Below are 72,089 nucleotides of genomic sequence, written 5' to 3'. Positions count from 1 at the left end.
GAGATTGTTGTTAAATTAGTATATCATAAGCTAAGTCCAAATTCATTAAATATTTATTGGACTTCATTAGAAACAAGTACAGATGGTTCACACGTGATGTGAACGGTAACTCTGGTTTTATTTTAAAATGGGAACATCTCTCAGGAGTAGAAACAAAAATATTGTCTGCCTGAACCAAAAAGTTTGAATTAAATGGTAACTGTATTCCATGACATCATCGCATTTCATTTAGTCAGTTATATATTTAATTCCAATGTTAGCATGCTAACATAAGATTGTAAAAATGCTTAATCCAGGCCATAATATCATTACTCAGTTAGCTATGTAACTACATACAATACATACGTAGCGACTCAATGGCCGTTGGCTGGCGAATGCTAGGTTAACTGTCACATGACTGTCTTATAGAAGTTGCAGCATTTCCTGGAAAGTCAACTTGCTTTTCATACCATAGCATGGATTTCAGATTCTTTTTTAAATCCCATATTCTTTTCTTTTTTTTTTCCTTTTTTAATTTGGAATGCAAATGCCCCAAAGATTAATGCATTAGTATTCCAGTCCCCTTCAAACACAACTTTCTGAGCAAACCCAACTAAATCAGCCCATTACTTACTAAAATAGAAACATTCCAGTAGGACTTGATTCATTATTTTGTGCTGGAGGACATCAATAATGAACATCACAAAAGCAAATTTGCTCCAAGCCCTTTGTGATTCATTTCTATGCCTTAAAAAAATATTTCTCTTAAAAGCAACATTAAAATGCTTAAATTTAGACAAAGACAGGATTGATGCATCCCTCTAAGACATTTCATTAAGTAACTCTTGACTGACTCCGGCACGCTGCCTTTCTTTCCTTTCTTCGTGGCTCCCCTGCTGTTTGATTGTCTCTGGCATACAGCTGACTGTATACTTCCGAGATTAAAGTTGTAAGAGAAAGGAGTGAATGACACACTGGATTTTTTAAAAAAAAGCTTAGCACTATCCATTCCTATATGTCCGAGAACATTATTCTTAATGAAGTTATGTTAGCGCGAGTGAAATGGAATACAGGAGAGGAAAGGAGGACGACCACAGCTGTTCTGAGGTAGGCCATGATTTCAGGCTCCTTTAAGAGTCGATTTATTTAGTAGACCATATTTCAGTTTACTGTAAATCTATTACTGTAATTATGTATAAAACCACTGATAGGTTAGTTGTAAACTTATGCTTCATATCATATCTTGTTGGCCTTTTTCTTTTGTCTTATTAAATAGAAGGTGAACTTATTTGCAACTCTTTGTATGCAGATGCATCCTGAGTGTAGAAACACTCTAAATTAAAAGCCCATCCTAAAGATTATACTTAAACTTTCATATGGCTTTTGCAGCAAAATGTACTCTAAATGTAAAAAATCAGTTACTCATTGCTCAGAATAATGAATGTTAGATGTTCTTGGAAATAAAATGTTCCAAACACCCTCATTTTATATTTAGTTTTATTTGAAAAATATGTCAATAGAAGAGACGACTGTGTCTTTATATAAAAGTGAGACACATTCTACCAAAGCATGTCACTGCGGCATCATAATTATCTGAATTTTAATTTCAAAATGTAGTTTTTGGTAGACAGTCACGTGATACCATATGTGTATTCTACTGGCTGACGGCATCCGGAAGTGCGCTCTGTTCCGTGAGTTTCGGACTTATATGAGACACAAAAGTGCTTTAAACAGTCGATAAGAGTGTGGGAAAAGGTAATACAGATAGAAGATGGATTAATATCAGTATGGGGAGGGTTCATAAACGTTTCATTTACCGTATATAATAAGATAGTTTATCGCTCTATCGCGGAATTCTTTAATCGCGTGTGGTCCCTGGAACACATTAACCGCGAGGAACGAGGACGCCCTATATACAAGTAATCATGAAATAAACTGGACAATCAAGCAGCAATGAAAGTTAGCTGCCTATCAAAAGAAACATTTTTCTTCATTCCAAAAAAAATCAATATTTATTTATTTGTATGACAGAGATCTTAGTGATGGACCTATTATCTCTGACAAAATCTGAGATCTAACAACTGATATTTCTAGCTTTCTTCATGAGTTCCTTTTTTATGTTTCTGCTGCTTTGGGGGGGAAAAACAACTCCTGATTCCATTTTTAATCAAAAATGCACATTCTGAAGGAATTTACAATTTAAGTGTAAACTGTGATAAACAGGCATGTTTTCCATTTATTCTTCATTCTTGCTTCATTTAAATCCCCCCAAAAGTTACCTCTCAATCACAAGCACTGATCACTACACAGCTGATAGTGGGCCTAAGGGCATCATGTGATTGATGAAGAAGGAAAATGAAGAAAGGGAAATGGGAACTGATGGTGAAAGTGGGCCTTTAGAACTGTGGATATGAAAGAGAGCTGGGGAACAGTTGGTAGTTGAGAGTCATGTTGAGGTAGTTGCTCAAAAGAGTCTCTTATAGTACTGTTGGTTTTAATTATACTGTTCTAATTTGTTTTAATTGTATTTTCTTATTTATATTCATTTGTTTTTTTGTTTTTTACAACACAAGGATTCTGGAAGATCCTTTTTGTATCACATTTCAGTTTCTCTCAGCCCTGACCTGCATGAACCTGAAAGCTAATGGACCATTTGCAGAAGCTTTTGCTGATATATATTCCACTTGTTATGACTTTATCAGAGTCAAACAGGAAATTTCAACAGCCATTCTCCAAGGTGCCTGCTTTGTGGAACACATAATCACAGGCATTACTCTGGCAGCCGCTAATTAGCCTAAAGTAAGAGTAATTAAAGGAAACCCACCAGGTTGAAGTCAGTTCAAAGGCACAGCATGATCAGGAAAAAGCTTGTGCATAAAATTACACATTGGCATTTAGCTAAATTATAGGCTGATGAGTATCAGAGCTGTTTTTGTGACGTAGCCCACATTTCCATTTTCAGGTGCACAAAAGGGCAGCAGCAACGCAGAACTAAAGGAATGACACATTCTTTGCACATTTTTTCCAGATGAGCAACCGTGCATACAGTAAATACACCTCTGTGTTTCCATCACATGTGGGCACATCCGTGGTGATGTCAGAGTGCATCTGTCACAGAGTGTACCGTCGTGCATTCTTGTGTGCTGTGCAGCAGAAACAGAGGCGACCCCTTGACACCTGTTGTCAGACAACCTGCATTTAGCCTGTCAGGACATCCTCAGTGACTCTCACCTGAAGTCCGGTTCTGTGTTGTACTGAACATGTCACCATACACACACACACACATACACACACATACACACACACACACACACACACACACACACACACACACACACACACACACACACACACACACACACACACACACACACACACACACACACACACACACACACACTGCCTGTGCCTCTCTGTGGCATTACACAATAAAAATGTTGTTTGTTCAAATCCAGGCGTGAACCCTTCTCCCCCAATGTGTTCGTTTGGGTTCCCCCAGGTATGCCAACATTAAATAATATGCTACTAATATAAAACAACATTTGATTGATGTAAATACATCTAGATGTAGATGTAATTTCAGTCCATGCTTCGCCTAAACCTTAACTCAATGTAGACACGTGTCCATAACTTCCTTTGTTTCTCCTCTACGTATTTTTTCCTTCCGTTCCTTTTTTCCCCTGTTGCTTCGTAGGAAAATCGGAATAGTTTCTTTTTGGATGAGAACAGGTTTAAAGCACCTTTTGTTTTGCTAGAGGCAAATCCCTGAAGACTGAAAGGCCCAATAACAAATGTCAGCGAGGAAGGAAGGAAGATGAGATTTTAACATAACTAAAGACTACATCCTCAGAGAGGAACATTTACCTTTACCTAAATTTAATAAGATTTATTTGTGTGTGTGTGTGTGTGTGTGTGTGTGTGTGTGTGTGTGTGTGTGTGTGTGTGTGTGTGTGTGTGTGTGTGTGTGTGTGTGTGTGTGTGTGTGTGTGTGTGTGTATGTGTGTGTGTGTGTGTGTGTGTGTGTGTGTGTGTGTGTGTGTGTATTTGTGTGTGTGTTTGTGTGTGTAAGCCTAAATTTACCATTTAATCCATGTTTACTTGTACACCAAACATCATAACACTTGACAGTACATTGTTATGTGAACATAAACTGTAAATTGCAAATATTTGATGAATTGAGCTAATGATTTATTTTCCAAATGAATGCTAGAAATTCAACAAATTCTTACCTCTGCATCCTCATGCAGGCATACGCCTCACATCTTTTTGTGACCAACGCTGCCATCGACAGCTGACTCCTTGCCCAATTTAAGTGAACAACTGCTTTTTGGAATCTTGTAAGTACCAAAGACAATGTGCAGAAAGTGAAGCTCATGTTGCTGTTTACTTCTGTTGTCAATTTCACTTTGAAAAAAAACATTTTCTGGATTTACTTTTTTTTTTCATTTGTTCCACCTTTCCACTATGGCTGCAGAGGTGTGATGCTACACAGCATTGAATCAATACTACCACATGTCAATTTAACCAAATGAACAAATGTTAAAAGAAAACCTTATAGCTGCAAGGTTAAGTTTCATGAATTATAGAGGCAGTCAGCGTGAGCTAGGGAAGGTGAAAATGTTCCTTTCATTCATCACTCCTGGTTGATTATTGATTCTTTTGAAAAGTGACGGTACAATGCCACCATGTTCAATGTGTTATGCTCGCATTCAGTTTTCAGGAAAAGCTGGCTGAGACACACTCATACCCCAGCTTCTGAGAAGAGATGTACTTCTGCTGGCAGTGCAACACTTCCTCAAAATGGGTGTTATGATAGAAATGACTATATTTGATGCATGTACGGTAAATCATTCTACACAGCCACTCATGATCATTTGCTGATATTAAGGCTGATTAGCACAGCGCATGTATGGCATTACCAAGTATATCTCTCAACTCCACCAACTGCTGCTTAGTATTTCCATCATGATCAAAATACTGATTTGTTTTCTACTTACAGTCACATTTCCAGGACACAGCACACTCCACATAATCAGTAGTAGTCAGTTCCGTTGAAGATCTCTGGTCTTTCGTCTGTCTCCCAGCTCTGGGTATATTACATACACATGACTACCTGCTATCTGCTGTTCCTTTCCCAGTATGATCTAAGTTTCTCTGGACCCCCTCGCTCACCAAGGTTTCTCACAAGGACCCTGTCTCCAGCATGCAAAACTACTCCCTTAAGCCTTCTGTCATAATAGGACTTTCCTCGGGCATGTGGTTTAACAATGGCAAAACTAAGATGTTGGTAGAGATATATAACATGATGTGCAGGATGAAACACTACACCGTCTGATGGGTTTGGTATCCGTAGCTATCGGGCTGTTTTTAAAAAATATCTATGAAGTTAAAATAAATGTGGTTAATTATTTAAAACATTATTTAAAGTTGGAATAAAACATCAGTGCATTGGTCCACAGAATGTCTTGTACAGCATAAACAAAAGTCTGCATTTAAAATTTTTAAAAAAAACCTACTTCAGCTGGTGTCCTTTTTTTTTCTGCAGCTGCAATGCCAAGGGCAACGGGAGTTATGGTTCAATTTACAGTATATTGGAGATAGAACATACAACCACCGTCACACATCTTAACGAATCTTTATTGAAACTATAATCATGTACAAATATAATTTACAAAAATCAATGTAGCATTATATAAAAAAAATTTGTGTTATATAATGAATGTGTCGATATTTCTTGGACCCCTGGCATGTATCTATAATCATGGCTTCATATCATATCAGTAAACTGATCAGCTCCATTATTAAATACACTGTACAAAATCCCCACACTGTGATTTGTTTCCATCCACACAAGTGTGTTTATGTGTGTGGACAGCGTTGCTTGACTAATCTTTCTTCATTATCAGAATGGGTCCTGAGCGAATGTTGTCGTTTTGCCCTTTAGCTCACTGCTGCTGTTTCAGAAGCCGAATAAACACTCCTGATACCACGTTACAGACAAACCCAATCAAATTAGAAAACGGAGTCAAAGTCAAATGTGCACTGATGGCTCTTGTGTGCAATAAACACACCCTGACAAATCAGTCCAAATACGGCAGCTGGAAGGAGGAGGTGGTGGCGTTGGCGGTGAAAGTTGGAGAAAAGGGGACAGAAATGCCAGGAGAAACTATAGGAACTTCATAAAGTGGCACATCTGGCAGCGAAAGAGTCTTTTAATAAATGAACCCAAGTCCCGAGTGTGCCTTTAAAGGAGCGATTCACCACGCCTATTGTTACTGCTGTAATGTTGTGTATTGATTAGCTGCACAGTTACATCAAGGAGAAGTCTTGGAGTGATTTCAAGCGAAGTTAAAGTCTGTTTGCCCTCCTTCTCTCCTTCTCTTTTCTGACTCCGGGGGCTTTATCTGACATGATGATCCAGAGGATGCTGACTCTGCGGCCTGTTTCGGTTAAATTTAAGGAAAGCTGGAAAATTGTCTGATTTCACGTCAGGAGAAACTGCACGATTAACGACGGATGATTTGAGGATTGTAAAAGCAGGGATGAGGGAGAGAAAAAGACCATATGCACAAAAATGTCAAAGAGGTGTTGAGAACCAGGGAAATTCTAACATAATTATAGGAGGGAAGAGGAGAAACTAACAATGGGACGAGGCGCTAGCATGTAACCTCGCTACATGTGGCCCTGAGCCAGGTAGAGAATAGTTTCCTCTCTTCCAGTAAAGTGCTGATCCAGCAGGCTGTGCCCTACACAGACAGAAATGATGGTAGCTGGCAAATTCAGAAAGGTTCAGTGCTACGTCTCTAGGCCGACAACAAAAGTGGATTGGTGCTTGATGGCAGATGTGGCAGAGCTCTGAATAGATGCAGCTAAACGGATAGATATTCAAATGAATGAAACAAATTATGCTGCACGTCTTCCTCTGACTCGTTCTGCTACAGAGAGGAGATGCTTTGACTTTGCCGCAAAGCTCTGACAACACTTGAGCAGATCTCTGCTTTCTCTCTCTCTCTCTCTCTGATTCTACCAGGGCTGTAATTGAGTTCCCTATATTCTGTCACACTGTGTACAAACTGTAATCATGCAGGTCAAACACACCAGTTACATGGTACAGACACAGCATCGTGTGTTGTTGTGCATTTATAGATGTGACTCATATTTCATTTAATTTCACTGGAAGATGTATTAGGAGGCTTCGTCACTTCTATATGTGGCCTTTATTTTTGAGTCACACAGATTATGAGTCATGTGAATTTGCACCAATATCAAGGTAAGATCTGGGGTCCTCCATAGAGCACAGACGTGATAAAAAAAAATTATCTGAGATGACATGGTAAGAAGTAGTTACAGCTACACTGTAACTTAAATTTGCATTAAATTTGCATGTCATCGATGTTTTCACAGGAATGGAATCATTCCGATTCCAAACAAACAACTAAAATATAGAATATGCAATTATCCATGTGGACCAGGCTTCAATATAAATCCAATGGTAAACATTGCATCAGTATAAGACGATTGGTGCCAGTGTACAAGAAAAAGGCTTAGAAGAAAGGGGACCGTAAATGAATGAAAGCATAGACATGTCACATATTAAACCAACAATGTAATTTTTTTAAAAAAGCTAAATTAATATTTTTGAAGTACATCTGAAAAAAGATTTTTGAAAGGACTGTTTTGTGCTTTCACCACAAGGATGCGGCAAAATATCTGTACTTGATGAGTTTGGATGAATTTAAGAGCTTTTTCCTTGCTTTTCGTGCTTTCAGTCATTTCAACCTTAATAAAAAAATTAATAAGAAGAAACAGGTACAAAATTCGACACACAAAGAGACACAAGAAATTTGTGACTCAGGTCCATTAAATCATATTTTTTAACGATGCTGTAACTATTTTGTTTGTAACTAACTGACTTCTTCATGTGTTTCTTTCATTCTCTTGTGAAATGGTGGATACTTTAAGCTACTGATCTTTTTTCTTCTCCAGAAGAGAAAAAAAAAGTGAAAAAGAAAAACATCCTTCTTCTCAGTTCGTAGGTCACTGCTCCACGTTTCTGCCTGCAGAAGTGGTGGGAACTATTTGGCATCAATTCCGTACAGGCAGTTAGAGCCAAACAGGACAAGAGCTGCAGCTTCAGACGGTAGAGTATTGATCGGTGATTCATCTTCAACATACAGCAGAAGAGATCTTGTGTGGGCTCCTGCGCAACATGTGCTTGTGGCCCTGCTCACTGTAAAAGTATCTGTATTCTTTCCATCTGTAATAAAAGGTTTTGATTTTCTGCATCCTCTCTGGGCTCTTGAGGATTCTGTTGAACAGCATAAAGGCAGCAATGTTGGAGATGTGGAAGACAAGAAAGACGTGGGAGAAAAGAAAATTAAAGACTGCCATCTAGTGGTGAGACTAAAAACTACCTGTGAGAGAAACTAATAGGAATTCATGAAATGGTGAAGTAATAGGAGATAAAAATGAGTTAATCTCATGTCACAGTGACAGAATGTCTGAATATTTTCCATGCATTTTAATGCGTTAAAACATCTAAAATCACAATTCCAATCAGCTGGATGACCCTGGGACGAAATCCAACCAAATAGCAATCTGTTGCGTAATTCTTGAAAGTTAAGAGGATCAAGCCAGTGAACAATAACTAGAGAAATCAAGATATTGGCAAGACTTAATTTTGAATGTCCAGATTCAAGGGTAGTGTTAGAAAAAAGATATGTCAAGTAAGAAGCAAAGAAAAAAGTCAGTGAAAGGCCAGTGAGGAAAAACAAATCACATGAACCACGTCGGTCTCTACACTAAATACATAAAAATGAAATGATCCCTCATGTTGCTGGTTAGTATGTAGTCACAGCGTTCTCATGGTTTGATTGGAGATGGGGGCTGTTGTTGATAGTCTCCGTCATCTGGAGCAGAAGGGAGGTTAATCTACAGTAGCACCAGTTTCCCTGCAGTCAAATCTGTGACAAGGTTCCACGGAAAAAACACAGAATAATTGAAACCTCATTTGTCTTGGTGATGTGTATTGACACGCTGCAGGGGATGGATGGTGAAACAAACCGGAGTCGAGACAAGTCAGGGGACGTAATGGATATGTTATGGCATAGGTGGTCACATGGTGGGTCGCAGCAAAGCGAGAACCAGAAAACTGAGATTATAGCTCTCTGGATTTATTCCATGGTTGATGGTGTTGTGGTATATCTTTATACTCTAATACAGGGCACACTTAAAGGAGTCCCATCTGTATTGAGGCCTGCGAACAGGTCATGAGCAGAGTGCAATTTCAATTACAAGAGATGGTATAATTTTGTTTCAAGACACCAGAATATTCACCCACCTTTCTACTCTCTACCAACTCCTAAGGGAAATACCTAGCTGCTAAATGCTTAACTATGTGGGGAGGGGGTTCCATGTTAAGGTGGGGTATAGCGTGAAAAAAAATCATTGTGAATCTCGTTTTCTGTAGGTTTTTAAGCACCAGTATATCACGATTCTACATCAATTTAGGCTGAAAAGGTTAATGCACTTAAAGACGCAATTTACAAGCTGGAGACCATTTGGAATATAATGGAATGTGACTCTTAAGAGCAGATCAACTTAAATGTTACCCTTACTGATTCATGTATAAGCATGTCCTACTTATGGGTCTCATGTTTAGAAGGAATTACCCCAATTAAAAATCTACATACGTTACACCTTTTACTTACTTTATGACCCTCTTGGCTGGAATAACTTGTATGTGTTTTAGAAAGCTACACACGTAAAATGTGATACAAAATGCCGGTTAAGACAGCAAAGAATGAACAGCAAAAGAATGGGGAGTAATGCAGTAAAATTAATGATGGCATCATTATGGGTTTAGGACAGTATGATTCTGCATCAGCACAGTGAAATAGAGGTTTCATCTCAATGGTTTAATGCACCACCTGGCAGGCATACTAAATGACCTAAATAAAAGCAGGTGCATGATGGGTCTGTCTAGCATTTTAAAGGATAAACGCTCCCAGTGGATCCTCCACCAGTGACTCTCTTTATTCATTCATTTCTAAATATCCTGTCTGCCCCTCCATAGTTAGCAGCTGTATTACCTATTGATGATTCACATAATTACTATACATAAGTTGAACATCTACCGAGGATAACATGTACGTCCGGCTGCAACACAGTATCAGTATATGGTGAGTGGAGTAAAGAGACTTTGTCTAAACCAGTGATTAAAACAGTAACACCATTATGAAACCTTCAACCACCCATCACGGAAAGAAATCAAATTTATTATTAACTTGTCAGGTTTTTTTGTCATTTTTTTTGTCAGATCGCTGGTGGTCCAGTTAATTACAGCTTGATGAGGGAAAAAAATCACATACTGAACAGAATTGCTTCGAAAAGAAGAACATTCTCATCGTTGCACAGCGGAAAAAAAAGAAAAAAACACTGTCAGCACTTTGTAAGCAATGCAGTTTCAATGACTGCATTTTCAATTTCATCGTCACTGGACCCCTACAAAATCATTATTCAAGATAAGCTGCAGTGGCTTGATTTGCTCTCGTGTCTTACAACACACTATATAATCTGCATATCAATTTCCATGCAGTGAATACAGCACTCCATCCTCTCTTTGCATGTGGAGATAGAAACACTATTATTCCCAGTAATAATCTTTTCCTGGGGAACAATAACCAGGGGCAGGGGGAGGAAATGGTTTCAATATAAACTGTTTATAAATGTGAGGCTACGCATCCCGGGAGAAAGACTTATTGTCTCAGCGCGCAAACTGTGATGATTGACTCACCTGCTTTATTTTTATTAGGAATATTTATTTGTACAGCGGGTGTGTTTAGTGTGTTTTAGCCCCAAAACAGAGACATGTACACACAGAAAGACAAACGCACACATTATTACATGCCTCCCCCTCAATGATTAATCTGATCTTTCACTCATTTTGTTTTCTTCTTATTCCCAAAAGGTAATGGCTTTTTTTTCTTCCTCCTGCATATTTATGGTAGGTTGGTAGTCCAGATTTGTGGCTTTCCTTCTGTTTAGGTTTTAGTTGTTTTCTGTTCCAACAGTTCTACAGTCTGAGGACAGTGTTTAAGAGTTGTTTTAGTTTAGTTTAGTTATTTATTATGCCTTAGCTAGATTTTCTTAGCCTCTTTAAGTTTTAAGTTGGTCCCTGTTGTTGACTCAATAAATATGTTTTGAGGGGTTTTCTGCTGTTTGTTTGGGTTTTGGTTTTTTTTGTAGTTTGTGGCCTGTCTTGATCATGTTCAATCTCTCTTGTATGAGCTGAGTTAAGGGATCGCAAAACACACGCACACACACACACACACACACACACACACACACACACACACACACACACACACACACACACACACACACACACACACACACACACGTACAATGTATTTGTGCTACAATTTTGCTGTAAAGTAGAGAAACTTGACCCAAACCCGGCCAAAAAGTGGCTGGTCTGGACGACGGAGGTGAGTTAAATAAAGTGCAGCCAAACATTCCTCCTTCAAATTTCTTGGTAAATTACATCTTTGACATTTACATTAAGGACTGGACTCTGCTGCAGCGCAGGCTCGTGATCCACACTATTTGGGAGTGAAATATTAAATGCATGTTCTTTCTTTCAGAGGTCTGCTTCTCTACACTCAGTAAAATTTCTCCTGCATTTACTCTCTGCTTATTGACATTTAAAGCAGTGACCTTATGGATAATTAAAAGTTTGTGCTCCGAGTCTCATTAAGAGAAAGATATCAAGTCAGGAGTCACGGATGATTTCCGTTAAGGTTACAGTCTGGCTTTCTCATCACTCCAGTAGTTAGGATTAGTGGCGTTCCATAATAGCGTAACTAACCCACCTCAGTTAAGGATAGTTAAAGATACAGTACATTGCGTGTATGGCAGTGTGCCCTGTAGTCTCATGCATGTTCATTTTAGTGATGAATAGATATTGTGATCCTCACTTCCAAAATAATACTTTCAATTACTAAACAAATAAATTAAGTTAAGCAAAGTAAATAAGTAACTAAGATGAAGCAGTGGCGCAATGGGTGATACTGTTGCCTTACAACAAGAAGGTTATGGGTATGAGGTGGGTTTACTATCAGTTGGCCAGCTTCACCCCACCTCTAAAAACATGTAATTGACCATAGGCAATGTGTGTGTGAGTGGTTGTTTGTCTTTCATGTGGTCACACATTTCATTGGCAAGGTGTACCCCGACTTTTTCCCATGGAACAAAACCTCTGAATGAATATAGAAAACTTAAATTCAATTTAGTTCATTTTTATATCGTAGCACCAGAAGATTAGACCTGCTTTTATAGAACCCAACTGGTCCCACACGATTTGCACATTGAACTGTCAGCCATTTTTTTCTGTCTGCTACTATCTGCTATTCTCTAGCCACTATTATCAATTCATTATAAAGCAGAAGATCAGCGCCACTCCAAAATTGATTGGATTATTATCTTGGGCCATGTTTCACCTTTTCACAGATTTCATTAAAGTAGTAGATTTTGTATGAGTATTTAAACTATTTGACGTGTTCATGAAAAGAATTTACCCAATCTTCGGCTAATATCTAAGACTTCTTTATTTTATTTGCGAAACAACAAGCTATTAATATTTGCACGAGTGAAAAAATGGAAACGGAATATATTTAATAATTGATCTTTATCTTCATGTCATAAATTGATCTTCACTGTCTCTGGTATCAGCATTTCTTCTTGTTTTATCTGCTGTGTGAGTTGTCATGATGGTTCCTACATACAGTATACAACTCTTTCCTCCAATGTTGTAGTACTGAAGGGGTTTTCATATACATCATGTCATTTGACTCTACTCCTATTTCCAGAGGGCTTCCTTCTGAGTTTCTCGTAGTAGTTTCAGAGAGATCTCCCGTGGCCATGGCCCTAGGTCCCACTTTTTCATCTCCCTACACAAATGTATTAGGATGCCTCCTTGGGAAGGTGTTATGGGCATGTCCCATTGGGAAGAGACCCCAAAATAGAGCCAGGGCACACCAGAGAGGTCGTATCTTGGCTGATTTGGGAACACTTTGGTGTATCCCCTGAAGAGCAAGAGGAAGTGGCGTGGGAGAGACATTTTTGAGATTCTCTGCCGATAATAGAGAGACTACACAGCATTGTATGAAAAATACAACGATGAGGAAGAAAATGATGGAGGTGAGTGCATTTAAACTTTTGTCGACAGGTTTTTATTTAAACTTAGCGGCTGGTGTACCTGATACTACTGATGCTAACAGTTGGCCATTACCAGCAGCAAGATATTCAAGATAGAAGTGATAATTCTGTTTAAGTTCTCTGACCTGAGGGCTGTGCATTTTATTGATTAAATCATTATCTCAGCATTGATTGGTCCAGATCAAAGAGAGAACCAGCCCAGCCCTGAGGGAGGCTCTTGTGTAACTATTACTGGGATCACATGTTATTAAAGGATGACATCAGCTGCTTTAAACTGACCTGACCTTCAGGAATATTAAGCTAATCATTTAAAGTTACTGATACTAAAAGATTGTTATGGGTGTCTTTTATTCAAGTACACTGGTGGCATTAAAGGAAACAAATGTTCAGTTTAGTTCAGCTATAGTTCAAGATGATGAGACAAAGATAAATGGTCAAATACATTTGTTTTAGTCTAAAACTATGAATATAATGGATTATGTTTAGATGTGATTTCTGTGATTTCAAGTGGATTTCTGACCAGAGGCTAAAACCCATCACAATCATCTGAGACACGGATTAGTAGGTACTTTGTTATTTTGCTTCACAAGAAATATTTTCAGACAGGTGGAGGTGTGACTCCCAGTCTGCTGAGCATCAAGAGTGATGTTGAACAAAGACGACAGCATATAAAGAAATAATGATCCCCTTGGGTAAATTATTTTTCCACTCTTTAGTCTACCTGGGTCTTTAACTGATGACATATGAAGACATATTCAAATGACTGCAAATAGGAGGATGGGGGGGACTTTGTTGGAGGTGACCAGGTGTCCTAGGTTGAGGTGGCAACAACTTTGTTACAACTCTGTTTCCTCAAGGCTGGAGAGCAGTGGAGGAATCTGCTGTGAGATGTGACAAAGTTCTGAGTGAGGAATCAGTTCGGTCTCATCCTGGGACCTGTGGTTCAAGACAGAGAAGGATGTTCCACTACCTGATATAATAATGAAAGTTGCTCCATCTGCTGGACAAACCTGTTCAATGCATTTGGCGAGAAATGGGCAAAAACTTACATCCAACCATTTTCTTGTAGACGAGATGACGGTCATGGGTCATGGATGTGCTGGAGCCTATCCTGGCTGACAAGGGACAAGAGGCAGGGTACGCTCCGGACGCGTCACCGGTGCATCGCTGAACCACACGAAAGACAAACAACCATTTATGCACACACTCAACCTATGGGCAAGTTGCAATGCATTCATTCATTCATTCATTCATGCATGCATGCATGCATGCATTCATTCATTCATTCATTCATCTTCTTCACTGCTTATTCTGGTTTGCAGATTAACGCCGGTGCACCGAGTGTCACACCAAAGACAAACCATTTATGCACACGCTCAAGCTAAGGACAATTTAGAGGTCAATTCCCCTAAAATGCATGTCGTTTGGAGGTGGGAGTAACCGGAGAACCCATGCAGTCACAGAAAATACAAACTCCAGAGTATAGAGCTGTGATTGAACTTTTTAATTGTTGTTTGTTTCTTAAGCACCATGCTGTGCGGCAACAACGCTACCTCCTGCGCCAACGTGCCGCCTGACTACTGGATATGGAGAAATGGTAATGAAGCACAGCAAAAACAAAGACTCGTACTAATTCAATGTCAAGAAATTAAGTTTGACCAGAGTCTAAAATGTCAGTACTTTCTGTATAAAATCTAATAAAATATGGATATGTGAAGTGGCTGTAAAAAAAAAAAAAAGCCTCACAGCCCATATTTTGAGTCTCAGTGTCGTTGAATTCAATAAAAAACTGACTGTCTAACTGACCAGTGTAATAAAAAAGGAAATGAATACAAGTTCTAGTCAAAACAACACAAAGGGTACTTTCAGATGCATCAAGAAATGATTCTTCTTTGTGTGCGTGTGTGACTTAATAACATTTATAGAGCTAAAACAAACCGCGTTCACAGACGTGTCACAAGGGGGCGCAAGACTCTCATTAAATGGAATCTGCTGGCTGGGCTCAGTCTATCCTCAGAGGTATGTTCAATACAGTTAAACGGATCAATTGATCGATCCTACCTGTTCATATTACAGCTGAAAATGGATTTATTCATCCATCTGGTTGGTGACGACAGACGAATAAAATGTGTACCTTATCACAATTCTGATAAGCTCCAAATTATTTAGCAGCTACATTTTCCAACGAGGAAATCCCAATGGACACACACAGGCACACACATACACAAACACACACACACACATGCACGCACACACGCACACACAAACACACACACATGCGCACGAGCAAACTGGGCGCACCTCTCCATAGAATCCACCTGTTCACGCGCATCCCCGCGCCGTGCCGCGGTCTCTGATTGGTCCATCGGGGGGGGGGGGGGGGGGGGGGGGGGAGAGAGAGAGAGAGAGAGAGAGAGAGAGAGAGAGAGAGAGGGAGAGAGAGGGAGAGAGAGAGAGAGAGAGAGAGGGAGGGAGAGAGAGGGAGGGAGAGAGAGGGAGGGAGAGAGGGAGAGAGAGAGAGAGAGAGAGAGAGAGAGAGAGAGAGAGAGGGAGGGAGAGAGAGAGAGGGAGGGAGAGAGAGGGAGGGAGAGAGAGAGAGAGAGAGAGAGAGAGAGAGAGAGAGAGAGAGAGAGAGAGAGAGAGAGAGAGGAGGGAGAGAGAGGGAGAGAGAGAGAGAGAGAGAGAGGGAGGGAGAGAGAGGGAGGGAGAGAGAGGGAGGGAGAGAGAGAGAGAGAGAGAGAGAGAGAGAGGGAGAGAGAGAGAGAGAGAGCAGCAATTATGAACGCGGTGGAGGTGAAGTGACGACGAGCTCTTCTCCTGACGGCGCAGACGCTGCGGAGCTGAACGGATTACTGATGCACCTCCAACGGATGGTTTGGCGCAGAACCCACTCCCGTCACTCTCGGCTGAGTGTCAGTGACTGCGTGGACATTGACCGCCGATCATGCCCGGCGCACTGATTTGAGACCAGCCTTGACTTCAGAGTCGCGTCACTGCTGCCGGGCGACGCACGGCTGAGCCCCCCGGAGACGTTTTCCTGCAACAGTTTGTTTTTTACAAACGTTGTGAGGGGCGAAGTCATGGTGCCGGAACCGCATCGGCTGCTGATGGCACCGTGAGAACTTTCTTTGCTGACTCCCCTCCCCTACCTTCACTTTGTTTTAGATGTTTGTCAGCGGGATCGGGCTTCTTTGGGAAATCATCAACCGTTTCCCTTTACAATTATGTTCACTTTTGCTGCCTTCTGCTACATGCTGTCTATGGTCCTCTGTGTATCGCTGATCTTCTTTGCGATATGGCACGTAAGTACCCCAAAAAGACTGTCATTTATGATCCATTGTGTTATCTGATTGGTGGGATGTGCGCATATGGATGGACAGTTGTGATCCTTGTGCGTAATGGTGCCAGACAGCCCGCAGCTACGCGCAGTCCTTCCTTTCAAATGTATATTTACGTTGCTTAAACAATACAGGATCATTGTTTTCCCCCCCCTCTACACTGCAGGTGCGCGACTGTATCTGCTGCTCTCCCGTCATTCATACAAGAATCCATCCCTTTCACCATTTTATCACTATTTTTTACTAGTGTTGCCACATATTTGGCGCTTTCACACGTGCAGGTTGACCCAATTTGGTTTGCAGAAATGCTGGCAACAATCCGCAACACCCTAGATCAATTAAAAAGCCTTCCTTCCAGATCAATTAGGACGTCTTGTAGAGGGTAATCTCCACCTTCATCTCCTTCTCATCCTCTCTGCTCCTGTGCCTTTAATGAATCCTGGGCTCAGCTATACACCAGTGCCAATATGACTGACTGCATCATGATATTTGAATAATCTAATTATTTGCTCCCTGAGCAACAACTCCATCATGCACCGCCTTATGTAAAGACATATTTGGGTCAGGTTTTCAGCCTATTGCCCCCCCCCCCCTCTCTCTCTGTGTTTTGCATGGAAACAGCAACAGACCTGATGCACTTGGGATGACTGATCCTCTGGCAATTAATAGTGGGTCTGCCTGTCTGTCAGACAGCGGCCCATGTGTCTGCTCACAGAGCAGAAATAAAGAGACCAGGACACCCAGAGTGCAGACACCCATGATAGTTGAGTTAACACTGAGCAGTTATGCAAAAAGCAAATTTGTGACGCCTCTACTGATGAGGAAAGAAACCTCTGTGTTCACAATGGAGGGACAGAAAACACAACTCCTCCTTCACTTCTGTCTGTGATGTCAGCACGGGCGGAAGGATCACAATGGAACACATTCTGTGGCTTCAGCAATAATCCACATCGCACCAGGCTTTATTTTTGCATTCTGCTTAAGGCGGCAGAAACAGTGGAGATGCCTCCTCCACTGATTCCCCCATTCACGGTGACATACAGACGTGCAGCATATTAAGCTGGACTCCATACTGCGGGAGGAAACATAATTAGAAGGAGGCTATGAGGTGGGAATATGCAGAGCTGTGGAAGCATTTAGCGGATCCAAGGCTGCACATTAACACCAGCCACCTGCCAAATGCTGAGAGATTTTGGCTGGATCTCTCTCATCAGCCTCTTTGGCAGGTAGCCATCGCTCCATCAGACCTGTTTTTCCTCCTTTTAATTTCAAAAACTCGTCTCAGCGAGCTGCTGAAAGCACTGAATCCTGCTGTCACGGTGGCCACTTGACCAAAAGGTTAGTTTGTAACGCCCCAAGCAGCTAAAAAGAGCAAGTGTGCTGAGTCAAATCACCCAGGGTAAAATCAGGCTATAAATAAAACAAGCTGGTGAAAATGAACAAAGAGCAGGACAAAGCCAAAAATGGGCCACATAGAAAAGACTATCGAAATTTGACGTGTTCTGAACCGCTTTGACTCAAATATGTGGGCACATCTGCCAAAGACAAATGACTGCACAGAGATAGACTCCTGTCAGCAGTCAATCAAACCCTATGCCGTTAATGAGCTCACATGTATGTGCATTATCTTTTCCTCGCCTCATTTTCAGCTGATAAATTTTTCATTAAGTAGTTTTCAATTAATCTGGTGGATCTGACTCCCCTCAACCCCCCCCCCCCCCACTTCACACACAGTGTTTCACCCTCTGTAGGAAATTAAAGAGGACATGTTGGGCTTCCCTGGAATATCAGGATTAATCACATTCCTCGCTTACATTCCCAGGACTCGCTGTAGGCTATTTGTTCAGTAAGTGGTTAATGAGGAGCGAACAAAACCAGCACTCTTAAAGTCAATTAAAGGCATGATATAAGCTACTTATAACCACGTGTATAACTGCTCTAACTACTTTGCATAGATGTCATGTTGATGAGTTCACCGGATTACTAATAACAAATGACTATAACTTAATAATAAGAGGATAATCCTGGCAGTGCTGTACTTTATTATAATTTGTTGCATTTACAACAATTTAGTTACATCATTATGATTATTTTACAAGTAAAACATGCCAATCATGTAAAATACATAGTTTGACTAATTGGAGCGTTACTTTTGACTTGTGTTTGAATGCATCAGTGCTTGGGATTCATTGATTGATTTTTTTTTTCTATTATAATAACTTATATTTCCCTAGTTATAATTATGAGCAGAGATTCACTGTTAGGACTGCCATATGTTCAGACACAATCAAAGCATTACTTTCAACCTGTCTTGTTGGTATGACAGCAAAAACCATGTGTATGTGTGCATGTTCGGATACAAGTTTTTAAACTCGGGAGGGATTCCAGTTCTTCCAGGCTCTTTGAAGTCTATTTAAAATGGATTCATGGATAATTGTTAAAGCCATAGAAAAATGAACGCCAGATGTTGGTCAATACCCTAAAGTTTTCCAATGTTATCTGGGAAAAGATAAGAGTCAAACCAGACCAAATTTGACTCTAGCGAAATTTGGTTTTGTATTAGTTTGTGTAATAATTAGGTCTCTCCCAGTATGCTCGTCACACACTTAAAGTTAAACGGCAGTTCGTGATTTGGATTCACTTCCTGTTCCAGTTGTGTTGCTTGAGTAATTTATGGGACTTTAGTTTTTGCTGTTATTATCTCTTTATCATTGTTGAAAAAAATGCATATAAGCATTACAAGTTAATGAGAAAGAAACTGAATTATTTTCATATTACATGAACTCCACGAGCATATGAACAAATAAACAGCTTAGTTTTAACATAGATAATATTATTTACAAAGAAGCTACTTGGCTAGTGTATCGCTGACACACAGAAACCCTTTAAGACACATTTGTCCATCAGGAGTAATATATAAAATACTGTTACTAAGCATGTCACAGTATTCCCATTGCGGGATATAATGACATTCTGAGTGGCCCACTTCATACCAGATGCTGCAATTGGCTGAGTCAATCTGTTCAACTCATAAAATGCACACCGCAGCCGCCCATGGGAGCACTCTCGTACGTGATTACGAAGACATTTTAATTAACATACGAGGTGAACTGCAGTTTCCCATGATTGCCGTAGCTCAGAATCTCAACGGTCACACTCTTGAGTGATTCTTCGCCCATGTGATCACGGCCCCTAATGTGCTCTAAGAGCCATTAAAGCGGGAGCGAGCCACTCAGTCCTCTGGTGAACCTCTGCTAGATGGGAAAGCCCCGGGGTACAGATGTGTAGCAGCAGTTGTCCCAGCAGTGTGGCCGAGGGCACGATGTCAAGCTGATGTCATTTATTCTACTAGTTGGAGTTTCCATTTCATTCCAGTTCCACAGACCCACAGATGTCCCTTGGTGTCATCTGTCGTCATCATTTCAATTACAATATTTTTTAATAAGTAACTTGGCTTGAAATAAAGTTCAAATACAGTTTTTTTATGAATCAAAAAAGTTCATTACTCAGTTGGGATGTAAAATGTTCCAAATTTTCCACAACTTTATGATATTATTTACAGCATTTCAACAATATTTTAAAAACTCCTTCTTAGCCTTTTTATAAACTCAAACTAACGGAATGTTTTGGTACAGAAGCTGGGAACAGTTTTAAATAGGCAATAAAAATGGTAAGTACTTTAAAACTTTCATACTGTTATTAAAGGAATAGCTGGACAAATTGGGGAAATATGACTATTTGCTCAGAATCAAAGTGTTAGCTGCACGTCAATGTCATTCCCCAGTCTGAGCGCTAACTAAATGTACTAGATAAATTCCATTAACTCAGCTAATGCTGAAGTAAATAACCTGTGAAAGAATACTTAATGTTTTAAGATAACAATGTAAAATCTGAGAAAACCTTTTTCACTAAATCAAACTACACTGCTTGTAGTTTAGTAGTTTTCTTAAAACATTTGGATTGGCAATCTTCTCATAAAGATCTCTTGAAAAAAAGCTTATAACTTAAAGCATTGGACAACAACTGGAATAAAGTTTACGCTAACCCTAACCTTACCTACAAACACCTCATATATCGATGTTTACTACAATAACAGAACTTTATATTATTGTCCCATCATTAAATAGATTATCCCAGCCTATTACTCTGAAGCCAGTGTACTCACATTTTAGTTAGGATAGCTGTAGCACTGAGGGAGGAATGGTTTTATTCTCTTCACCCAGTCTCTTCCATTTATTCGCTTTACCTGCCTCACACAAAGCTTGAGCTGCTTTAAACAACCTAGAGGTGACACAAAAAAATCAGAATTTCACACACATTTCAGGATCAATCTGGAGGGGGAGCCGCTTAGCTACCACTGAATTGATTCTTGCTTTCGTTGCTGAGCGTCACTTGTCACAAGTTAAGCAGAGGAATGACATTACGACTAAATAACCGAAAGGTTTTCTCACCTGTTTCTCTCTTTGTGGTATTCCCAAGACGGAGTGAGGTCTTCATTTTAAAAAAAAAATATGACTGATTACACTTTCCAACAGCAGATGGCTGATTTAGCTTCTTTAGGTCTTCGATGGAAAGCTGACGTTTTCTCGTAGAGTCATGGTGTCATCTTTTCCAGCAGACAAGCACATTACAGCATGAGACACAAAGAGATAGAGAGACCAGGAACTAAATGAGTAATTAGAAGGGACAATTTCTTTTGTTTTGGGGAGCTTTCAAAGTTCATTGTGGCTTCGTTTGGATTATTCATTTTTTAATAACAGCAATTAAATATAGATGAAGCACTGAACAATCAGCTTTCCTCTTAATGGTCTCGTCGTACATTTCTGGTCGTGTCAGATAATTTCCTCATCCAGTATTTATTCCACCTTACACGGGGAAAATAGACAACTGTATGGGGTGGTACATTTTTGTAACTCACCATCAGCAAACACTTCTTCATAGCAGGATGAATTGCTTCTATTTTATATGCAGCAGTACTTTTCAGCAGACATTTGAACGTCACTGTAAATCTAAGAAATTAATGGTTTCGTGTGTTTGTTTGTTTTTTTTTGTTGGTTTTTTGGCATTCATTTATCTCCTAATTTATTTGTGCATTCATTTCCTGTGTGAACATCTTTAGCTTTGAGGGGTATCTGTGGTCTATCCTAGCTGAGACGTGCGGTCAGAGCACCACACATAGAAGGACAAAACCATTCACACTCCTATTCACACCTACACTCAATATTCAGTTTATTTTTCTTTCTGGATATGTTAAAATAAAATAAAATGTTATTACAGCAGACTTCACCTTCATCTCTTTTGCAACATCAACAACATCCGAAAAGAAAAAAAAAAAGATTGATGGTAGAGGCCATTTGGCTTGTAAAAATCCCTCACCAGTATCAACAACATCTCATTACAACACATTATCAACCAAATTCATACATTAAATGTCACATTTCACAGTGATATTTCTTTACAGGCATAGCACATGTAGTTTAATAAGCCATAACAATCTGAGATATTAACCATCATTTACGTCAGAAGTTTTTAAAAGCTTTTTTTAAAGGCCGATAGAGTTCCTAGACTCCTAACTTCGTTGTCTAGTTTGTTCCAAAGTATAACACCAGTAAAAGATAATGAAACTTTTGTAATGTAGTTCTTGCTTTCTTCTGTAAAAATGCTGTGTTTCCTCTCATTTAATGGCTGAATTCATTATTTTGAATTTGCGCTAATAGACTGAGATTGTGGTGAGATCCTCATTGATGTAGATGTCTTTTCCTCTCATTTTAGGGCCTTGTTTCTGAAGAGCAACTGTGTTTGTGATTGTAGGATTTTATCAGCACTGCAGTTGGTCTCTTACCTCCAGATGGTAGTGGCTGACATGTTTCAGTCTGGTTCGGATCGATATTAATCTCCACATCTCTCAGTTGAGAAATCACTTGTTGTTCCACTGTCTCAGTCAGCGCTGTGCATAATTCCTCGGCTTGATTTTGATGCTGGTGATGATCACATTATTTATACGAATGCTTTGTTCCAATTCCTCCATTCTTTGTTGTCCTTGCTCTAGGACAACCATTCTTCATTCTTTTTCATCTGCGTCTTTCTGCATTTTCTTCATGTCATCCTTCATTTGTTCCATGCAGTCTAGTATCAGTTTCAACTTTTCTTCCAACTTCTTATCCAAGTTGCTCCTGAACTTACTAAATCTGCTCCTTAATTCATCCACCACCCACTCTAGGGCTTCTTTCATGTTTTTATTGCCATACTCCTCCGATTCCCCTCTTCCTCTTGTCATTTTGCAGAGAATCAGTGAGAGTCAGTGAGAGTTAGTCTGAGTATGAATTCGAGAGGGATAGCGAGAGATAGCAACAATAAGAGACAGAAGAAAAAGACGTCTGCTCTCGTTGAAAGCCGGAAGCCACCTTCTTAATGCTTTGTGCTTTTTGGGATGACTGCAAGATGACTGGCTTTAATCATGTGGTTCATCTTTTTTCTGCTGCTTGTGAATTTAGTTAAAAAGATTGTGAGTTGCTCAACACTCCTTTGTTATTCTGAGCGCTCATGTTTTCCGGTCATGTCTGACTGCGTTTTAGTACTTAACCGTGTTCAGTTTTCACTGAGTACATTACGTGTAGTAATGTAAAGCAGGTTTTTAATGTCGTACATGTCTCTAACCAACAGTGCAGAAAAAGTGAATCAGGTCCTTGAGGTTTCACCTAACATTTATGATACAGGTTTTCCATCAAGCTCTTTTAAACTGTGTAATCCAGGAGGCAGCTCATGCCCAAGGTGCCCTAGTAAGACATCAGGAGGAATAACTTCACGGATGATTGGGCGGATTGTAATCTCAATGAAGCAAAAAGTCAACAGGATTTTCTGGCACCGAGCACCAGTGGCTATAATGGAGGAGGCGATCAGTGTATAGCCGGGTTGCTTTGGCATTGATCTGTGTTCATTAACCCCCGCTGGCTCCTCATCCATCATTCTGACTCCACTCTTTCTATTATTTCACTGCACAGAGAAGATCATGTGGGTGATTCCTCACACCCTCCCTCCTCTTCCTCTCCACTCCATTTCTTTATTCTTATTTACAATACTAGTGACAAGGAACAGCGTAGGTCTAATCACATTTTGACTGTCTTAAAACCAGACTGGGTTAGAGGTGAACGGGTTTCCAAAACTCTGACTGTTCTCATTTGCCAGATTTAGAGACGCATTGATTGCAAAGATCAAGTCACTGTTCCAGCTTTTTTTTTTTTTTTAAACATTCTCTGGGTTAGGTAATCACAGCTGACAAGGTAAACCCTGCGAGGATTCATGGATTAGAATCAACTGGATTTGCATTGATTTTTTTCTTCACGTAAAGAAAGATAGAGATTCCACCATCATCTTAGGTACGGAGTAGTGAATAACAGTCAGGAGATGAACACATGTCTATGTTTAATGAGGTTAATAACTCTTTTTATTTATATATGTGAAGGAAGCTGTATCCATCCTCCTGGTTTGATTAAGTCCAGGATCAACAGCATCCTAATATACTTTCAGAGCATTAGAGGTCATCTAGTAGCTTAGCAGCGTAGTCCGCTCTTAAATTACCTTTAGCTTAATATCTGACCAGTTGGACGAGCTAGTCTTGCTGTTGTGATGCCTTCAAATTGAATTTCTTTCCTAGTCATCATTTCTAATTTTTTGCACGAGTTATTGTTCACCTGGATTTTGCAGGAATTAGATTGGCTATTAATTCAGCTAGATATTAGCTGCATATACCACGGTGTGCAAAATAGAAATTGATGGTCAAAGACATAAGTAAATACATATCCCAAATTGTACCTCATGGAACCACATTGTGTTTGCCAAAAATCTTAGGTAATATAAATTCTAAGTGATACTCAGAAGTATTTCTAAACCCTCTGTTATGTCTAATAATTTTTTGTAGTACATATGATGTTGAATTAAAATATTAATAGAGGGAAGCCCACAGTTAATAATGCAGTACTCAATTGATGACACCAAAATCCATTTGTAAGCTACTGAGGAAGAACCACGTTGGGAGCCAATCAGATTTTTGCCTGGGGCAAGCGGCTTTACACCTCCTCTGTTGACCCCCAGGTTAGAGATATAAACAAACTTCACAGTTTTGTCTCACCAACAGCCTCCAGGGGTGAGGAAGCGTGTGCTGCTGGGATCAATAGTTTCATGGTATTTTAATTCCTGCCATTGATTTTAGCACAAATGCACATATTGTGTTGCAAAAACATCACCAGAGCATCATTCTGCGGCATTCCAGAACCGTAAGATGTGGCACCAGCCTGGCTTCCATGCTGCATGTGTTCAATATGCTCAGGTAGAGTTCTGTTTAATAACCATCCAGTAGCTGATAAGTGCTTATCATGTGGCTTTAGGGCATTACAGTCCCGACAGCTGAATCATGAATTCACACAGAATGCTGACATTTCCTGGATGGAAAAGATTTACTTCATGTGATCTCATCACAGTGCAGGGAAGGGTTAATTGGGCCAGAAGTGAATAATATAGCACCATGCATCAGAAAAGCTGCCTCCCTTAGCCCACCTCTTCACTCCACCCCCGCCAAGGTGCTCTGCACAGATACAGGTCAATACTGAAGGGAGCATGTTGGAGATCAAAACACAAGCCAACTCCCCAGAGGACACCAAGTGAACCTGTGGGGCGTCTGCAGGAGAGGAGATAGTTAGAGCCATACATCCGGTGTTAATTTAGACATTCAGAACAAAAGTACAGCAAAATGCACTTGGGAAAATGATTGGGGTTCCCCCTTTTTAGTCCCCAGAGCTTATTTTGAGTGGGAATCCTTACACAGAGATTTGCCTGAATCATTAAATTACCAGTCTGCTTAATTCCCTTTTCCCTTCTCTAACATTTGATTATTAAACCTGCTGTTAAAAGAAATAAATCTCAAGTAATAAGCACCAACACAGGTTTATACACACCAGAGCTTTGCCATTCTTGGTTCACTAGGTGTTTAAATATTAGTTGCTGCCTGAGATCAGGTTTTATGTTCCTCACGGGGAACTTTGGTAACTTTACATCATGCCTATTATTTTGTAGAAATTGTCAGACCATTTTAAGTCCACAGTTAAGAGGTCGGTAGGCCTATGCATGTGAATGTAGGTGTAAAGTGGATCGTAGGTGAGGAATGGCTATGCAGGAAATTAACCCACACTGAGTAGATTTAAAATCACAATGAATAATGAAGGGAAGACTTTGAATAATTAAAGTGTAACTTGTAGTGTTTCACGTTAGACTGGAGGTTCCCCTGATTTCTGTTGTTGTTTCTAGGCTTATCTCCACATGAATGCCTTGAAGGCTCCGTGGTGGGAAAAGCATGTTTTCGGTTTGTCGTATTTTCAAGGAACTGAAAAATAAATGAAAACTAGCACAAATTTACACCGACAACAACTTAGTCAACATTCATCTCTCTTTGCCCCCTTTTCCACACAGTAAGGTATCAATCCATTTTGCACGAAGCATACCGTTTAGGCTGCATGCCTTTGCCAAAAGAGCAGCAGAGGGAGTCAGAGTTTGTTTGCTGCTCCAGCCAACCTTGACTTCAAAGCTGTGAAAGTGAACCTCCACATCAAAATGGAACTCCTTTTGCAAGAACAGCCTCTCGGCCACTTCCGGCAGATCTCCAGCAGGACTCCTCTGAGCATGTCACTGGTTTGGGTTTGGGTACTCTAGTTGGCAGCTCGGGGGCAAATGTTGCTTCTGATCATGGTAGACCCAACAGCCTGAGATCAAGGGAATATATTTCCATTTTAGAATAGATTTCCTCTCAATTTAAGCCATCATCCCTTGTGATAGTAAAAACATTGTATTTGCCTATGCCTTTATTTTAGCATGCAATGTCTGCACTACAAAATGGAGAAAGAAAGAACACAGGATAGACTATTAGATTACAGAAATACTTCTGTGCTGGAAAAAAAAAATCATGAATTTCCTCTTCATAATCATTTGATTCAACATGACACCGCTGTGTAGTTTGTTTGCAATCAGCAGCCTAATGGCTCATTTATACTTCATTTACATATGAAAATAGATCTGTCTGTTTCCATTGGTGTAGATGTCCGTGCCCACATACTTTGTGTGTCTTTCAAATTGGAATCAATGCATCCACAAGAGGGCAGTGAAGAGTTTCAACACCAACAGAAATGGTAAAGATAGTGGAGGGTGGTATAATGTGCATGGTAAATCAAAGTGTTTACACTTTCAAGTTTCAAGTTTCAAGTTTATTTATTTTTATATAGCCCAGATTCACAAGCAATGTCTCAAAGGGCTTTACAATCTGCACATGGACGATATCCCTCTGACCTTTGTGCACTGCAAGCAGTGCGACCCTCGCATCGGATAAGGAACAACTCCCCCCAGAAACCCTTTTAACAGGGGAAAAAATGGATGGGAGAAACCTCAGGAAGACTGCAGAGGAGGGACCCCTCTTCCAGGAGTGGACAGACGAAGCAATAGATACCGCATGTACAGATTAACAACACAATAATAATAACAGTAACAATAACAGTAACAATAAATGTATAACAAAGGCATGCCGATCCATCCAGTAGAGCGAGTCACCACCAGCCGATGAAGCACACAGAGGTCACCGATTGCTGAGGATCCACCACTCTGAGGACAGACCAAACAGTGCCTAAGTCATTCAGCTCAAAAAAGTTAAAGTCAAGGTTACTCTGGCAAAACCCCAAAACCACAGCAGAACCAAATGAGGCAGAACCAGCACTCCCCTAGTGGATGGTGAAACAGGACCACTGTACAGCTTGTGCTATCGCCAGCCATGGAAGCAGACAGAGGTAGCCGATTGCCGATGATCCACCACACAAAGGCCTGTGAGAGAGAACAGCAGAAGAAGGAAGAGAAACAGAGATAGCAGAGATAGCAGGGGCGAGAGTGGTGCTAGAGGGACCAGAACAGCAGAGAATTAATGGGAGGCAGGGGCCTAACTAAGAAATCCTATGACTCGTCGGCAGGACTAGGCTAAACCTAAACATTGAGACCGCCATCCCCGATATTACTTATATGTTAGGTCGAACAGATATGTTTTGAGTCTAGATTTAAAGACATTTACAGATTCAGACTGTCTAATATTTATAGGGAGGTTATTCCACAAGAAAGGGGCACGATAGGAGAAGGCCCTCTGGCCAGCTGACTTCTTTTTAAATCTAGGAACACACAAGAGACCAGTATTCTGAGAGCGGAGAGCCCTAGTCGGCGTATAAGGTTTAACAAGATCAGACAGATAGGTTGGTGCAAGCCCATTAAGGCTTTTGTATGTTAGTAAGAGTACCTTAAAATCGGATCTAACATGAATCGGGAGCCAGTGTAATGCAGCCAAAACTGGGGTGATATGGTCAAATTTCCTAGTTTTAGTTAATATTCTTGCTGCTGTGTTCTGAACCATCTGAAGGCCCCTAGTTCTAGACCGAGGCAACCCTGATAACAGAACATTACAATAGTCAAGTCTAGAGGACACAAAGGCATGAATCAAAATTTCAGCATCAGCCATGGCTAAAGAGGACCTAATTTTGGAAACATTACGTAGATGAAAGAAGGCGATCTTTGTCACCTCTTTAATATGCTTGTCAAAGGCAAGAGTCGAATCTAACGTTACTCCTAGGTTCTTGACTGTTGAACTATGGGTTATAAGACAGTTATCTACAGATATTGTTAGGTTTTGAAATTGGTTACTATGTCGTGCAGGGCCAATGATTAACATTTCAGTTTTGTCTGGGTTTAGGAGCAGGAAATTACTGGACATCCAACTATTCACAGCAGAAAGACAGGCCTCTAGTTTACTCAATTCAGATCGATCATCTGCTTTTATAGGCATATAAAGTTGTGTGTCATCCGCATAACAGTGGAAACCTATTCCAAAGCTGCGTATAATTTGACCAAGAGGTGCAACATACAGGGAGAATAGTAGAGGACCAAGGACAGACCCCTGAGGTACGCCATATTTGACGTCGGAGAAGGCAGAAGTTTTATTATTGTAGGAGACACATTGTGTCCTATCAGATAGATAAGATTTTAACCAAGCCAGAGCTAACTCACAGACACCAAACTGTCTCTCCAGTCGGTCAAGGAGTATACAGTGATCTATAGTATCAAATGCTGCACTAAGATCCAAAAGAAGGAGAACAGAAGTGGTATCAGAGTCCAGATTTAATAGGAGATCATTCACAACTTTGGTAAGTGCTGTTTCAGTGGAATGGCGGGCCCGAAAAGCTGATTGGAATGGTTCGAAAAGACCGCTTAATGATAAATAATCTAAGAGCTGTTGAGATACTACCCTTTCTAGTATTTTAGATAAGAATGGAAGGTTAGAAACTGGTCTATAATTATTTAAAGACTCTTGGTCGAGATGTGGCTTTTTAAGCAGAGGTTTAACCACGGCCGCTTTAAAGCTGGTGGGAACAACACCAGTTGCAAGAGAAAGATTAACTACATTTAACATAGTAGGGCCCAGCAATGGCCATAATTCTTTAACTAATTTAGCAGGGAGAGGGTCTAAGAGGCATGTAGTAGGTTTGGAGAATGAGACCAACTTTGTTAATTCTACCAGAGAGACATTCTCAAAGTGTGTTAAAGAGAAAAGTTGGGTTTTAACACCCAGAGAAGGAACCACATCAAATTTTGATCCAGGTGAAGCTGAAGAAGTTATTTCATGTCTAATGTTATCAATTTTACGGCAGAAAAAATCTTGGAAATCATCAGCCGCCAATAACAAGCTGCTTGCCGTTGACTGTTTCTGGGTCAATCTGGCTACAGTATTAAACAGAAATCGAGGGTTGTGTTTATTTTTACTTATTAATCTGGAGAAATAGGCAGCTTTAGCGGTGGACAGAGCACATTTGTAATTTAAGACACATTCGTGCCAAGAGATGTAGCATGATTTAGATTTAGATTTACGCCACCTGCGCTCTAAACTCCTACAGGCTCGTCTGAGAGCGCGTGTCTCCTCGTTAAACCATGGTGTAGACCTGCGCACCCCTATGGTTTTAGTTTTTAGAGGTGCAACTGAGTCCAACAGACTAGAAAGAGCTGAGTTTAGATCACTAGTGTAATTTTCGATTGATCCTGTTGCTACAGTAAAAGGAGTCAATACCTCAGGTAGAAGCTCACTAAGTTTAGATACCGTTGACAGGCCGATATGGCGAGTAGTGACTAAATCAGGAGTAATGCTATTTTGACAAGTAAAGGCTGCTTTAAAAGTAATAAGAAAATGGTCAGATATCACTGACGTAAGAGGAGAGACAGTCACAGCAGTAACATTTATACCACGCGATAGAATCAGATCTAGGGTATTACCATTGGAATGAGTTGCTTCATGAACCCACTGAGTGAAACCTAACATGTCCAGGAGGGTTAGGAAAGCTTTACACAACGGATCACTAGGGTTATTTAAATGAATGTTAAAATCACCTGTCACCATAACCTCATCAGATTGAGTAATTAGATCCGAAATGAATTCACCAAATTCTTCTAAGAATAAAGAATAGGGACCAGGCGGTCTATAGACTACTACAAGATAAAGCCTGCTGTTTACAGCTGTAGGCGATGGTTTTAGAACAAGAGCCTCAAAAGATGTAAAATGAATATCTAGATTCGAAGTCAGGTTCAAAATAGATTTGTAGACTAAAGCAACACCTCCACCCTGTTTATCAGCCCTTGCGGCATGAGCATATGTAAAATCAGGTGGTGAAGCTTCATTTAACGGTAAGAAGACATTTGGTTTTAGCCATGTTTCACATAGAGCAATCATATCCAGGCCATGCTGAAGAATTAAATCGTTCACAAGCAAGGCCTTCGATGACATTGATCTAATATTTAAAAGGCCAAATTGAAATGTGGTAGTGTCACTAACATGATTATTAGACGGTTTAACAGCTGAGGATGTATTAATCTTAATCAGATGCCGCGTCTCAATAAATCTGGGAGGTAAAGACCTATAAACACGATGTGATACAATAACTGGGATGCTTTCAGGTATAGAGTCTTGGATAACCTGATCAGGTGCTTCACTGAAAAGCACCTTGTCAGTGGTGATAAGAGCAGAAGTAAGATTCACATGGGTAATGTCCCGGGCCATTTTATTAAAAATCTGAGGGAAGGAGACAGTCTCAACGTCACTAACTATTCCATCAGTCTGATGGTTTCCTAGTCTAGACTCCACAACCGCATCAACAACTACCCTAGCAGGCTCTCTAATCTAACACTTTCTCTTTCTTTCTGTACCCCCCCCCCCACACACACACACACACACACAACCATTTATAGTGGTATTGCTCCATTTCATCTTTTTTATTCATATATGTAAGGTCTATAAAAATGTGCATAAATACCTACATAAGTGTTATGGAAATAGAACATCCATATACGTCTCAAAAGCTGAAAATAAATTTGTAAAAACCCAAGGCTAAATCTGCAATAAACCTGAACTGCCCTTTCTGACCTGTATTTTAAGGATGGCACCCTGGTTAACCTGAATTTAAAAAATTCCGACAACTTCAATTTGCCTGGGTTGATCTTGCCACTGCACCATCCATCCCCTCCACAAAATTGATTCCTTTGATTTATATTGTGAATTAATACAGCATCTCTCGACTGGAAGCCCTATTGATCTTGTCCAGCCAATCACTTCTACGCATGGAGAGAATGTTAAAAATTTAATGAGTTGATGGTTCTGTTTGATGTCCAGCTCCCATCTCCATGCAGTCCACAAACCAGTGCTTCTTGGTAAAACTCAATTTACCAGTCTATCAAAAATTCCAGTGCTCACTTGGCCACAGAGAAGAGGAATGAGGAACCACCTGAATGAATGCATGATGTACTTAATGTAGTCTGGATCAACTGTGTTACAGTCTTTGCAGTGATTCCTGCTTCATCAAAGTATATCAGAGCTGCTGTCATGCCTTGACATCTCAACGCCGCTATGATAATTGAGAGCAATAAGACAGCTGTTATACTAAAGTGAACAATCCATTGAGCCTGACACACACCGGAACATCCAGTCTGTAATGTTTTCCCATATGGCACAAATAAGGATGTATAGGTGAGGTCAATCAATTCCATTATGGAAGATTCTGTTCCTACATATAAATACGCAGTGCTTCCCTGTATGCCTAGATTTATGCACCCTCATAGACCATGTGCGTGTGTGTGTGTGTGTGTGTGTGTGTGTGTGTGTGTGTGTGTGTGTGTGTGTGTGTGTGTTTCCCTCGCCTGTGAGGAACAGCCCAAGGGAAGCCGACACATTATAACAGGCGAGGCAATGAGCCAGGATCACTGTTGGATCCGCTGGGAAATAACATGTAAAGAGCTGCCTGTCAGTGCGGGGGTGAGTCCAGGGAAATAACCCGGGATTGGTGCAACCCTCTGCCAGCTCTCTCTGTTGTTAATTCCCAATGCAGGATTAATACATTCACATGCACGAACTGACATGCAGTGCTAACTCTCTTTCCTTGTCATATGAGTCATCACAATGCATGGAATAGTATACCGCACACAGTCGTTCGTTCTTTGCAAAAAACAAAGCGATATTCTTTCGCTCATGTCTCAAAGTTCCCTCGTGGTTCACACACCCTGGAGAAACACAAAGCAGCTAATATGCATATGCACTGACTGACACACACACACACACATCTCTCGCTCTATCATACACACACACATTTCCCTCCTGAGACCAAATAGTTGAGCATCTGTCTTTGCAGTGCTGTTGTCTCCTATTGTACTGTTAATATGTCATCATGCTTGTTTCTCTACAGATAACTGCCTTTGATGAGCTCCAGGCTGACTTCAAGGTGCCGATTGATCAGGGCAATCCTCTCCACGCGGTAGGTTTACTGTTACCTCTTCTTGTTGTTTATTCCTTTAGGGTATAATGTCATTGACCTCTTTCCATTCATTCCAAATAAAGCAGCAATCAATGAGTTACAGTAGTTACACCTGCCTCTCTCAGAGATTCAGGCTGAAACATCCAGTATGAATTAATCATATTCATCCAACAATTTATTGATCCAAAATAAAACAGAATCTGCCACTCCTGCGTTGCTCAGCTCATGTCCTACACTTTTCAGCTCTCTGCTGTATCTAAAGAGGCTGCAGGCTGTGCTGCCAGTGGATTTAAATACATCGTAAACATGTAAAACACTAATATTTGAGAACCATTTAGCTAAATTTGCTCATTTGCTCCACCTCAAACAACTGTAGGAGTGAAAGTTTAACTATTAATAACAATCAGTTCTATTATATAATAAATGTATTTTTAACTGATATTTAAAATACATTTCACTGCTATCAGTTTTCGGTTAATAATATTAAATATTAATATATGGGTTTTTCATTGTTTCATAGTACTGAAGGTCGAATCTGACTCACTTATGTCCGATGTTTAGTGTCATCTTGAATGCCAACACACTAACTGGTTCTCACACACTAAAAGCATGTCTCCTGTTATTATTCATTCTAATGCAGGGAATTGGGCTTTTTCCAGTGTGCTACAAATGCTCCTAAAATAGGAGCATTTATTCCTTTTCTGAGAGAATTTTACATTTTAACAACAGTCGATTTGCAGGTTAATATGCTGAATTATGCACAGGCTATATGCAGCCCTCTCCCAGCTGGTTTGTAGACATATGGGATGTGCTGTGAATATTAAATTCATGCTTTAAATGATCTCATCCACGTTTCAGATGCAAATGTGTAACGCCTTAATATACTCAATCTATTGTAAGAGGAAAAACAGTCTCTTTGGCCAGTTCAACATAGATGCGTATTTGACTCTGATGTTCACTCACCTCTCAACATCATCTCAAAATTTCCCCCAGTGAAGAAATGGTCAAAACATACTTCACCCCTTTGCTCCTACAAATTGCAACAGCAGCCATCAGGAGAAGTTGTTGGGAAAATGTACATTAGCGCTGGCCAGCATTGGAGCTGCCCCCGGTGAAGTTGTTTTAGGAAGAATTCCAGCCCTCAAAATCCTTTTCCCTGGAGTCTTTTGGGCTTTTACTAACACAGTTGGCTCTTAATAATGCATGGGAGTACAGTACAGCTCCAGCAGTTAGTTTGGAGGTGACTTTGACTTAGGAGCTCTGGACCGGATAGCTCCTCTGGAGTATTGACTTCAGTAAATCCTTGGGGATGAATAGGAGAGAGATGGGAGAAAAGTTGGAGACAGATTGAGGAAAAAAATTGTTAACTGGGTGAAAGAGGAGACAGAGAGAGAGGAAGTGATAGCTGAATGAGGATTTCTTAAGAGACAAATGAAAAGACTTCTCCAGCTTGAAAGACGTTTTCAAGACTCTGAAAACAGTGAATTAGACTCTACTCAGTACCGCTTTTATATTTGCATATCATTATGCAATGCAGAACATATCAAAGAACCCGGCAGGGGAATGGGTACAAAATGTTCCATCTAATTTTGCCTTCCTTCTCCTTTCTTTTCTCACTCTCCTGTTTTTCTGATAGCCATACTTCCTATGTTGCCTCCTGCTTATGTGTAACTACCCATTACCAAAGAAAGAAATAAAATGCATCAGTCCATTTTCAGACCTATCCATTAAATATGTCTTCAAAGTGTAAGGCCAAGTCTCGGTCAATGACAAACTCATGACCGTGGGCAGAGTGCTTGACATATATACAGTTTAAAGAGTCTCATCTAGAGAAACTAAAGACCATTAAAAACTAAAAAAAACTGTACTTGCTAAGATTTCTTTTAAAGAAAGTCTTTTCTTTAGTGAGGAATCTCCTAAAAATACATTATCCTAACACCCAGGATTGGTTGAAATACATGATAATAATTTATAGTGTACAACAATAACATTTTCTTTGCTTGACCCCAGCAACAAGGCGATTCTTCTTCAGTTGTATTTTCAGCTCATGTCTGGTACAGAATACCACATTAGTAACTTAGACATTCCTGTGCTACTTTGAGAAATTTTGGGGGAGAGAGGGGGGGTTTGGTCAGAGAAATAAATTAATCTCACCCAATACTGAAAATGTTATTACAAGGAATAAAATGAGTTTTTTGATTTAATAAGTGAAGAGATAAAATGAATCACATTGTGCAGAGTTCATTTTACCTCAAGAAAGTAGTGCATCCCTGGGATGCGCTTCTACAAAAATTTGTGCGTCCCAACATGACGTTTATGCATCCCAAAAGTAACAGAATATACGTTAGAAACCATATAGCAAAGGATTGAGTTTTGCCAATAGTACAACATACAAACTAAACAAACTGTTAATTTTAACGATTTTATTAATAATGACACCATAACTATTTCAGTAGAAAGGGAAAAAAACTGGAAAATTACATATTTTATCAAAATGTTACAGCCTGGTGGTCATTCTTGAAAAAACTTTAAACTCAATAGTTTTCTTGCCTTTAATTCATATATTCTCCTGTTGACACTGCACCAAGCATCTTCTTCTGTACTGTACAAGCACACAGATGCAAACCAGCATGCATGCACACACTCGTACCTACAGTCAATTTGGAACGGCCAATTAACCTAAAGCACATGTTTTATGGAGGAGACAGGAAGCCGGAGAACCCGGAGAGAACCCACACAGACACGGGGAAAACAAGCAAACTCCTCACAGAGCAGGACACAAACCAGGAACCGCCTTTCTGTGCAGCAACAGCGCTACCCACTGCGCTACGGTGCTGCCCCTGGCCAATTTTAATAAGGCTGAATTAAACAGATGAGTCCCGTGACGAGAAACTTGCACGAGATCACAACACAATGGCGTTTTCCGGGTTTGAAAATTTAAGACGAAAAAATTGATATATTGTGAATGTTTTTGTTGAATGAAGGTGCATTTTTTCCCAATATTATATCGTGGAAAAGGTTACATCAATCTTTTTTTTATTGTAAGTATTTAAAGCTTGCGTCCGAGAGATGCACGTTGTCTGATGATCTTGCGTCCCTGTATAAAAAAAATGTGCATGACAGACGTAAGGACGCACGCAAACACTGATTGTGTAATAAGAAATTCTGCATTTGATAAAGAATTTTGTCCTTATCTATTCAGATCAAACAACTTTAAAAAAGGATTAACTTTATATTAACTTAATATAAAGTACAAAACCCAAAACTGAAATGCTCTGGAATAAAAACAGCCCAGAAGGAGAAAATATCCTCTCAGACTAAAAGCAAGTAAATAATGCCTTGACGTCACTTTTATCAAACACAATTTTTTGTTCATTCCCATGTGTTTCCAAGTAGACTGCATACATTATGTGTTCTAAACTTACACATCACGCTGATTTGGATACAGCTAGCACAGCTTTTACACCCTCATCACAGGTGAACAGCCTGGCTTTATGTTCAGGACACAGCTCCCATTACCTTCTGCCGAACATTTATCCTTTAAAGGCATCCTGCGTCATCACCTAGAGGAAGCTTGACCTCTGTTGTCATGGTAACACAGTAAAACGGTCAGTTTTATTGCACATTTGTTGTGGAGTCTCCTTTGAGGCTTTATAGAGGCCAAACTTCAGGGTAACTCCTCATTCCGAAGCCAGTAAAGACTCATCTGACTGCACAACACGTACACAACAGATGTATGAATGCAGACTAGATGAGAGGAACACGCAACACCCACTCCTTTTGGTACAGTTGATGGTTCAACCTGAGGAAACAACTTGTAACTTCACTACAGCTACTTTTGTGTTAGCAGCTTTGTGTTCCTCCATCTTTTTCTTGCCTCTCTAATCCAGCAGGTTGATGGCTTCATCCCGAATCCAGTAATAAGGCATCATTTTCCTTCCCTCTCTCATGTCATATGGATCCAGTAATGATCCCCATTTCCCACTGTCTCTTGCGTAACATCTCCCACAAAGCTCCCCTTCCTTCCTCTCTTTCTGTCGCTGTCTTTCTTAAAACCAGGCAGTCTAATTAGCGGTTTCTGTCAGCCCGCTGCCTTGGGGAGGAACCTCACATTGTGTGGACACACACACACACGCACACACACACAAACCAAGTTATAAGCGCCGTTGCTGGAAAGGCTGATGGGCTGGTTGTTGTTTCAAAACTCTGATCATTCATTTCATGGATATATTCTGCCTCTCATACCAAAAATGTGGACTTTAATCACCAGTTAAGCTACAATTTTGTGTTCATCATTTTCCATTTCTTTCATCTTTCAGTTGTTTAGGGTTGCACTGCTTTCACTGTCCATTCATAATCTTCAAACTAAACTTTCTGTTTTTGTTTTTCTCTTAACGACAGGATCCTGAAATAAGAGCTACTAAGCAGGATGATCCTTCTTTATTCAACGCTCACCACAATTTGTTTTTCTAATGATGAGATTACAATAATCCTTTAAAAAAAAGTCATGATAATGATCCGAATCCTGGACATGATCAAAATATTAATCACATCTCGGATATTCTAGGCGTCTGTGTTTGGTGAAAATTGCGTGTGAATTTGTCTATTATTTTTTTGCATAATCCTGCTATCTTCTTAATAGCATGGTTGTAATAGTTTCAATGTTTTATTGTTGTCAAACGTTGGTATTTTAATCTTTCCGGAGATGTCAAGTTATTATTAGCATTTCAGTCCATCTAGTTGATCCTGTGTTTTTGCCCATTTTACTCAGACCATGTAGTTATCATGATTTTTGAACCATTCCCAACTGACGCCAGCTGGGCATCTTACGTTTAAATTTAACAAAGTTAAATTGGTCGAAAAGATTATGTCCTCTGGACTTCAAATAATAGGTTTCACCAGATATAAGTGTGAGATTCTGAGCTCCAGTTATTCTAAAGTGAACTTGAGAGAACCAGCCACCAGTTGGTTCTAGTTTGCAGCCGTTGTGCGTTGAGAATACTGAAGTTTCCTCTGGCTTTGCTCTACCCAGACATAGTTCATTGTTTTTCATCGCTACAATGAACTATGCCCAGACACTGTGGGCGAGATGGGCAAGCAGTGCACCCAACCCGAGGGGCCGGAAATCTACCACAGTCTGCTCTATGCAGGAAATGAAACTGCTGTACTCACCAACAAGTGGACAGAATGTTTGGACTGGAATTAATCTGTGCTATTCTGTCTCTTCTTGGACAAAAATAAAAAGTTAACTTTGTTGTTTTTTTTTAAATTTTAAACAGTATTTTAGTAATCATTGGCTCTTTTATTTGCCCTGAATTTATATATCCATCCCTCATATGCAGAGACAAACACACAGGCACTGCAGTGAAACTGTGTTTGCCACAGTGTTCAGGGTTTATTATGAAGATCCAGTGTTAATGGTATCATTGCTTATGGGACTCCAACACATATGCAGATTGCAGAGATGATGCACACTTATAGCACATGGTCACAACATATGCACACGTTGCATAAGTATGAGAGGATAAAGCTGTAGCCGGGAGCAGTGATAATATAATCTGAGTGTGAAATCAGAATGATAACTGAGGAAGGAAATGAAGGAAAGCAGGCGGTCTCTCTTTGCTTTCACTGAGATGTTTTATGAATGTGAATTTTTGTGTTTCCATCAGCATCCCGTCAAGGATGCAAACACAAGCGATGACAGCGTCTGCATCCTCTTCACACGTTTTAAATGTCCCCTCTGCCCTTCATCCCACTTGCATCACTCCTTCTCCCCACAGCTCCACGGTTGTCTCCTCTCCTTAAGTTGAAGCTTCTCATACATCAAAGTGGCAAAATTATTTCACAGTATTTAAAAACACTCTGAGTCAGTACTAAATTGAAATTATGACCACCTTCCTCATCTTCAATGGTGTGCTTTCCAATCATGACCCATTTCCTGTAAAGGATAATTTGCTTTTAATTGGTGTACCTGGCGAAATACGGGTCAATTAAACCCCCAGACCTCCATCGCCCTTTACTCTCCACCTCCACCTTCTCCTCCCCTCCTTCTACTCCCATCGATACTTCTGTGCCACTTTCGCCTGTCAAGCCGATTCGCGCTACATAACATTTCAAAGAGGCATCAGCCTAATTGCTTTCTAATGAGTGGACGGTTGCAACAAACACATGCACACACACACACAGACACACACACAGACACACACACAACGTTGCTTGGAGTGGGACGTATTTGTGTGACCTCTTTCAAACCAGACAGAGGTAAAGACGAGGTGAGTCGGTGTCATGCCCGAGAGAACTGGTTGATGAGAATGTGGTCTCAACCACAGAAATGGCCTGATTGTGTGTGATGTGTATGTACGTAAGTATAGATGCAGGTGTGTGTGTGTGTGTGTGTGTGTGTGTGTGTGTGTGTGTGTGTGTGTGTGTGTGTGTGTGTACTGTGGATAAGGTCACGCTGAGGACAGAACTAATGAATCTACCTCTAAGAATACAAATTCTCACTCCGAACACATTTTCCCAGTGTTCTTCCTCCCGATCATCGATTCCCTTTTTAGCCCGTTGTGCTACTGCAGTACAGATCACTTCAAAGTTAGACTCCCTTCAGATAAAACAGCCTTCTACTTTGACTTTGAATCATTTGAAGTAATGAAAAGTTTAAAGGTAATTTTTTGCGCTTTTTTTCCCCCCACACTTCTAGTTGTGTGGAATGAGACCCTGAGAGGCGGGGTTTTTTTGGAGGTAGGTGGGAGTGATACTTCGGTTGACGCACAAAATGACAGCGCTGACCCTCATTTTATACTTCTTCTCTCCTATCTTTTTTATTGTTATCTCTGACTTGTTCACAGTCTCCTACCCAGGAACCTCTGATTTCATTATTTAGAGCACAGGCATAAATTAAACATCTTCCAGGAGAAACATCTGTGGCAGTCCACACTTTTTACAGTCCTCTAGTGATCAAATATGCATGTTTACATCTTCATCTGTGTTTATTTACCTCAACCAAAGAGGTTACACTTTCACCCAAGTGCACTTGTCGTTGGGTTGGGATGTTTTTCACAGGATTATACAAAAAAAGCCTGAAGGTTTTCCATGAAATTTGCTGGACAGATGGAGAATGGTACCGAATGTCTCCAGCTGAAACAGAGACAAAAAGTTGATTTAATTTCCAAAAGAAGACCCAGAAGTAAGAGCTGGGGTTTTCTCTGGAGCCAGGGTGTAGTGACTGGGTCTGAGGTGAGAATGGATAGAAGGCTGAAGTCGAACTGGAGTGAACCCTCAATGCCTCCACAGCATCCGGATACAATGGTAGATTGTTTTCACAGACAGACATGGAGTCTTGTTTTCTCACATAACAGGACAGAATCCTAGTGATTTGTCAGCTGATGTAAGGCCTGTCCTTCTTTATTGTAAGTTCTCTCGTATTGTTTTGGTTTGTGTATGTCTGTGTGTGTGTGTGTGTGTGTGTGTGTGTGTGTGTGTGTGTGTGTGTGTGTGTGTGTGTGTGTGTGTGTGTGTGTGTGTGTGTGTGTGTGTGTGTGTGTGTGTGTGTGTGTGTGTGTGTGTGTGTGACATTGGCTATGCTGGAATCAAAACGGCTCCAAATTAAGAAGCACAAATCCCGGCTAAACGGGGAACCTGCAGGGCCACACAGTCCTGATTGATGGTTTGTTTGTAGCAGAATTAAAAATTACTTTCCACTTTTGGATGAGTTGCTATGCCAACACCTCCAGCAACCCTCAGATTCTTCTTTATCAGTGTGTGCATATGAGTGTAGGGGCGGATCTAACACTTTGATTGGAAATGGAACTGTACCTGTTTGCTTTCTTTACCGAAAAAAGGACATTTGAACAACATAATGTTCTTTTTTCATCCACACACGTGATTGTAGTGGGAGTTCAATCAATTAAACCAATAATCATTTACATTTTTGAAGATCTCTGGGCATGAGAGTGATTGACGGGAGTCTCTTCTAACAATTCAATATTCTCAGTTGGCCAAATAATTAAGACCCAAGTAAAAGTAAATGGTGCAGAAAATACTGTTAAGACCAGGTTTGTTTGAGACCAGCTGACTCTGTCATGACTAGTTCCACTAAACTGCATCTGGTTTTTACTAGTAGACAATTTTTTTTAACCAATCACATCCTTCGTAAAGTGAGCCTTCTTTATTTCACTCTGTTTGAAATCTACAAATCCATGTGTGTGTGTGTGTGCGTGTGTGTGCGTGTGTGTGTGTGTACAGAAAAGCCTATCACTGCTTGAACACACATTCTCTAGCAGCTCTCCACCACACGAGGAAAGGAAGCTGCACACACACACACACACACACACACACACACACACACACACACACACACACACACACACACACACACACACACACACAGTAGGTAAAGGGAGGCAGAATCTCACTGACACATTTTCACACAGTGGCATCAGATTTCCAGGCTTCTCTCTTGCACTCAGCAATAAGCAGGCGGTGAGCTGGAACAGTGAGGGAACACATTTACAGAGAATCACTTCAGTTTTCAGTGTAATTTAATCGCAATAATCAAAAACCACTGACATTTCTGAAACATTTTAAACACTGATTTCAGTTGTCTTCTGCTGTATGAATGAACTGTTTCCACTTCTTTTATTTCAATAATCAAAAACCACTGACATTTCTGAAACATTTTAAACACTGATTTCAGTTGTCTTCTGCTGTATGAATGAACTGTTTCCACTTCTTTTATTTCAGAACATTTTTATTACTGTTATCTTTTTAATCAATGCTGTTTCATATTTAGACATGCTGTGGTTTATGTTCTGCACCAGACTGCATCATTTTTCTACTTGTTCCGATGGACTTTCTGACATTTACATTTACAGCCAGGAAGCAGCGTTTAAGTCAGACAAACACAATCAATCCAATGTTCGGATCAATATATGATTCATTAGCAACACACAGTTCTGCATATCGCCCTGCATCACCTCTAGAACCTCCAGTCACGTCCGTGTCGCAGCTTTTTCGGGAATTATTTAATATTTGATGTTGATGTTAAAAGCTTTGGTGAAATGGTGGCTGTTAGAGTCAGCAAAGTGGCAAATGCTGACTTAAGTATTTTACAGCTTATTACACTTGAAGAGAAGACTTAAATAATGAAATACAGTAAGTTGTTTAAGTGTGGAGATAACTGTGGAGGGAAAACACTCTAAATTGCTCTGAGGTCTTGAGGTGGTCTCATTGGATCTTTGCTGCTCAGAAAGTTTTGTAAAAAGACACGACCTGAGGTGACCTGAGGCCCGTCAAGTCAAATCGTTTAAAGGCGTTACTGGATCCAGATGCTAAATTTGATCAAATATCAGGATCAAACCAAAGTCGGTTTAAAGCTTTTTCAGTGATTCTGCTCACAGACGTGATGAGCAGACATTACAATCTTGTTTCTATCGTGTCTATCATGGACAGGTAACGTGTTGAATGAGGCTGAATGAGACGCCGCACTCAGAGTGAGTGTAAAGTGTAACATTTGCTGCAGCGAATATTTGATAGCATCATGATTGTCTGTAAATGTGGCGTCTTTTAGAAGACCAGCGGTGAGCTCACTCTCCTGACTGATCATCCATGGCAAAATGAAACCTCCACCTGACTAAACTTTAGTTTTCCCTGTTTGTCTCCTTTCAGAGAGAGAGGCTGCGGAACATCGAGAGAATCTGCAACCTGCTGAGGAAGGTAAGCACTGAGGGACAAATCACTTGTGGCTTGTTCTGTTCAGCTGTAACCCACAGTGGAGGGATTTTGGGAGGTAGTGTTACCGCTGTCACCAAGCAGCAGCTGGGAGAGGAGCACCACCTAATAGACACAATCCGTTCCTATCAGCCCTGCATGTGATTTCAACTGAATATCAACCGTCTATCTTCAGGGATGTGTGTTGCCCTCAACAACGCTGTGACAGGGTCTTTTGTATCTCTTGTAAAAACCTTTGTGATTCCAGACAGACAGACAAATGAAGCAGGATTTTACCTTTTATCGGTGGCTCTCGAGTAATTTTGTAATTGGGCACAGTTTCTGACAGAGCCCTCGTCGTTTGATGTTTAGTTTGACGGGAACCACGCTGACTCATTACTCGCCTGATCACAGATGTGGCTCTCCGACAATCAATTGCATTCCTCGAACGTCAGACACTTTTGTTTTTGTAGTGTGAACAGTTCTACTGTTCTATTTGGAATAATGATGAATAAAAAGTGTAATAAGAGGAAGGCATTCAGCTACAGAAGTATTTCAATTCTAAATAAAATATGCAGATATGATTAGAGCTGACACAAAAGATTATTTTGATAGTTAACTAATCCGATCATGTTTTCGATTAGTCAGCTAATCAGACCTTATCGCACCAGAATAAAGCTGTTCTTATATAACCATTATCAGTTTTCAGCTTGAGGTGTTTAAGGTATATGCTGAATAAAAATAGACACTTAAGGTCATATTTCATTAAACCTTTAATGAAATATTCTTGTAGTAAGAATCAATTGTTTAAAGTGCAAACAGCTGAGTAAAATAAGGAAATTACATTGGTGTTGTGATGCATGTTTTATATTTACAATTGCAAGCATAGCAACATTATGAACACATTTAATTTTTTTTTTTTTTTTTTAAATGAGATGAGAGTGAAATGATGGACGCCATCATTTTAGCTACATTAGAAAATGGGAGAGGCTTAGAAGATTTCAGAATGAAGGTAGAGAACCCCATAGAGCTCATTTGTAATTTTCTGTAATTTTTTTCATTGGTGTTATAGATTTCCCATGTACTGTACTGTTTTAGCATACTAAATAAGATGTTAGTCAGAAATATCAGTCAGTTGCTATTTGTGCATCCAGAATTGGCTAAGACTAGTAAAAACTGCCAAACTAACATCTGAGACTGCAGCTAATTGATAACACGATTATCCGTGTTGTTTTTGCATGTGATTTTATTCTAAGGGGTGGTATAAGAACACATGCGAAAATAAGAACAAAACATCCATTATTTCCCAGTATACATATCATCATACTGTCTAACCGTACCCCACTATGTGAGGTGATTGACAAGCAGCATTGTGTTAAGGCTCAAGAGCTAAAACAAAGACGGAGAAAGAGAGGAAATCCCTGCCAAACGCCTGTAGTATAAATTTCCTTTTTCATACACCCAGTCAAATTCCTGCATCTTTTGCAAACTTCACGCAGACAATTTATGAGCTACATTTTGACTCTGTTGTACTTGTCAATATGGATGCCTGAGGTCCCAATACAGGAGGATCCTCTGCATTGTGGAGGGTTTTTTTTAACCTCTTTTCTCCAGAGCTCGTTTTTCCACTACCAAAACTATTCAGCTCCCTCCAACTGGCATGGGGGCTGCATGGTGGTCCTGATTGATTTGGTTAAAAGCTTTGGCTGCTTTTCTGTCTGTTGGCATACCTATTTGATAGTTTTCGATGCAGGCGAATAGACATGCGCCATTTCTGTTCTAGTATTGTACTCGGCTCTGACGGGTTTTCCTTCCCTAAAAAACTATGCAGATGACAATGGCTTGTGGTCTTCTACTGCATTCTGTACTCTCAACTGTACGTGTCTCTGTGCTGTTCATTAGATATGCTGTCTTGTGGCTTGAAGCAATGAGCCGGCATGTTGTCACAGCAACAGAGCAAACCTGAGTGTACTCATTAGCGCTTTTCCTTCCTTTATTTTTGGACCTATCTTGCCCCCATTCTCTTTCTCTCTCTCTTTCTCTCTTCATCTCTCCCTTCTTCCCATTTCTCTGGCTTCTTCTCCTCCATCCATCCTTCTTTTAACACTTTCCTAAATGTAGTAATGAGTAAGTGATAGAGGATGAAGGCAACATGTGTATAGTCTATTTCTGTATCTATTATGATGTGCCAAGGATGTTTTTTTTTTTTTAAACTGCTGCCATGCTGTCTTCAAAATAAAAAGAAAGACATTTTTGTTTGATTCATGAAAATGTAAATAAAAAAACTCCATTGATTCGGAAGTGGGGGGAAAAAAATCCTGGATCCATGCTACGGTCCATATGCAGAAAAAAGTCAAAGCGTTTCTTCTGTATTTACACACAATAATATAAAACAGGTGAAGTAGTTTCTGCATGAACGTGCTAATAAAAATCAAACAACAAAGATATAACCTCCTGTGGAAATTAATCATGGTGAGTTTTCACGTAGAAAAGGAAGCAGCCAAAGCAGGTTAAGTGACAAGAAGCAGAATATTTTTTGATATTTTTTGTGATGTATTTAATTATAAACTTGATCTGTAAACAAATTTGTAAATTATTTATTTTATTGGCTTTACGTGGAATTAAGTCACCGCCCAAAATTATTGACTTTTTAAGCACATGAAACAATTCTTTGTTTCCATTTTCTACCTGTAGATGCTTCATCAGCCATGTCTCTGACTGCCCTGTACAGTAATTAAAATTTGAGTGATCCCAACACTGCGGCTAAAGACGAGACAATTACGATCAGACTAGATGTCTGTCTGCACAGTGCAATCCAACACAATGTATCTGCCTTGAATTGTACATTCATTTTCAGATTAATTGAACACTGCATTAGATTGTATCGATGTACCAGAGACTGTTTTTAGAAGACAGTTAGATTTCATAGATGGTGAGGCGGACTTCTTCATTGTTGAGATGATGAGCATCTCATGGTGTGCTTGTTAAAATCTAAGTATAAAGCTCCCAAACTAGATAATATCTTTTAAATATATTATTTAAAAGGAATGAGGTGCAAGCTGCCCTACAGAGAACTTTTGATCTTTCTGATGTTTTTGATGTTTGATGTTTTTGATGAATCCTTTAATTATCTTTAAATTATTAATTATCTAATTTTAAAGTAATAATTTGTAAAATATGGCACTAAATGCATCACAGGAGGCACCATATCTCCTCATGTGGAATACATACATTTGTTCTCCTTCCTCTTCCAGCATTCAGATTTACTTCTGAGGCTCTTCTGAATTGTTATCCCTCTTTCACTCTCTTTGCTGTATTGGATTTTGCATTTTTCTGCTCTGTGTCCGTTTTATCCTCCCTCCAATTCTCTCCCTCTCTCTCTCTCTCTCTCTCTCTCTCTCTCTCTCTCTCTCTCTCTCTCTCTCTCTCTCTCTCTCTCTCTCTCTCTCTCTCTCTGTGTGAAGTGTATGTCTTCACATTGGAAAGAGATGAGATAGTCGTCAAAAATTGAGTGGTGCTGAGCTGTGATCTCTGCTCGTGTGTGTGTGTGTGTGCAGTCATTTGAACAGTGCACTCTTCCACAGTGTCCACGCTGTGTTTCAGCTACAGTACATTTGTGCCTGGTGTTGCAGGGCAGTTGTGTGTGTCCACTGGTGTGCATAAAATATTTAACATGGTCCAGATTTTTTTTTCACTGTTTTATCTGAGCTGACAGATTCCGTGAACCCATGACTTCTGTGCTAATATTTTTTTCACTGAGTACAGTAAATGCACTTTGTGCTGTGCACACACAAGCCATGCTAATTTATTAGTACGCCAGTCTTTACAGTGGTGCAGTGCAGCGATGGTATGGAGGTTAATGACGGGAATAAGCCTATGCTCAGTATGCAAAATTTTTGAACCCAACAATCAGCAGCTATGTGGCCCAGATTGTCTGGTAGATGTGCAAATGCATTTATTTACCACTCAAACCATTAATGTATGAATTTTAGAGAAAAAAGTTTCATATTTGAATAATCAGCATTGCTTTGATACACGATGACAGCCACCCACATGTTTTTACCAGGAATGTTTTTTTATTTCCAGAAACTCTTTCAATGCTCTTTGAGTCATTTGCCAATGTATATACAGTATATCTGTAGTTCAACTTAATGAACAAACTGTTCATGGTCCATGCATGGCTTTTAGCTTATTAATGAATTGAAAAAGGGGCATCAGTCAAAAGTCTCCAAAGTCACTTCCTTTGAGTTGTCGCTTCCTGCTTTTTGTTGTATTCCTGCATTTGTTGCTTCAAACCATTAACCCCAACAAGTGATTGGACCAAATTAGCCTACTTTTCGTTTAAACCTGGTTCCCATGAGATTATACGAGGGATCATGTCAGGTGGTGTGTTGCTCTCTCTGACATGATGTCACATTTAATATCCATTTCAAATCTTGTTGTGTACTGTATGTGTAGGGTGGTGTACACTGCATGTCTGACATTGGTAAGAACATCTGTTCCTCCTTATGGGCAACCTGATTTCACAAATGGTCAGGACTGTAAAACAGGCAACGGACAAACAGATTAAATTAAGAACATCAGATTGGATCTAGTGTTGTAAATGAGAGCAGTAATAATATATGAAATGAAGAAATCACTGCACACAATGAAACTGAGAAAGTATGTCTTTCACCAATGTCGTAACCATCATCATTGCACTGCTTGAGAAATGTGGTGTCTCTTATTCCTGAAACGCCAGACTCTAACAGTAGTGTGGTGTAAAAAGGTTGCACAGATGTCCTCTGATCTGCTTCAACACCACAATGGGAAACCTGTGGTTTCCCATGGAGGTCACACTCACTGTTACCACAGGTGTGTTTATGAAATGAAAGGCTGATCATCACAGTTAATTAAAGACACTGTAGTGGTTCTCTGCAGCATAACAAGCTATAAAGTAAACATAGAAGGCATTATTAGAGACGCAAACCACTATTTCCTCATCTCTGCTGTGTATTAAAGGGTTGAGGGAGAATGATGGTAATGCAGGATTGCTTGCAATGGCTGGCGAAGACAAACAGAATCTTTTTGTCAGTCCTTTAACATTTTAGTGGTTTTCCTCTCCACCCGTGTGAACGATTGCGGATATTATCCTTTGCACATTTTGCACCCTCAGGGAGGAGTGACTGTGGCAGTTTCTTCATGCAGTGTTATCACACACGTACGGCCCATGCCAAAAAAACTCGTATCACATGCACACAGCGTATGTAAATGCAACACTCTGGTCACATTGACTCTTCTTTAAAACTGGTAATATCTGCATGTTCTTTTTTTTCCGTTTGCATTTTGTAGATATAATGTCAGATAGAGGTCATGATCAGAATCAGCCACTGGATTTAAAAAAGGAGTGATAGAACATTTTACACTACGATGTGCTGTAAGGATAAAGTCCCTGACTAAAGTGGCTCTGACTGTCTGACTTAGTGAAATTCCCCTGGCAGTAAGCCTGTATTGACTGCACTCATTTCTGAACTTTATTTTGGTGAAACATGAATGATTTCAAGCACCAGACTCAACAATCATCCAGGCACTAGCGTTCACCTAGATGATATACATTCCATTCATATGGGGTACTATGTACCCTCAGTAGTGACTTCATGCTGGAGTGCTATCTCTAACAGCACTGTGAACCTATTTGCCCTCCGTGTCAGACGGCCTCTCTTATGATAGCCAACTGTGCATAGCTGCACGGGTAAACAGTGAAAGTCGAAAGAAAATCAGCAGAGCAGTCAACACAAGGTGGCAGAGAGAATGACCACTGCAGGGTGGAGACACTCATTGAAATCACCTACTGGGATTGTGTATATTCTACAGCATGGGATGTGAGCAAAGGCCACAAGTGCAACTTTCTCCTTGTGATGCAAATGGAGAACATAAGATTTTTACTTTGCTCCTATAAATAAATACACTTTAACATGCATAAATCAGCATTAAAGGGGGAAAGCATGTCTAAGTCACTTTAGTTCACAGAATATTCCTGTTTCAAAATGTAATAATTTTAATCAAATGATTCTTTCACAGTTTAACTTTAATTGTAACATGTAATTGTATCAGTTTAATTAAAGCTGATAGTTATTTGCTTTCAAATTGAGCGTATCAGCTACATGTATCCATTATTCATCCAAAATGCCAAATAATATCAGTTTTCCTGCCAGTGTTAGGCAGATTGTGTTAATTGAAATGTTATTATTGTTGATATATGAAACACATTATTATCATGGACCGAAACATCATGCAAAGCTTGAATAAAGCTTCCTGATGTCAATATCCTCAATACATTGAGCACAAAAAGGGAAAACGATTATAATAAATACAATTTAAGTCTCAACAAAGGACAAAAGTAATTAAGTACATTTTTACAATTTGGGTGGTTGGTCATATTCAATACAAAATCAACACTCAGCTGAGGGTAAAATAATTAAGTTTATGTTAAAAAGCATTTTCATTTTTACTCACACAAATTCCATTTGTGTGAGTAAAAAGCGTCAAGTAAGTGTGACGCTGGGAAACACACTCCGCACACATTCACAGTAGGGTTAGCTGTAAAATGATTAAATATAGGAATGCATGTGGCAGCGAAAACAGATTATAAAAGAATAATACAGCTGACAGACAGTAAGTAAACCGAAACAACAACAATTCTGCCGAGAAAAGATGTAGGTATGATTTTTACTGTGATCCCTCACACGGGAACAGAGCAAGTTCTCCGTCAGTCAGAATAATGAGCTTATAGTTAAAGTACTGTGCCTCCTTGATCCCACACAAGGCTCTGAGAGGTGAAGAGGAAGGTGGAGACAGGGATGGAGAGGCAGCGAGAGATAACGGCTCAAAAGGAGGGGGTTTGTAACAGAGAGGAGAGGGAGTTAGAGAATGATGGAAAGGAGAGGGGGGGAAGGGAAACTCAAGTTTGATGGGAAAACCCCAGCCAGCAGCACAGAAAGGGAGAATATTATCAGAATGAGAGTAGCTTAGAGTGGAAACACCAATTTTTATGGTTGTATTCTTCAAACAAAAACTATGATTTCTAACATTCTGGACAAGAAGTGTTCAGCACACTGTTATCACCTCTGGCATTAACATTTGCAGAATTGATCACTCATATTTGTTTATCCCCATGTGCACAGCCTTTTCATCATTCATGTGGAGGTGGTGGTGGTTCGAAATTACCTTCAGTCAACTGTTATTTGCAATAATAAACTTTAATAACAAAAATAACAAAATATTTCAGAAAAACAAGATGTTCAACATTTTAATATAATGCAGTGAAAGCAAAGACTGTGAGGGTTAGCAGAGATTTTGTGGGGTATTATTATCACTAGACTCAGGATGTAAAGCAATATATAGCTTTTGAGGACATCCCTTGGTGGAGCTGGCCTGTGTTACTATAATGCTAAAGGCAAAAACTGAGCATACACTCCCTTTGCTAACTCATGGCTGGTTGTAAATGAGTGTATCAATAGAAAACTGACAACATAAGCAGCAATAAAGTCAATAGTGCATGCACAACTGTGTGTTTGCTGTTGGTTTTAATGAGTGTGATGTATCTTTTGTTTTTATATAGTCTATGTTTTTATATGAGAATACCGCAGTGCACTGGTTCCAACTCCCTGCGACCCGCCACAGCAGATGAATGATAAATAACATGACAGCTTGCAGTGAGGAAACAGTACAAATTTCAGTATCATAGGTCACACCAAATAGAACAAAAATGTTTTGGGAATTTACTTTGACCCTAGGAGAGAAAGATTTTTGCAAAAGGAATTTGTTTTTAATTGTTTGCCAATCTGTGATTGTTCCATTCTTTTGAAAAGAAGACAAACCTGTTTACAGCAGATACCTCCAAAGTCTCAGCACGTCACACCCAAACAATCCACATGGATAATTAGCACTGCAGGTAGAGGAAGAGCAAAAGATGTTTAGTGTGGATTATTGTTTCAGTACTGATATGTAAATCATCAGCTGTGGCCTGTACACAGTTTAGACGAGAGCATTTTCTCCTCTCTTCTTACTTTATATAGTGACTGATATCAATGCAGAACATTCGCCTCTCTTCTCATCCAGCCAATCAGATGCGAAGGAAGTGGGTACGGAGGGGGGAGGTAGAGGGAGGTATCCCCAGTGGTTCCCATGGTGCTTTTGAAGTTTCAGTGAAAAGGTTCTCCTCACCTCCTTTATTCCGCTATCTGTGTGACTCACTCCTCTACTGAGTCTGTTAAGTCACTTCCATCTCATCAATCAATCATTCAGTCTGGCTCTCATCCCATCTTTGTCTTTTATCCTCCCTCTTTTGAAACACACACACACACAAGTATACACACACTCACACACAGTAGACAGCACCTGGGTTTGCAGGTGATGTAGTCTGTGTGAAGCGTGTTGTCTGATGAAGGGCCACTGAGGACTCGTCCTGCATACTTTGATAAAACTCTGTGAAGTTTGCCAAGACACAGGGCACAAAGGGAAGCTGGCTGCACGGCACAGATGGTGCTTCAGGTTATGGGATTATAGCTCCATGGGTTTCAGACACAGGAAGATGCATAAAACTACATTTTTTCCAGGTTGTGCTAGAGGATAAATATTTAAGCAAGATGTGGATGTCAGTCCTGCCATTTTCCTGACGTAACGTGAAGGTGGGAAGCAGCGACTCATACACACTGCAGTACGTGAGCTCTCAAGTCCTAGAATAATGTAATGCCTGCAACGAGAGTTGAAGCTATGGCAGCTTTTCTGTTGAGGAACTTGAGTCACAAAAGAACCACAGTGTGTTCAATCCTACAGTTTGTTGTAATGATGGAAATATAGAAACTAATTCTTACTAGCCAAAAATAAGTTTGAAATCTGGATTATGTATTGTGTTTTCAGTTATTTTTTTGTGTTTTGTCCACATTGCTCATTTTTAAGTTGACATACAGTATCTAATGTAGGTATTTCTGAAACAGCAGATTACCGGTACACAGGAGAGACCTTGTGCAGTAGCGTTGTTGAGTTAAGTGGATCTTTAAGTGCTTTTTTTTTTTTTTTTTAAATCTTTAAAGGATCTTTCTACATTCCCATTGTCATTAGTTTTTGTTTCACCATATATTAATACTCACTGGAAGTGTTCCGTAGCAGAAAACATAAGAAAAACCAATACATATTTTAGTCTCACATTATTTGACTTCTGCATGGACATTTCTCTTTGTGTTTTCTCTTTGAATTCTGTTTGAATTCTATAGCTGGTCACCTTTCAGTTTCAGTTTTTTTAAACCTTCAAGCTTCGGTTTTACGTTTAACCTCTGGAGCAAAGAGATGGTTTCTCAATAGAGCTCTTAGAGCTATCCCGTGATGTCTATTCATCGTCAAATCAAATCAATCTATTTAAAAAAGGCAAAGATACTCAGTGATGGAGGCATCGCTGTTAACGCTTGTATGGTTTCTACCTTTAAAAAGAATTCCTTGGAAAATTTAAACATTGATTTCATAGTCATCCAGAGGCACAGGCATGGATACTGTTATGATACCTGAAACAATGTGGCTCCTGGCAACATTTAATGAGCCTGATTTTCACATCCCAGCAGAATCTTTACAGACTGTCAGCAATGGATCCCCATAATTACTTTTTACTCAATTAGCTATAGCATTAGTGGAGTGCCAAAAATGTTATTTGAGACCTGCATTTACAAATAAGAACTGAGCCAATGACAAGCTGTGTTAATGTTTTTTTTAAAGAAATGAGATGGTATACATCTTTATACAAGATAGTAAACATCTAGTTCCTTCTGCTGCTGTTTTATCTACACCGGTAAGTCCAATGCATTCTTTTTCTACAGATGATACAGGTTTAATAGAGAGTCTGAGGGATCCATCCTGTTGTGATGAATGTTTTACTGCTCCTGTTTCCTTACATTCTTTTATTTTACAGTTCACATATCTCTCAGAGGCAAAAATTAAAAAAAAACTGGATGTCTGTGTGAGAGTGTGTCAAATTTTAAAAAGATATTCTACACTGAGCCGAAGCCCTTCATGACTGAAATCAGGTATATCACATATGATTTCAGTGCAACCAGTTCCAATACAATGACTGGCTTCTCGAAAGCAACTGTTACTGGAAAATATCAGCAATTATTTTATCAGATTTCCCAAGAAAGAACCATTTCTTTTTACGGGAAATCTCGAAATAATCAGAATAGATTTCTGAACGTGTCCCAGTGACTGTCACCTTATCCCAGTTGAAGGTAATATCGCTCATGTCGTCAGTCTTTAAACGCTACTGGAATGGGCAAGGGTTTTTAGATTATACTGAGGCCTGGAGCAGCTGTCCTTATGAGGAAAGGGAGTTTTATCAGCTCAATTGCAAAGAGAAGACACTTCCAGTTTAATGCTTTCAGCCTGAAATGGCGTCATCTGAGCCCTCTGAGTGCTCTACTGAGCTCAGTTCAGTTAAGATGACTGAGAGGAGAGAAGCAGTCCTTCAGATGATCTGCAATCAGTGGAAACACTCCTTGACTGTGTAATAGATTAATGAGTCCTGCCAGAGTCCCATATCTCAAATGTCAATTTGTAATTCAACAGCCACCATAATATTTAAGGATAGAACATTCAAGGAAAATGGTTTGTTTGAAGATGACTTTTGAGCTCAGAGGCCAGTTACTCAGAAAAAATACACGGAGTAACTATGACATAGGTCACACTTTTGGTTTTTGTGAACTGTGCAAGATGAATCATAAATTTACAAGAGAAAAAACTGTGGCTACATGGAGGTTGAGATGATTTTTGCTCCATTTGCAACATGTGAGATTCCTTACTTACTTATTCCATATCTGGATTAAGCAAACCATCAAAGTAATTACATTGTCTTGGATTTCTCTGATGAGAGATTTTTAACTGTCTGTGCAGAACCTTCAACCTCATGCATGTTGTCTCATCTTAGCCTACATTAAAGTCAAAGAAATCACTAAAATCCTCCAACTACTCAAATTTGGAATCCCTTTATTACATATTGTAACAAGATCAACACTCTGAGTGGAAAATTATATTTATAGTAGGTATTTTGAGCTTGTAGCTCATTAACTTCTACATTATGTGGAAGTATTGAAATGTAACTTTTATTTTCTTAATATTTGTAGGTAATGAATTTATTATTTTTAGGAGTGAGTTGAATGAGTTTGTCAGTTTTTAAAATCTTCAATTAATTTGGAACGTTACATGCATTCTTCAATTAATATACTACATTTTTAAATGCAAACTCTAACTTCAATGTAGCTCCTACAAATTAGTCTATTTGTTTTAAATCCTTATAATTGTAAATTATTTTATGGTGTAATTTTTTCTTATGCATCAACAAGTACTGTATATTCATGGCATTTTAGTGATTTAGGTTCGATCTGCCTCATTGCCTTAAATCAAACAGACCTCATCTCTTTTTTAAGAATTTATTGCGGTTTGAAGTGAGTTTCTCAACTGTCAGTCAGCTAAAGGTAAATTGTTGTCAGCACACAGAACACTCCACATCTTTTCTCTCCTCATTCTCACCTCTTTTATCCTCCATTTATTTATTTCCCCTACTTAGTCTGTTGTGAGGGTTTCTTGCTGACCTGATGATCCCGCGCTGCATCTCTCAGAGCAAGCCTGCCTCTAGAGTCAGATTTTAAAGCTTTGAGTGAGTGAACTCTGTGATCGCTGGCCTCACTAATTGGACCTGGAGAGGTTGAGGCTGTGTTGAGCTGGCACTGTCAGGTTTCACTTAGACTCTGAAGGGAGCGTGGGCAGACACTGTCATTTACGAACTGTGTTGGATGGTGATTTTCAGGAATAGGTCTGGAAATTGTTTGCAGCAGCAGAGGTAGACAAGAAAAGAGCATCCAAAAGTGTATAGGCAGAGACAGTGATAGTTAGAAATACAGGTTTGACAGAGGAAACAATTCTATGGATGAGGAATTTCACAAAGACGGACCAGATCTGCTATGAGGCTCATTCCCACTCATGGTGAATACAGAAATAACAAGAACCAAGGTAGTCAGAGACTGCAAGATCGTGCGAAGGGTAGGTCAGGGTACCCTGAAAGTAGTACCTGACAAGTGCATAGCTTTGACCTTTCAGGGTAGGTCAAAGCTAAGCACTAGGTTTGACCATAGATCAAAACTAGTGTTAATGGTCTTACTCAAACTGGCCTTCTCCCTCGTCTTTCTGTCTTATCCGGTTCTTGAGTGTAGAAAAGTTGAAATTGACCTTGACCTAGTTTTCTTAAGGTCAAGGTCATCATCTCATTTTCATCCCCTTTGCCGCCCAAGTGATCTGCTTTTGGTGTCATCTTTCTATCTGCGACGGTTGTGAAGATATTTGGTAGACTAACGAATGAACGAAACGACGAACAAACGAACACGGACAATTACAATACATCACCGCTTTGAAGCGGGATGTAATAATGCCATTGCTAATGTTTGATACGGATGTGTTAAAATGGAGTGTAGTGAAATTGTTGATGCGTTGTGATCTTGAGGCAGCAACCTCAACACCACCATTATAACATTATTCATGCTGCTTAAAGTTGTCGTCATTTAAAAAATATGCACCTCCACAGACAGCTATGACATCTTGAAGTTAAAATTGTGTCCCTTGTGCATAAGTGGCACAGACAGCTGAGGTGCATATAACGCTTCTGCTGCAAGTAGAAATAACTATTTTCTTATAAGTCATTAATTCACATTGCATCTGCTATTAATCATGGTAGTGACTTTTATGAGCCAACCTGAAGCCAGCACACAGCTGGCTGTGCCAGAAATGTGCCAGATGCACACACACCTATGGCTTAGATTGTGTCTGTACAGTCATTGTTCATAGCTCCAGACAGCTCCAGAATGATCTTTCTGCATTAATAGTTCATGAATCAACAAACACAAACCATCACAAACCGAGTTTTCCATAAATGTTGTAGCTGATTTTATTTTCACTATCACATTAATTCTTTCTGAATTTCCCTTTCCCATACCTCATTTTCACCCCTCCGCTTCATCATATTGTGAAATACGGCTCATACATTATGCATGCAAAAATACTGGATATTACACCTGTGGCTCTGCATCTGAAGGATGACAATGAAATTCTTATTTCTGTGCATTTGAATCTGACTCATGCATCCCCTCTACTCTTCACCATAACGGCTCCTGTCAATCAGAGATGCATACTATCAGTCAAATATAGAATGATATACTGTAGATGGATGTAGAGTAGGACTGCAGAAAAATACCAGATAAAAGCTGTGGGCTCTGACTTGACTCTCACGTAACTTTAAAGTATGCAGAATGAGATCAGTATTACTAAATATGACATTTTCTATCTTTCGCTTTGTAAGATCCTTGCTTTATCTCTGGCGGAGGTGGACAGATCAAGATGAACACAGCAAATTGAAATGCAATCCATTACTGTGATCTCGCGAAGAGACACGTCTTAAATTATACAAAGTTTGTTGCTTTATTTTTATTAAGTTTCAGAGAATGTAGCTTAGTTTAGCCTCAGTATCGTACATACTTAAATCAGTGTTCAGCAATCAGAACCTCCACCTCATTCTGTCAGTGAAGGCTAAAGAAAGGCTCAGTACCATGGGATACTAATGATTGGGAGAATATGTAGCCAGATTCCCACATGAACGAAGGCTCATCACTGTTGCTGCTGGGAGGATCAGATGGGTGGAAGGGCACCCCCCAGGGCACCGCAGCAAGAGAAACATATCTCCAGTCCCAGCCAGACACAATCCCAGATGGGTCCTACAAACACACACACACACACACACACACACTCACACACACACAATCCAGATAATGTATGATTGAAGGAGAGTAGTTTGTCCATCAGCATGGGAATTAAGTGCATCTGCTCCAATACATCCCGGTACACAAACACAAATATATTTACTGTACTGTGTACACGCTGACTGAATTCTCCACCGCAGCAGTCATCAATAACGCAGAATGGGCTTTAGTAACAGTATGTAGTGTTTCATTTACACTTGTGTGTTTGCATTCTGTCGAACGCTCTGGAGAATCGAAAGGTCAATTGTGGACCTGACAGGGTCTTCGTGAAAAGTGTCTATTTGTACCGTATATGATGGTAAACAAATACATACAGTACAGTTGAATATAATTAGTCGGGGATCAAACATGACATATTGTAGCATAGCTGTTACAAGGAAACCTGAGTGATCACCTGACCTCCACTAAATAGTTTGTGGTCAGACATGAAGAAATGAAACTGAAAATGTGAGTGTTAATGCAGCAGGGTTATTTCATCGCATGTAAATAAGTAGGTTAAGATAAAAGATAGTTGATGGTATGATTCAGGATTGAAGAACAACTTGCAGTGTGGCTTCCCACCACAGAATATCCTTGTATAAAGTGAATATAATTTTTTCTGTTAGTTTGATTTTCCCATAATTACCTCCTTTAAATCTTTATTGGCTGCAGTGGGTGCTTCGTAATATCTCTTTAGTTTGAACCACTTGTCTTTACCTATCAACCACCACTCATGATAGAAATCAACATGTAAGCATGTATCATATAAATCCGGTTTGTTTTTCATTCTTCAACACGGCCACTTGGGACACAAGGTTTCCTGTTTTCAATGTTTAATGTACCTCTGAGTATTCCTGTAGTTCTATTGCTGTTGTCGGCCAGCAGGCATTAGAGATTTGAACAATGGAGACCGGAAAAGGCACAACGTAAAGCTCAATGTGACTATTTGTTTTTTAATGAGCTTTTTGTATACATGTGGAGGTAGGCACGTGTGCGCGCGTGTGCGTGTGTGTGTGTGTGTGTGTGTGTGTGTGTCTGTGTGTTTGCATTTATATACTGTATATGTACTAAATGTATGCCACATTAGTGAGTATGTGTGTGTGAGTGTATGTGTACGCATGCATGCAGCATCCCTGCTGTATGTGTGAAAGCAAATGGATATATTTAGGTTTTGTCTTAGCAGCAGTTTTCTCATCTCCTGCTGTTGAATAGCTATTCACTGAAAATGTGTTTTTGTGTTATTAGGAGTCCATCTGAATAATGCATCCTGAGCACTGCCTTGTTCAGACACTGTATACAGTAATGTTCAAGGCCAGGTGCTTTAGAAAGGCACCGTCTGTGCACTGTTAAATATACATGAGTAGTGAAGTGGCTTTCTTTGTGAATAACATTAACCAGTCGTGGAAAAGTAGCAGTTTCAGTGCAGATATTTGAGTCACCTGTGTAGGATGGCACATAGTGACAGGATTTCTTGATTGTATTCCAGTTCATATGGCAGAAGGAGATGTGTTTACCGTGTTCTAAAGTGGTAACAGGCGATCCTTAGGCCTCAAATAGGATCATCTGGTCTGAGGTGTAGAAGACAACAATAAATGTGTCCTGCTTTGAAACTAGAGGGTGTTGACTGAGGGCATAGCTGGTGAGATTTAGTCTATTCTTCACCTATATGAGAAATTTCGTTCTCATTCAAAGACAATCAAAAGCAGAGCAGATCATGCCGAAACCACAGCAAGATTTTTTTTTTTTTTAACGCTGGATCTATTCTATTTGGATAAACTTTAAAATCTACTCATCTGTTACTGTCTCCAGAAGGATGACCTTTCAACAAAATGTCATTGAAGAATTTTTTTTGTTTTAATAGTATGCTTTCAAACACAAGCAAGCAGAGGGATTACTTCACACCCCTCAGCTCTAATTAGGATATATATGTATTACGCTTCGCATTGCCACTGAGGGGTGCTGCATTCTATAGCTGAATTTGAACCTACTTTCTTGAGGTCTTGAGGTCAGGACTCTTGAAGTCTTAAAGTTTGGAGCAGAATCAATCGTCCAGGAGAGTTATAACAACATTCTGCTTAATGGTGCTCTGGGATAGACTGAAAATTTAATCAAGGTTTCTTTTGAGAATACTTAGACACAATCACATGACCTCTGACTCTTGTTGGTGGAGGTACTGAAGAGTTTTCTGTCCATTTTATTTGTTTATTTTTGGGAGAGCAATAAAAGTGAACTAAATTTTTTTTTTTTTTAAAGAAAGATAAGAAAGCCAAGACAATGAGTTGAAAGGCACTAAAATGCTGTGTGGTCCTGAGAGGACCTGCAGAACTTGGGGCCAAATCTCTGCTGATGCGTCAACAAAAATGAGCTCCTTCATAGCACACAAATTTTCCTGTAAATGTAATCTGTTATTTGTAAAATATTGATTCACAATACTGTAATATAAACAGTTTAATAACTATACACATCAGTTATGACTTGGCTTGTGATAAACTGAATTTTACAACTCTGTTCCTGCATTCTGATGTAGATGCTGCACATTATCACCTACCTATCTGTTGATTCATACTCAGCCTGGAGAAATAAGAGAAATAGAAGAAAAGTGAATCCTATCTTAATCCTGAATTAAACTTAAACATTGAAAGCGATTATAAAATCAAATAACAAAATATGTGTTTTGATTTTTGTCTGACAAGCATTTATGACTTTTTGCATCATCCCTTATCCTTCCATTCAACAGTTCAGTGGCTTCTTTTCTTTACAAGTGTAGGTTCACAGTAATAAAGACATGAAACCCTGCATCAGTTTCTCTGTAAGTCATAAAATACGAAAGCATACAAAAGCAGATCAGCTGTTTTTCACCTTGTCAAGAAGTGTAGTATCACTTCCAAGCGCGTAAATCAGGAACAAGCTAACAACTACATATGTGAGTTTGTCCTCCTACAACATGACAGCATTATCTTTCAGGGCATTTCTTGCATGCATAATAAGGCTTTTCAACAACAAGTAGGAAGATGGGATTGGATTTAAAGCAGCAATAATTTAGATTTTTTTATTAACAAAGAATAAAAATTTGAGTCATGACACTTGTTACCACTAAAACAAATCCACCAATAATTATCATGTCATCACAGTTCTATGGCCCCGTCATAATTTTTCACTGCTTCATAATCTACAGCTTTATGTTCAGTTCTGTTCCTCTTGTGGAACTTAATTCGAGGCATTTCACAGTAAAAGTATTTTTTAAATCCAATTAATCCTCAGTCAACATTTAGTCACTAAAAGGTTTAAAAATACTTAAAAATAAAGGGAATATTTTAATCGAACATCTTTTGGTCTTTTGAATTGCTTAAATTTGATGAAGCAGAAGAACCAGAGACGAGAAGGCAAAAGTTGTGCAGCATCTTTACGGTAATAAGCAATCTGGATTCCATCTGAAGCCAATGGAGTGATGGAGTTACTGCGGTTATGTCGGGGTGATGGCCAGATTTCATTAATAACCTGACAGATAAATTTTGGCGAACAGTAAATGATTGTTAGCAATTAGTTTGAGAGGGATTATGAATAGTCTGAACAGGAAGAAAAAAATTGGTATTAAAAGATGGACAGCAAATAAGAGTAAATAACGCTCTCATTCTTGCAATATTTTTTAAGCTGAAGGTAACAAGACGAGGTAAACTTGATGATATGATGATCAAATACTGTAAAGGCAAAAACAATGAGTTGCAACAGCAGTAGTAGTGGTAGTAGCTAAGTATCGAAGCTCCCTTCTATAACATGTTGTGCAGCTGAACTTTAAATCAGCCAAACTTTTTTATAATGTGCCATCATTAAAATTTACAAATATAGGCTTTTTTTTTTAAACTTCCCACAACTTTTTATTTTGGAGAACAAAAGCAGGCCCTGTTTCTGAGAGGGAGGTGGCGCTGGCGGGGGACCGGTGTTGAGGACACTCATGCTCACGGTCGCATTTTGCCAAGAGGTTCTCTTGCCTCTTGAATGAATCCACAAGGCTGGTCCCTCCATTTATTATGATAAAGATGGAGCCTTGCCATCAGTATGTGCTGCTCATTGTGAAGCTAAGCACTCCATAATCTAAAACGGGGCATTTAGCCATTTGGAATGCTTGTTGATAGACAACTTGGCTAAATATAGACAAGGGTAAGGATCTGAATGCTAATGATGTTGTAGTAGTAGTTTTTGTTGCACCTGTGAGCATAAATATGATAATGTGGCATCTGCAAACCGACTGCCCTTTAGTTTACTGAGATGTCACGGTTCATTCATGCAGTTCTTACATTGGAACAAATGACATTCATGCAGTTTGTATTTAGCAACAGTAACGCAGTGAAGGAAATGAGCTCAGTTACTGGAGGCTGAGGCTCCTCTAGCTGACTTTAAAGCTGCTTCTGCAGTGATTTAAGTGTGAATAATCAATTGTTGTTTGCTCCACTTCTCTCTGACTCATCCTTGTGTCTCCTCTCTAGCTGGTGCTACCAGAGTACTCCATCCATGGGCTCTTCTGCATCATGTTCCTTTGTGCCCAGGAGTGGCTGACTGTGGGCCTAAACGTCCCACTACTGTTCTACAACACATGGAGGTGACTATATGGTCCATCACAGAGTGTGTGTGTGTGTGTGTGTGTGTGTGTGTGTGTGTGTGTGTGTGTGTGCGTGCGTGCGTGCGTGCGTGCGTGCGTGAGTGAGCATTCCTGGACTTCCAGATTTAGATGAAGATTGTTATCCTGGAGGATGAGTTTTTGGTTTGTGTTTAGGGTTTAAACTCTAGTCATTATCTGCTCCTCCCCATGCAGATGAAAAGCTGGATTACGTTTCTCAGTCCACAAAACATTTTCTGGTGCTTCACAGTATTGTAGCATCCTGCTGAACAACTGAATAACTTGTTTTATATAGAAAAGAGAGTCGATTCATTTCAGGCAGCAAAACTCAAGTTTGAAAAAGTCCAGAGATCACAAGTTGTTTTGAAAAATGCTTATGTATTTCTGTTTATACATAAACTCTAAACTAAAAAGCTCTAACTCTCAAGCTCAAATGTGTCTCCATGCATGAGCACATTTTTCACAGACATTTTTTTACAAAAACATTTGTATAGTCAGTCTCACATGTTCCAGCCACTGCACTCAAAAAATATTTCTGAAACCACTAAGCAGCTGTTTTAGCAACTCATTTTTCAGCATTTTTCAGAAACAAAACCTTTTTTCCAGTAGGAAAAAAAGAGGTGGCTCTGCTAAAGTGGCTGGAAAACACTGGTGTTTTCACAGGATTAGATGCTATGACAAGATGAAAATAATCATAATAAGCCACATTCTCATTTTGGGATCATAATTAATTTAACTTTCAATTTATGGATCAGATTTTTCAGTTTGATTATGAAGAGAGGAGAGGATTGCTTCATTAATTGGAGACCCTGCCAGTTGCCCACTAGCTATAGATGCTTTTTTTTTTCCAGCTGAGAGATACAAAGACAAAGGGAGGGGTCGAGATAGAGGGTAAGACAGAGATGAAGGAGGGGACAAAATGAAGGAGGAAGTAGCAGGAGGCAGGGGCGAGAGGTGAGAGAAAAAAGCGAGTGAGTGATAGGCGAGAGATCTAATATTGCCAAGGTGATTCAGAGGAGAGTGAAATTGGGAGAAATGGGGGTTGAGGGAGGAAGACACTGATGGTGAGCCATATATAATGTAATATAGACTAATGTATTCTCTCTTCAAAGAGGGAAAATAATAAGGCATGAGTTTGATTTTCTATCCATTAAAATACGTATAAAATGTCCATCTAAATTGTGAGTTGGAATGAAATGTTTTAATTTCCCAAACTGAGAGTAAGCGGTTTCAGTTGATAAAAATATGGTGTGAGGCTGATCACCTACATTCAATATGTAGGACATTAATAACATTTAAATTGTAGATATAATCGCTATTTGTTGGGTGGATTTAGTTGCTAGTCTAACACCTTCTATTAGTGCAGGTCACATCTTTTATTTCTGTGTTATCTCTTGTTACAGTGCAAAGACTGAGGGCCATATTTGAACATCAAAGATGATTCACACATTCTAAATGTTAGAACGGATATCTCACCTCTTCATGTAAAAGTGTGAGCACAGAAGAGGATATAGTATTGTTTGACTTGACCGTTTAATTAGATTGTCTTTTTAGATGTTGGAGGACATGTGCTTTGCTGCTTCACAAGGATTCCCTTAATTAAAATCATGCTTGTCATGTTGTTTCTTCAGTCGTCTTCTCTTGCTGTAATCATTTCCTCTGTCCCTACTGACCTCTGCTAATGAAAGAAATCCAGAATCAATCTTTTATTCCGCAATTAAAAGAAACATTTCCTGTGCTGCCATCTAGTAGCTGATTCCCTCTGTTTTGACTAAAACTACATGGGAATACATTTTCTTCAAGAATAAATAATGATAAAATAAGATTTTTAGCCAACTTAACCAAGACAAATGTGAAAACACTATTAAAGAGCTGACAAAATTATTACTAATTACATTACGTTGCCAAAAGTATTTGCTCAGCTATCCCAAATCTTTGAACTCAGGTGTTTCAGTCCATTTCCACAGGACTGTAAAATGGGTTGCTCTCAGGAACTCAGTGAATTCCAGTGTGTTACAGGGATAGTATGCCACCTCTACACATGACCAGGAGCACTGCAAAATGTGTGGTGCAGTGGTGGGTTTGGTAGATGCCTGGAGAACGGTACTGGTTTGACTGCATTGTGCCAAATGTAAAGTTTGGTGGAGGAGAGATTGTGGTGTGGGCTGGTTAGTTGGGCTTGTCCCCGGAGTTCCAGGAGTTAGCTGGGAAGAATTCTTAATGCTTTAGCACACCAAAACATTGGAGATAATTTCCTGATCCTCACTATGTGGGAACAGTTTGGAGATGACCCCTTCCTGTTCCAACATGACTGCACAAAGCAAAGGCCATAAAGTCAGACCTCACAAATGCCTTTCTGGAAGAACAGTAAAAAAAAACCCACACTAAACCTTTTGGAAAGCATCCCTAGAACAGTTGAAGTAAAGAGTGAACCAACATCATATTAATGCCTCTGGTTTAAGAATGGGATGCCAAATTTATACGCAAATGAAGCTTCCTCTTGTCTGATCTGAGATCGGTTCCCCCTAAAGTATTACTATGACATTACTCTTCCCTATAACATAGTGATCTTTTTATCCTTTTATCCTTTCTGCATCAAAAACATGTTAGAGAAGGTTTTTCTCCCGGTCAGGATAGACATAAGGAAGTCTCTTTCAGCAAGCATTAATTGAGCGCACACACACACACACTGTATGTACTATGTGTATTACATAATTTCTGCTGGATGTTAGTCGTTGCTCCATTCATGAGGGATGTTTTCTTATTTATTTCGGGTTTTTTTGCCAGACTAAATCTCTCACAATATGTCAGTGTGGGGGTGTGGAAGGGAAAGCCAACATGTGCTGGACGTGTATAGCTGGATTTTCTTAAAACACTTTAGTTGCCAGCTGAACCAGTCTCTAAGTGTGTGTGTGTGTGTGTGTGTGTGTGTGTGTGTGTGTGTGTGTGTGTGTGTGTGTGTGTGTGTGTGTGTGTGTGTGTGTGTGTCTTTTGTTGAAATATTTTGAAATTATGCAGTGACTCATTAAAACCTTTCTGTCACACTGGCATATACACCAACATGCATTTCCAACAGCATTATTGAATCCTTCATACGTTCATGAGCCGTTCCTACTAACAATGTGAGTTAGCGAACGCACATTCCAGCTAGCCTACGACATTTCATTTCAATTTTACAACCATTTCACCCGCATGACCGTCCAATGTACGTCAATGAACATACAGTATGGACATGAAAAACCATCTGTGTTACGACTGGAGAGCTCACATGCATTATGATGCAATAAATCATCACTAATCCATTGATCCAGAGTAAGCCATTGTTGCAGTGTTGTCCATACATATCAGCTTTAATAGGCTTCTACTGTACATACTGTAGGTTAAATAGTGTGTCTTTACACAGCGGGAGTCAGTTGTCATGGTGACTTTCTCTGAGTCATTTTGTTTCTGACTTAATTTATGTTTCATAATTCTAACAGCCCTAATGAAATAAGTCTCACAGGGATCTAAAATTTCCATGAATCATCTGACAATTCCCTAAAGCCATTCCGCAGTTAATCCCCATCAGGGTTAGTGTTTGGGTGACATTGCACATCTTGCTGTTGTTCTGCTACAGAGCTCTGGTTTTTACAAATATTTATTAAACTGAAAGCCTTCTATTAAAGAGTAGATTTTCCCAACAGCTTTTTAAAGCAGTCAGCGGGTGATAAATAGGTATTATAATTTGAAATGAGAGAGAATTTAATTAAAAATTCATTCTATTGAAAATGATCGTGTGGCTCATAGGCACGGCAATTGGAGTTGTAATTCACTTACTGTGCTGCCTGAATGTAGAAAAGCAGCACCGATACCTTGACAGCAACATAACTGACCTGAGGGGAATATATTTGAATTTCCATTCAAATATTTAATCATTGTTTATCTTGCTGGGAACTGGAAACACAAGATAAGTCATACAGATTGCTGGTTCATTCTTTGCTAAGCCTTTATCTCCACTTAAGACCTGCAAGCTTAGCTTTTAACAACACATCAGCAGTTTACAGATAGCAGCTGTATTTACCCCTCAAGATGATGCTTTTTTCTTTAAACAATATTGGACCTTGAGTTTCCTCAAAGGTTGTCGAATCAAGCATCTCGATAATAGCTTCGATTTGACTGTCTAGTTTGTTTCAGAAGGTTTAGCAAAGGGCAGATTTCCATGAACATATCCAACTGCTCTTTCACCTACATCTGCTGCATGATGGTGTTTCCATAACTCATCATGCCATCTTTTTCCATATTATTTCCTCTCCATTTCCTCCCATTACCTGCCCGGCCTCCCTTCTACCGTCCATTCCCCTGGTCTGGAACGGGTCAACTACCCGCGGTCTGGTCTTTGCCCTCTGTGGTAGGTACTTCCATTCCCCAACGGACACGAAGGAGCTGCTCTACGACCCGGCGTCCGTGATGAATGGCGACACGCTCAAGTTCTGTCTGAAGGAGGCCTGGTGCAAGTTGTCCTTTTTTGTCCTTTCCTTCTTCTACTATCTCTACTGGTGAGCACTTTGCAAGTACAGCTGTTGGGGGTGGGGGGTTACAAGCGAAGTTGTTAATCATTTGTTAAAATGATTATAATGAATGTGAGTGCAATTCACTGAATAAAGTAACCATTTCTCTGGCAATCACATGCAACGTCCTCCACACATTCACTGTCAGGGTTATTGTTAGGGATGTTAATGTTAATGCTAATCCTAATGCATGTGATGTTTAGAGAATTTGATTCTTTACTTCATTGACAAGCACTGCAGGATGCACATGTCAAGGTGTCAAGTAAAATGTTATCCTTTTAGTTGCATATAGGGTTTTTTGTTGTTGCAGTGCCTTATAATTTCTATGAATGTTTTTACATACTTTTGTTGATAAAGCCGGACAATTGCTTCTGGTCATGTTTTAATAATGATGTTATTAATTATTACGGATTCTTGTTTCGTTTGTCATGTGGGGCTGCAGTGTGTGGAACCTGGATATATCCCTCTAATAGGTCTTACAATGGAAACACATAAAGGTACAATCCTTACATTATTTCTATTCTCTCTAGATTACAATAAAAGTTAGACCTTTAATGATCCTCATGTGGTCACCAGAGTTTGAGATGAAGTGTTTGATGTCAATCTGATGAATGATAAAGGTTTACACATATTAACCTCATATCATGTGATCTTATTGTCAAGTAAGAGACAATTCCATTTTCAACACAACAGTTGTAAGCATTTGTTTTCATTTTTAAAAACATGCTTCTTTCTGTACCCATTTTACTGAAATCATAACATTTTCTGTTTCAAATAGATGATCTGTTTGTTTTCTACGGATGGTGTTTTAAACAGATTAAATATATATATATATATATATATATATATATATATATATATATATATGAAGAGTGTCATTGATAGGAATACCAGATTCTCCCTCCTGGCATAGTGAGGTGTTATAAAAATAAGAGCGGATCTTTCCGTTTGTATGACAGTGCTTCCGTCCATCAGTAATAAAGTGTTGCACTTTGTGGTTTATTTAGTGAAAGAAATTTTTATTTCAGTTTAGGTCGGTCTCAATAATGGCGTTGCACTGTGACAATTTGTTGTTTTATTATAAGCCATGTATTTTGGACGCTGAACTTGTGTCGTCTTACTTCTCTATCCGCTCCATCTTGCTGTTTCAGAGACAACAGGCAGCAGCATCAGTGAGGTACATCTCTGCACAGCTGGAAGGAAAAGCATTCACTTCCAAACCCACCAGGATCAGGAAAGTTTAATAAGGATTAAAACACTAAAAAGATATACAGCAGTATGAAAAAGATTGGGCACACCTGATTATTTTCAAGATTTTTCATTATAAATCACTGGTTGTTCAGATCAGCAATTTAAGTTAAATATATCATGTAGCACACGAACGCAAACAGTCTGTAAAACCAAAGAACATGTAACAACATGAACATGTTATATTCCATAAACTGGTTGCGTTGGAAGTGAAGCGGTCTGAAATCTGCTTCATGCTTCTTCTTCTATCTGCAGTCCTGCTTTGTGACACCAGCCCTTCTATTTCCCCTGTTCCTCTCCAGCATCCGTGACCTTCACACCGCCACAGTAAAGCCCACCACCCACACACAAACACAAACTCAGTGTGTGCACATAATGAAAGTCTGCATGTCCTCACAGATAAACACACGGCTCTACCTGAGCGCTCAGCTCCACACCTGGGTGACGGGTGATTTGAAATCCTTTCTGGCTGCTCGTTGGAGCTGATCTGGTGCAGATGATTCGCTGAAATTACCCCATAACTCTTGATTTTTTGTCCACTGGGGTACCGAGAAGACCAGGGATAAATTTATCTCAAAGGGCTTCACTTATTTAATAAACAGAAAAAAAAGAAAGATAAATGTAAGGGGCTTTGAGAATACTATGGGGTTTTTTTAATATAAATTCTTATCTATTCTGGTCCCACGTCGAGCTCTGTGCCTCATCGGCTGTACTGTAGCTCCTTTGGATGATAATGAAACTTTGTCTGACAGAATGTGACCTTTGCCCTCTGATCTTTCCTTATCTCCTCCTGAGCAAATGTTTTTCACAGGTTTCATATCATTTCTTGGGTCGGTTTAACCTGAACCTCCTAAAATCCTGGTTGTGATGTTGGTGTATTCTGCATCACGTCAAACGTTTTAATCATCTTCATCATCATTCCCATTTTCCTAGCTTGGAATTTGTGTTCTTTCCGATTCCTCATGCACACTCACATAGTTAACCTTGTCTCACTGGCTATGTGTACTGACTGGCTAAAGGAGAAAAAGTGATGCTTTCTGAAATGCAGACAGGTTTTTGTGTCACACTTTCACTCAGAAAAAAATTTACCCTGAAATGTAAATGCAGTCATTATCTCCTCCCTCCCTCAATCCTTTTCTAGAGCTTTGCACCACTGCGGTGTTGCAAATTCTTCGATTATGTCTTGTATTTTAAATTCAATTTTAAACAGCAGAAATAAACATGAGATTGCATATGTAATGAAGAACTGGTGACCTCTGCACATGTTACTGATCTGGATGAGTAGGTAATGACTGAATTTTAACTTTTTGGTTTCTAAAGACGAGCCTTAAGTGTGAGTTTCGAGCATCAAACTGGTGAATCAAGGCTGAGCCTCCTGTCTGATAATAATTCATGTGTGCGTGTGTTCATATACTGGTTTTGATTTGAAACGTGTGGTGATTTCAGCGTTGATAGGTTGCTAAAAACAATCATTATGGCCTTTAATCGATCAGCTTTATATCTCATAGTTAAGCTGCTAAATACACCGAATAAACACCAAAATGAAGGGGATAATTTAAAATTTCTAGAAATCTTTTTTACTTAAAAATAAGTTGCTTCAGACTAGAAGTAAGTCGGCTAAGATTAAAAAAAAACAACTAAATTTAAAAAAAAAAAACCTCTTGAATGTAAATCTAAGAGTTTCAGTCTTGATACTGAACCATTTGCAGTATTTGGTTCAGAGGGCAGTAAAATGAATGACTGCTGTTCTTCATCACAAGGTAGATTATCATGAAAGTATATTGACAAGTAATAAATGAAAACCTGTAAAACATAACATTTACATTTCCTGCAAACGAAATTAACTTCTGTTCACTTAAAAGGTACCAGTGAACTTTTGGCAAAAGTATTCTCCATCCAATGTAGAGGAAAAAAACCCAAGATAAATCTGTTATCAAAGAAACACAGGGCAGCGAAAGTAAATTAAAATAGTAGCTTCTATTTTACAATCCTTCTAAGTACTTTTTGAAGTTTACCTCTATCATCCAATAAAGTGCATGAATTGAAAAATGCAGCCACATTATTGAAGTTTTTCAACGTACAATTCAAACATATAAGTTGAAGACAAAAACACAGCAGCAGTAAAAAAAAAACCACATAATTTACATTTATATATGACGACAGGTTTCTCTTCTACTCTGCTGCCATCTAATTGAAAAAACAAAACAAAAGCGAGCCGACTCTAGGCGTGTAACATCTCCGTGGACGTCGTGGAGACGGAAGGCAGAGCGTTCGGTGACCGTGACATCACAGGTGTTGCTTCACCTCACACATTCACATCCTGTGCTGCGTTCTAATTAGAGCTACAATAACTACGTGGCCCTCGCTGAAGTCGCTACTCTCCGTAATAAATGGAGATGTAGGGAACATGGTGGGAACTAAATCACCTCACGCCGCCTTCACTGTTCATGGATGTAATTGGATTTGGACACATTTATAATGGGATTCAGGTCTGGGGTTGGTTTGGAATCGCAGTCGACATAATATTCAACAAATACAGTCGCTTCTGAATCATTTTTATGTTACTGAAGCTGATTCTGTTAAATTAAGATTTGTTTTTATGATTGAACCGATATGAAATAAAAAATAATAATAAAATTTGATCATGGAAAATTAAGCTGATGTGTTTTTCTACCCACCCCTTGGCACTACAGAACTCCTTGCCGCTGCCTCGTTTAACAAGTCATATTTTAGCATACATTATGTTTAGTCTAATTGGGCCGTAAAAGAGAAGGAGCTGTAATTTTAAGAGCTACAAGTCAGTGGACTAATGATGAAGCCTGTTCTGTGAGGTTTTAATGGGTCAGAGAAAGAAGCGGCCTTTCACTCTTCATCTGCCCCCTCTTCCTTACTGTGCTCAATGTCTTCCTCTCTGCATCAAATTTCTCTGGTGGTTGATATTCAAGAGTCAACAGCATGAACTCTTCTCACCAGCAGAGATTAACAGAGGTGTTAGGAGTTTGGTAAGACCTCGGGGGATGAAGACATTAGTTACTGTCAGAGAGGCGCTGATCTGTTCTCGTCAAATCACAGCTCAGTCAGACGTGTCGAACCCCCGGTCTGTGATTTGGACTGTTCAGTTCCATTTATTCTTTTATTATTCTGTTATTTGTTTCAGGTGAACGTCAAACAGACATGCAGCTTGTAAAAACTTTTTTTTTTTTTTTTTTTTGTGGTGGAATCACTGGCTTTTCAGCAGACGTCCCTGTTTCGCACATGATTGTCTTGTCTCGTGATGTTCATTGGCTTTTTTCATTCAAACTTTTCCACAGCTGCTGTCATTTCAAAATAAAAACATAATCATGCCTGGAACGACCATGGTTTTGACAATTTAAAGGCATTTATCATGCAAAAAAACCCCAAAAAACTACAGTCACGGTTGTGTTCACACACTTTTATAGCACAGCAAAATAAACTCTGAAGTGCTGTAAATACATTAATACTACAAATGGTTTGATCTGAAAACTCTGATAAATAGTTTCTTGTAGATGTAATGTCCATTTCGAGGGAAAAATGTGTACATTCTTGTTTAAGTGGGTGACTCAGAGTTTAATTAAGGTTATAAAGAAGGTTTTTACTCAGACAGTTGTGTGAATACTGTTGGTAACAGAAAAATGTTGCTAAAAATAAAGGTTTACTGTCAGTAACTGAAAAAACATTATCGTTTATTCAGATCATGTAGACAAACAATAATCTCAGACAGCAGTACTGATATTAAAAACTAGAGATCAATAAAACAAGAAAGCAGTGATTCAAACACGATTCTAGAAAAATTGAGCTGTTATGTAATTCTCATCTCCTGCCTGTCCAATCAAGCATCTCATTTTGCATTTCCTGTTTTCTCCTTCTTGTGTTTCAGTATGATCTACTCCTTGGTTACCTCATAACTGATATATCAGTAACCGGAGAGAAACAAACAAACAAGCAAACTCTGGACACACAGACTGTCGTTTATTGGAAAAAAGGTAGAGTTTATATTCGCTGTGAAGCCAAACAATGAAGAGGATGAAGCAAGGGACGCTTCTTTTTGACTTCATCATCTGTACATAAGACTAAAACTCCTGTTTACAGGTTGACTGGTCGCTGAGAGACCTGAGTTAATCACTGCCTGGCCAACGTTTGTACCACACACACACACACACACACGCACATTAAAACACAGCGTCCTCTGTGCGGTAGCAGCTAGCCCAGAAGACGGGGAACACAGTAGCGTTTGCACAGTTTGTCTCAGGCACAGCAACGGTGAAGCACTGTCCAGTCCAGCACAGCTCACCGACCCCCAGTCATTCCCCCCCTGGACACCTCACCAATCGTAGCTTTACCGGTGAGCCAGACGAGAGGGAGCGATGGACGGATCACACTGTACAGAACGGAGAAGACGCCACATACAGTCCGGTCTGCGGGGATCGTCTCTCCAACATTATATGAATGGCTTTTGTGACGTGTGCATTTTTGGTGTATTTAACAAAAGGCATTTCTGATTGAATTCTGACCTGTGGTAAAAAAGGTCGTATATCCATCAAATGCCTTCTTAGTGTTGTCCTAGTGTCGTTCTATTGTGGGGAAACTTTTCTAAAAACGAAAAACCTGACACCTGCCCAAGCTTTTATAGGAAGGAGCACACATTCTTTGCACAAACAGTGTCTTGGATCTTGCACAGTATTTGCAATATTTGGTTACGTATGATCATTTCTAATAGTCAGGCACACAGGAGAAGGTCTTCCACGGTGACAGAACTATCCGGCCTTGTTTTGAGACAGGCCGATAATGTGAATATTTTGTAGTTACACCATTGGACCAAAATGTTGTCTTTTCAATATTTAAATTTATTTATTCACGTCTACATGTCAGACACCAATGGCTTGCCTCCATGCTCAATTTTAGTATTTTTAAAAGTAACGACACCACAATGAGAGGAGTAGTGAATAAAGCAGACTGTGCGAAGGTGTTCAGCACATCTGTCGACGATTAGACTAAAGTAACTGTAGCAGATGGTGAATGGTGAGGTCAAAGGTCAGATCATCATCCCTACAGCTGGAAATAATCCAGTGTCTTGCTCAAAGGCACTTTAGCGAGACAGGAGCTTGAACCTGCATCTTCCATGTGTAGCACTGTTTTCTAAGCACCATCACATGATGAGCTCCTCCGTGAGCAGGAATGCCCCTTCCTCGTTTTCTCTGATTCTAATTGAAGTATTTTCTATCCTACCTGTGTACGTGACTCAACAAGTTGAACTGAGATATTGTTTATGAAATAAAATATTTTAAAATCAAACAAGTGACATCTCGCTGTTAAATTCATCTCGTCCTGGAAGTGAAGTGTTGTCCACTAATAAGATCCTGGGGCTGAAGGTGTATTACTTTCAACTCTAGAGGGTTTTCAAGACTCTCAACAGACATATTTATGAAGTTTAGATGCTATTGTAACAGAGGACTGAAACTGGAGCTGGACAAACCTCTCTAAGAAGGTCGATACAAAAACACAAATCTGCCCCTTTTAGAAGAGAGATGGTAACACATAAACAGATTCATCACGAAACTAGAACCACTTTGGGCTGATTAATGTCATTGAAAACTATGGAGGTCCTTGTTCCAAATAGTTTCCCTGACTGATTGTACAGTCTTGATGCTCTGAAATGTCACAGTAATTCAGTTAAACTCTAAGTAGACTTAAATGATTGCACTCTAAAATTAAAACACAACTTTAGAAAATTAAAATACTTTTTAAAT

General features: G+C 39.5%; 1 protein-coding gene across 2 annotated transcripts; it reads left to right on the top strand.

The window, feature by feature from the left end:
• Positions 1–15,990: 15,990 nt before the first annotated feature.
• On the top strand, positions 15,991–71,594 carry cnih3 (cornichon family AMPA receptor auxiliary protein 3). 2 transcript variants are annotated; one of them, XM_068342754.1, is made up of 7 exons: positions 15,991–16,499; positions 32,330–32,398; positions 42,065–42,112; positions 60,396–60,508; positions 64,918–65,061; positions 65,516–65,570; positions 70,220–71,594. In XM_068342754.1, the coding sequence occupies exons 1-6, from the start codon at positions 16,422–16,424 to the stop codon at positions 65,541–65,543; spliced, it is 480 nt and encodes a 159-aa protein (XP_068198855.1). In that variant the 5' UTR covers positions 15,991–16,421; the 3' UTR covers positions 65,544–65,570; positions 70,220–71,594. The 2 variants fall into 2 exon arrangements, with proteins under 2 accessions (XP_068198855.1, XP_068198856.1); XM_068342755.1 differs by lacking the exon at positions 15,991–16,499 and adding an exon at positions 31,783–31,902.
• Positions 71,595–72,089: the final 495 nt, after the last annotated feature.

Source organism: Antennarius striatus, chromosome 19 (genome assembly GCF_040054535.1).
Source record: "Antennarius striatus isolate MH-2024 chromosome 19, ASM4005453v1, whole genome shotgun sequence".
Taxonomy (NCBI): domain Eukaryota; kingdom Metazoa; phylum Chordata; class Actinopteri; order Lophiiformes; family Antennariidae; genus Antennarius; species Antennarius striatus.
The sequence above is the reverse complement of the archived record's forward strand: the minus strand, read 5'-3'. Positions and strand labels throughout refer to the sequence as shown.

Excerpts from the sequence above, each read along its gene's own strand:
- cnih3 (XM_068342754.1), top strand. The coding sequence starts at position 16,422 with ATGTTCACTTTTGCTGCCTTCTGCTACATGCTGTCTATGGTCCTCTGT. Across the intron at positions 60,509-64,917 it reads CTGTTCTACAACACATGGAG|GTACTTCCATTCCCCAACGG; the intron begins GTGACTATATGG and ends CCTCTGTGGTAG. Across the intron at positions 65,062-65,515 it reads TTCTTCTACTATCTCTACTG|TGTGTGGAACCTGGATATAT; the intron begins GTGAGCACTTTG and ends GTGGGGCTGCAG.